Raw genomic sequence first — 64,120 nt, forward strand, 5'->3', positions numbered from 1 at the left:
AAACAACACATGCTTGTCAGAGAAGAGGTTTGGTTTGAAAATCCCACAGGAAGACGGTGCTGAGCTGGGATTGTCTTCTTCCACTCTCTTTGTGCCAAGGATGTCCTGTGGCACAGGAAAAAGAAAGCAAAGTTCCTGACTAGCATGACTCTGACCTCAGCACTCCTAGTGTGAAGGATTTGATCTTCATTGGCTTTTCATGACTTGGATGCACTGATATGGAGATGTGGAGAATGTTTATTTTCTCTGGGGTGTAGCACTACAACTGAATGTACATTGTGACATCCCACTGGGTGTGTCAGAATAGGATCCTTTAAAATAGGCAGGTCCAGGACAACAGACACACCAACACAGCCATAAGGCTCAACAACAGTGCTCTTTATTTGCAGTGCAGTGAGGGAAAACTACAAATCCACCAAACAAGCACAACACAAAGCCTAAGCTCCTTTTTAAGCTTCTGACTAGCTTTTCCAGTTCCTAACTTTCCCACTGGGCAGCTAAACTGTGTAGTGTGCTCTCACGAGGCACCAGTTCTGTAGGGGTTTGGGTATTTACTGGGACAATTATTAATTATGGCAGTAAATCAAAAAATTGATTCTTTTAATGGCCTTAGAATCCAACCATGCGATATAACTCAAACAACGCGCACACACACAGGTACTAATACATGAGGATACATTTATTAATACATAGAATGTGCATCTAAACATAACAGATCTTATCGTGAGGGTTATCAGAATACAAAAGATATATATTCATTCAGTTACAAAGAGTTACATATATCAAGAGGACATACGTTCAGTATATCATTCATTTAGACCGATTCAGCTGTCCACAGTTCCGACCTGTTCACGAGGCTTGCTGCTGATGCTAACCTCGGGTGGATCTTTTGGTTATTCTCTGGCAACCTCCGCTTTCGACTCTTAGAACAAAGGAAAGTTCTGGCACTCGGACACACTGGCCATTACATGTTGGTCCGGGCTGAATCTGAGGATGGTCAGGAGGCGCACTGCGAGAATGTCCAGCCCTTGGGAGCCTTTCTGCTCCTGGGCCGTCCTGCCCTGGAATTGTCTCGCACCCCTCGAATTCTCCTTAGAATCTCTGTGTTGCCTGTTTTTACCTGGAGTAACTTCAGCTCGTTCATTGGCTGAAAGTTTCGTGGGCATCAGAGACCCACATGGGTTACTCGGCCCTACCAGTCCCTGATTGGTTGATCAAGGTGAGATATGAGTCACTGACTCCTGACACCTAGGAATGCATTCCAGATGTCCATCTGGCACTCCCTAGACAGATAGGCGCCAATGGATGACCATTGATCATGATAGCCAGGCTTATCTAAGTGCATCCCCATTTGGGAGCTGTCCCTTATCAAAAGAAAACATCTTTAAATCAGCCTGCATGAATAGCTTCTCTGTGGCTGCACCACAGAGATGAAGAGAGATGGGGCCTCATTTGGGAAAGCACAGCAACACTTAATTCTGTCTTATTAACAAGCATTGCCACTACAACTGCCTCCAGCTTCAAAACAATTTCCAGTATTTCAGTCTCTGCCTAAAAGTCAGTCTCTCTCTGAGACTTCCAAGTACTACTCAAAATTCTCAAATCTTTCTCTGAGCCTCTTCACAAAACTTGCAAAATCTCAGACTCTGAGTTTCTTTAGTCGCTTGGTTGGTCGCATCCTTCTCCGTTGCCTCTGGTGAAGGTGCACAGCAGAGGACCTGCCCTTTGTCCCCACAGACCCATAAAGCCTCCAATTTCTGTGTTTTAAACAGTTACCTGCCCAATTGTCTTGCAGGTGACTGGACAGGGGACTGGAAGAGGCAGCTCATTCTCCAAAAGCTTCTTGGGGAAAGTGGTTCAGACAAGGCTGCCAACTTAAAAAATTGATTTTCAGGCTTTTCAACAAAAGTCCCATTATATTAATTTATATGAAATTACAACTGGCCTATGAGTCACAAGATTGGTCTTGTTGCAGAGAAGGTCTTGGGCAGATATCTGTTTATGTTTATTTACAGATTCACTCTCTTCCACCTTTTAATGTTTCTTGAAGCTCTGAAAAAGATGGCGTCAATCACATGGTTGATTAGCTTGTCAGGTTGTCAGGTAACAGTGAGAGGCAGTTGAGAAAGATTGAGCGATGTTTATATTCTTAAAATGCCTTTAAAGTCATTCAGTAATCAAGACTGGTGAATGGTTGTGACGTCATCAGGTGTACTGTTCTTCTCTCGTCTTTGGATGATTGATGGGGGATCTCCAGGTAGGGTCCCAGTCCAGATGGGTTTCTCCTGATACAGCAGACTAGGAGGTGCCAATCTTGGGCACCTCGTAACTGAAAGTATCAATATAGACTCAATATATGAGCCCAGGATGGTTTTAGGCTGTACGCATGTCTTAGAGATCGTGATGTCAATAAGTCTCCCTAGACAGGTGTGTTCGGCCAACCAAGAGCCTTGTTCTCATTGCTCATGCTGTCAGCAAACTGTGGGAGAGCACTCCTGCTACAAAAAGCCTAAGCCTGTGGTTAAGTTCTTATCTTGGTCCATGCTGAGTTGCATCAATGAAGGAGCTCTGCACTTTTTTCTCCTTTTTTACACTTGTAGGTGTCTTAGTATTTTGTTCTATTTACAGTATTTGAGAAAGCCATCATGCTTGTTTTGTTTTGGAATTAATTTTGTTTTCCCATTTAGAAAGCAAAGGTTTTATTCTGGCTGCCTGTGGTGTACGATTCATTGTCTGATCAGCATTTATAAAGCCACCTGCTGGCAGGCCCCTTTGCTGAACGTTCACATGCACAAAGTGGTGACGTTCCAGAATGACCTGACCAATGTCACATGACATCCAGCAGACTTGGCACATTGCTGAAGGCTGGCCAGATGGGCTGTGGATGTGAGTACAGGTCACTAATGGCATCTGCTGGCAGATGAATACTAACGGTTTGCATGTGCTCTTGCATGCATAGTGTGCAGCTTTCCTCTTCTGAAAGACTAATACAGGAAAAGTGTTGATTCAATTTCACTGCGTGTGGTGTTGATATTGAACCATATAACCAGTGGTAGAACGATTATCCCAATTTATCTAATCAAATAATATAAAGGTTATAAAAATGTGGTTACACTGGTCCACTGTGTATCTGGATGGAGTTTAAAATGCTTTTCTTCACATTCAGACTTTAACTTCAAACAATTCAGAAGAACATATGAACCTATGATTAGTAACATGAAGAGACCATTCAGCCCATCTAAGCCATTTGGTTGATAATAATGGATCAAAGGGATCTCATCCAGTGGTGTTTTGAAAGAAGTCAGTGTATAGACAACCGCAGTATGTCTGGATAGCTTGTTCCATACTCCCACAACCTTTTGTATAAAGAAGTACCTCCTGTTCTCAGTTTTAAATGGACTTCCACATATGTATCCAGTAGTTTCCATCTGTATCCACTGGTTCATTTTTCACCATTCATTATGAAGTCTTCTGGGTTGACTTTGTCTTGATTAGTGGTCAGGGCTTTTGAAGATTTTTAATAATTGTATCAGGTCCCCACATACAGTATGTTCTCAGAGGTTTAATTCAAGCCTTTCAGCGTAGGATATTTAGGCCCCAGAATGTACCATACAGAACCTTGCAGAAGGTTCCTATGGTGTCTTTTTTTGCAACATAAAATTATGCATTCACATTTTTTGGAAACTTAATAATTTTATTCACACCTTGAATGAACAGACTGATGACTTCTAAGGGTAAGATAAATGACTTGAATTATCATAAAACGCTGAAGTGTGTTGATTGTATAAGTATTCATTGAAGTCATTATTTGGCGGAAGGACCTTTGACATCGGCCTTTTGCAGTTGTTGCCCATTGTTCTTAGCAATTAACGTTGTGCTCATGCTCTCTCAGGTTGCCTGGGGATCACTAATTCACAGCATTTTTCATGTCTTTCCATGGATTATCAATAGGATTCAGGTGGAAATTGTGACTGAGCCACTCAAGGCCATTCACTTTCTTATTCGTAAGATATTCCAGTGTAGCTTTGCATCATTGTGCTGCTGCAGTTTAAAGCATATAGCAAATTGAAGCACTGTTTCCTTGTACTTTGCTCCATCCATTTCTTTCAATAGCTAATAAGCTAATTCTCCCTGCTAAGGAGAAGCATTAAGATTCTGAGATATCCACCATTCTGAGCAAGGATGGAGAAAGGATGTTATATAAAAAGCAACAAGATTTTGATGTGGCACATGGTAATGATATTCAGGTTGATCTATTGCTTTAAAAAGAAAAAAGTGCCATTTTGCAAAGGCAGTTCCTTTCACAAACCATTAGGGTATCTTGGTATTTTGAGTATAGCTCTGTGAACACTGTGTCACAAATGACATGAATTTTGTCTTTTATGGCTTTAGTAAGTGTCAGGCAGCAACACAAAATCTAACCTCAAGTGAAATCATAGGTGATCTGTCCTGTCAAGCCTCTGGGTGTGAGGAAGAGCGTATATCCAGTTCGCCTTGGGCAGGACTGTGTAGCTGATCCCAGATTATTAAATGGGTGGTAGCCCATATTCAAGCAAAAATCTGGTCAGGAAGAAACTACTATACAACCTGTATTTTCCAATGTCATTTAAGTTAAATAACTAAATAAAAACACACAAATGAGACCATTTTGATATGAAACAATGAAACTGAAATGCTGCAGCTTCACTATTGTGTTTTGCCTAAAGAAAGTGCCAATGTGCTCTTAAGAGTTTTTTTTTGTTGCTTCTGTGGTAAGCAAACTATTAATCTCTCTCTAAAGTATAGCTGTTATTCACAGACAACTACCGAATCGCAGTAAAAGAGCAGAAAGCTCAACAGTTGTTTTTTTTTAGTTTTTTCCAGACCAAGATTACATTTTGTAAATTTTATCCGGAGCAGGGCGCTATCCCTGTCAGGCACAGAGCTGTTTCAGTGTGTGACCACCATGTGAATTAGGGCACATTCCTCTCAAAGTAGAGCGGGCCTGTGGCAGCGTCCGCTCTGCACAGAACACAAATCCAATTCTTCATCCTTTCCTGCTTCCCCCTCCTTAGAATCTGAGGATCCTTCCCTTGAAGAACTCTATAAATGCATATATTTCACAAATTGCTACACACAGACAGTCCAACACCTCGGGCAGAAAAGCCTCTTAAACCTTTTCTCTGTTCAAGAGAGACACTTAAAGCCAGAAGATCACACAGTCTCGGTCCTTGAGTCCTCACTTCACAAGTCAGCAATCCCAGTGGGAAGAGTTGGGAACAACACAGAGCACAAAACCGATGGCTTGAAGTTCAACAAGAAACAGAACGAGCTCTGCTGATGGTGCCAGGCACACCTCGGAATCCCTGATGCATGCCTGCTTCCCTTCCTGCCAACGTGTTCGTCAGGATGGAGCTGTCATGCCCACCTGGGTCACCAGCACAGGCTGGATGCCCACCGGCGGTGCCCAGTTCCTATCCTGGTGGGCCAGCAGATCTGGAGGTTTTTATTCCAGCTCAGTTCCTAGCAGACAAAATGTTGGCTGTAGATTTAAAGAGACCTATAAAGCCTGCAGGACCCTGGTCTGGGGCCTCAATCAGACAGGCCAGTGCATTTCTTATTTATAAGAAACACTGTCAAAAGCTTTCTGAAAACCTAAATGCACAATACCATGGGCTAGTCGTGTCCTTTACGTTAGTGCTAGTTCAAATAACTCTAACATGTCAGTTGGACAAGACTTTTTCCTAAATCCATGTTTACTGTCCCCACAATTCTTTTGAGTAGATGACCCTGATTGAATTCCTGCTCCTTACAGCCATTTCAGTGGCAAAGTCTTTGGGATAAAGGGGAAGAAAGGGGAAATTAAAATTTAATCAAGGCAAGAAGGAAACTCTTTTCACATCATACAATATGTGAGAAATTGGCCATGCAGGAAAGATAGGTTTGGAAATTTAGATCCTAATACTTTGTTTTTTTAGAGTTGATGATAATAGAAAACTGAGAATTGACTGAATTTGTTAATGATCATACAGATGTAAGAGTCTATGATCTGTCTGTATATTAAGTATGATGGCCAATTCAAATCATTTGAGAATGTCAGTCGTGTAGATTAAAGTCTGAGAGTTTGAAAGGCTATAGGAAATTAAATTGTAAATGTCTTGGAAACAATAAATTTAATGCTGAATAAATTATAGCCCTTGAAGCTTCCTGGCTAAAAACTTGGCTACAGCTACCTCTGTTCCAGTTTCCCCAGTTGTGTCATTATATACAGGTGAGGGTTCACATTCAGAAAGGTGACCTTAATCAGGCTATGAAGACATCCCCGTTCTCTGCACATGTGGCACCATGTGTCCAACTCAGAGCCCCACTCAGCCCTCAACAGGATATTGGTGTAGGTAGAAACTTTTCTAATTTGGTCTAGAATGTGAAAGGTAAAAAGACACAGACACGGGATGTAATACAGATACATATACATGCATATATTTTGATGCCATGAGCCCATAAATAATAGTTACAAAGCTTTGTGCTGATGACTGCTATACTGTATTGATTTCATGTTCCCACCTCCAGGGCAAAGTCATGATCAATGCTGGGACATACTCAGTTGTCCCACTGATGTCAACTGGAATACACTCTGAGCATGCCCCTCTGCAAGGCATGGACCTGCCAGACAGCCAGGGCCAAGCTGGCGGGCTCAGGAACTCCTCTGTGTTTTTGGTGGAAAGGTGGGAGGTGGAAATCATAGAGCCTGAGGCCAGTAAGAGACTCTGGATGAGGCAGCAGGTAAACAGTTTGCCATCTGGGTATAATCAACCACACACAATCAATCACTCCACCAAGCCTCAAGCCCTAGAGCACAAAGCAGGTTGTGAGTATTGTACATGCCCATCCTTTTCCTTTATATAGAATCTGTTGAATTCCATCAAGGGTTTTCTTAAAAACAAATCACAGTGAATCACAAATCGCATTCTGCAAGCAGTGTCTTTAAGAGGCCCATCTGATTGTTATTAGGGTGTGTGTCCTGGCAACTGAGCTACTCTGAAGACAGACACAGAGGATGAATCCATGCTTTATCACATGTCTCCAGATCAAGTACACTGATCCCCTTGGCTGTTCTGCCAAAATCCCCCTGAACCTCTTGGTGCTTTGCATTTGTATGATCTTATAATAATCAGAGCAGTGCAGCTTCTTAAAGCAAAATACTTAGTTTGCTACCAATAAAAAGACATTACTAATTACTAATATTATTTTGTTGTAAAGAGAAAGTTGGTCTGTAAATGTCTATTGCATTTTTGTCAGCAAACATAAGAAAAATGAAATGCAAACACCCTAGAAAGGCAGACATAAGAAAAGAGCAGGGGCACACCTGGTATTCACACCCAATTAAAGGAAATCATAATGCCTTTGTCAGATTTTATTTAAGCCACTACATAGAAAATCATGGACATTGGGTTCATCAATCATAAAAAGCACAGCACATTTACTAAGACAGGTGAAATATTAAAATGACCATAATGAATGTTACAGAATGTAACTGAACTAATAAATGTTAGAATATGTAGGTAAAAGTGCAGAATTTGAATATGATGCTGTGTTAAAACTGTATAACCCACCTGTGAGATCTCATTTAGAAAATTGTGTACACATTTCTTCACCACATTACAAAACAGATAATATTGCTCTGGAATCAATCCAGGGAAACATAACCAGATACAATCTGAACTGATGCATTTTAGTTTGGAACAGGAAAGACTGCTAAGGGACCTGATTCGGGATTTCAATATCCACAAGGCCAACCCAGTGAACTTTTTCAGTATAAACATTGAACTGCGAGCCAGAAGACACAGTTTGAAACTACAAGGAAGTCTATTTAAAACTGTGAAAAGGAGGCGCTTATTTACACAAAGGATTGTGGGTGTCTGGAACAAGCTGCGCAGTCATGTTTGAGCTGATAACATTCTTTTCCTCCCCGAAATGACTGCAAGAGATTCTTGGACTGACCAGCTGCTTCCTACCACATGAGCTAGATGGGCCAAACGGCCTCCTTAAGACTGTGACCCTTCATCTGCGCAGTCTGCTTCTGCCACATTTTTTAAAAACTCTGATGTGAGCTGCATCTTCTGAAGAGCAATACATCTAAGCTGCTACATTGAGAACAAAGACACTTTGTCTTTGCCTAGTTTAGGTGGATGTTATGAGCTTAGCAGATGCTGAGGGAACAACAGAAACGATAACAGAAAATGAAAACAAAATGAAATAGTGAGAACAAAGACAATATCACACTCATATAGAGCAGTGATGAAAACACCCTGCGAATATGTGTTCCACATTTGCAATGACTAACTAGTCTCTGGAATGCTCTTCCTGACCATATGAAAAATGCAGCCACTGTTGATGTTTTTAAATCTCACGTCATTATTTGATTTTCGAAGGCCTTCAATCCTTAATCTCTTTCTTTTAATTTCAAATGTGCACATGATTTTATTGTATTTTTTGCTAAAAGTACTTTTAATATGTATAATTTACTTAAAGTCCCCTGAGAATGCTTCTACTTTACACAAATAAAACTGACTGATTGACTGACTGATTGATTGGTTGGTTGATTGATCGATTCATTGACTGATTGACTGGCTGACTGATTGATTGATGTCAGAAAGTTACATGTTACAAGTTACTGTCTGAGAACTAAGAACATTAGAACATAATAGTGGGATATTATTGAAGGTTTCAGATAGTTTAGCTCATCATTTAGAAAAACTATGGCAAAAGAGCAGTGAACCCTTTCATTCACCTGATGTCACTGACTGCGCACACAGGAGCTCCGGTGATGGACTAACCATTTCTCACTATTTCTTTTGTTGACTGGAGAGAAAAATGTTCAACCCGCTTTTTCAGTAACTGTCATTACTTATTTTCTTTGACATTTTTCCACAAATGAAACACTTCAGAAGCATAATGTGAGTGGGAGCATTAATGATACAATATAAATTCAATCAGGACTGAAAGTACAATGCGATGCCAGTTGCTGTGCTAAATCAAACAGCTGACATCACAGTCATTTAGTCAGGAATCAGCAGAAAACCAGGCAGGGGTCTGGGGAGTTGAAATGAGGCAGCCATAGGAGAGTCTCAAGGACACAGCAGGATGTGCTTTGGGATTCTCCCATCCACTGGGAGTTTGTTCCACTGTTGAAATAATTGGGTGGAAAAGATAGGAAGGAGCAGACCAGGGCTTGGACTGTCTGTGTGGAGGAATCAGTACAGGGATCAGACCAGGGCTTGGACTGTCTGCGTGGAGCCATTAGTACAAAAAAAATGGGCCTTCAGATGTTGCTCAAGAAGAAAAGAGAGCTAATTTGAACATCCTTGTGAGGAGCTGATTCGGAGATGCAGCACACTACAGATTTGTGCATGGTTTCTGTCCATCAAAAGTTATCAGAGAGCACCAGGAGAATGAAAGCTGAGAAGTTATTCAACTGAGGAGTTGTGCATAACCTGATTATATTCCTGGGCATGATCATGTGTGTGTGGTTTTGAAAACCCCTGTCTTTTGAGAGCCTAGCAGTAAGGTGTGATTTAAGGAGTGCTGATCAGTCTTCACAGATTGAGATGGACTTGGAATTGGTCACTGTTTAGATAGTTGAGTGAAAGCTAAGCAAAAGATAAAAGCTCTTTAATAACCAGACCCCAGAATTTATCTGCTGTCTTGGACTCACCTCCAGGTGCCCAATTGGCACAGCCCATTTAAGAGCTGACTTTCTATGACAAGCAGAAAGGAGGTTTAATACTGTGACAGCAGACTGCTGGCAGCTGTGATGTGCAATTGTGAATCTGTGGCCTTCTGCCACTCCTGAGTGGAATAGACTCTCAAGAAAATGGGCAGTCAGCCTGATGAACATGTGGCATTTCTAACACTTAGGTTTGTGTAAGGTTTCTGCAGAATGGAGATGAATCAAACCAATAATAAAAGAAATCATACAACAGCCAATTAAAATGTTTTAATTTAGGTGCTGTCTTAACTGTATTTGGCAGTGCTAATCCACTTTTGCGGCTGAATATGTACCTAGACTATCCAGTGAGCAAAGCAAACAAGCTCTAAACATGCTCTGTTGAGACACTTTTCCTTCACTCATTGTTGGCACTGAAACAATGAGTAGATTTAAAAAGGTCAATCAAAGGAACCTTGCAATTAACACAATGTATCAGTTACTGTATTATTTTAACTTACAGCCACTGTGTCCTTAGGCATGAAAACTGACAGGAAATTATTTCATAGAGGTATTATTTTTCATAACTTCAGAAAACAAACTAAAAGCCAATTTTCCTCAGTTGTAAAACACCTTCTCAGCTAGAGACTGAACAATACAAGCAATGAATGACAATATTGTAGAGGAAGAGACGTTAGGAACCTTCAAGTCTAGGTGTTATAAAATCTGTAATTGTAGTAGAGATGGGTTGAAAGGTCTGTGTTACATTAACTTTTCTTATGATCTAATTAAGTATAATATCCCTCTTTCATTTTAACTGCTTGGATATTAGAATTGCTGTTTGTACTGCATATTGCTAGCAGTTCATAGTGTCTAGAAATTACATTGATTTTATTAAAGCAATTTCCACTAAGTATTCTTGAATTCTAAAAATAGTGCTTCTGCTTATAAGCAGGAAACAATTTCAGTACATAAAAGATTGTACTTCTGGTGATAATTATAAGCCTCCTTTGTGGGAAGAAGCATCTCATTATGGTGTTGATCTCAGCACATGATTTAACTCTATCATCCTTCTATGAAAATGAGAAAAACCAGATGCTTAAACAATCTAAAAAAGCTTACAAATTAGAGACCCATTGAGTCTATCCGGTAGTCAGCATTTTATTGATCCAAAGATTTCATCCAATCATTTTTTGACATAATGAGTAACAGCTTCAACATCACTGGGCAGTTTGTTCCAGACTCCCACAAATCCTTCTGTCTCCAATTTGAAAAACACTGCCGTATAGCTTACAGTTGTGTCCTCTGTATAATATCTGTCATTTATTTCTAAAGTCAGCTGAGCAAACAGGTCTGAGAAACCTCCAGTAGGTTTCAGGGTCCAGGTAATTTAACGTACCTTTCCAGAAATCGTCTTTACACTATCTGTGGTTCAGCTCAAATGTGTTCAACAGTCTTCCTCATGGGCCATGCAGTCTGGTCATGAGTGTACACAGAGTGTTTCTGGATAGGAGATGTGGTTCATTTCTGACTCGTTCTGAATATTTCATTTCCGTCTCCCACTCAAAGAGACGCTTAAAGGGATTTAAAGGTGATGGCAATTAAGGAATGTCAACAAAAAACAAAGTGTTTTGAAGAGACGTCATTGCTGCCCGCACACCACAGTTGCTCACACCTCTTATGACTTCCTTATTGATTGATCGGAAAAGGTTCAGCAGGTTGTTTTCAGAAATGTGATTCTCCCTTGAAAATCTCTGTGCCTATGCTCTCCTTCTGCAATCTTCTGCCCAGGTTCCCTGAACTTTATCAAGGGGAAATTGTAGAATTTGTGTGAATCTATTTAATTAGGAAGCAAAAGTTATATTAGATTTTAGCTATATTTAAGTCACTCTGGATATAGACACTCTGCCTTGTATAGTAATAATAATAAAGCCTATACTTATCTAAGGAGTTCAGCAGAGCAGAGACTGTCACATTATAACAATTAAATTATTGTTTCATAACAAGTTCATGACAGTCCAAATAAATATATATATATATATCGTTCAGAACCTGGAAAGATCTCTTAAGAATGATCAAACCTGTGGACTGAACTCACAGCTTCACCTGTCTCTCTGCTGTCTGTAGCTGCCTGTGATGGTCCTGCTTGTGTGTGGGGGACTGTGTTCACAGGTCAGAAAGAACAGGGCCCAGAAGGTTACAGTGGACATGAAACAGCAATTTCTAAAGAGCATGCTCCTCTTTAGTGGTTTTGTCTTTCTCTCTCTCCTTCTCTACCTTCATCCCTTATGATGCTCACTGTTGGTGAGAACCTGGGTTTTGTGGGAGGCAGACATTGTCTTCTGCATTGAAAGAGCTCTTGGTTTTTTCCCCTTACAGAGCTCTTTTCCTTTTCACTCAGACAAACCTCCTAGATACTTTGTCGGGTTATTTAAATTGAAAATTCGAATATTTATTGCTTCCCTAAAGTTTATGAAATTTAGACTATTTATTGGCCTCCATCCAGTGTATGATTTAATTTAACAGTTTAAATGAAAAACTGCAATAAACCTGCAGTAGGTGCATGTTATCAGCAACTTTACTTTGACATTGACAGAAATGCTTAAAGAATATAAAAAGTCTTAATTCTTTAAGATATTGTTTGACTATTGCTGTGAAGTTCACAAATTCACCAGGGGACCTGTGAGACACAGCGCTTACCTGGAAAGCAGAGGTCCTCTTGTCAGTTTTCCAGCACTGTCTTTTCCCCCCACAAAACATTATTTTCAATATTATCATAGGAACCATCAATTTATTATCAGTTCAAAACAGTGGAGATGTCCAGTACAGAGGCTGAGGAAGAAGAAACAGTTGAGTAAGAATAGATGCAATTGTGTGAGCAATGTTTCATCACACGGGGTGTTGGTGTTGGTGGGTGGTGCGGTGGCTCTGTGGCTAAGGATCTACACCTGTGGCTGAAAGGTTGCCGGTCTGTATCCTGTGGCCGGCAGAGGAATCCTACTCCATTAGGCCTTTGAGCAAGGCCCTTAACCCCAACTGCTCCAGGGGTGCCGTATAAATGGCTGACTCTGTGCTCTGACCCCAAGCTCCTCTCCCTGTCTGTGTGTCTCAGGGAGAGCAAGTTGGGGTATGTGAAAAATGTAACATTCCTCATACAAGAAATTGTATATGGCCAATAACGTGATCTTATCTTTTATCTCTGTTTTCTATGTGACAAATCTCCAGAGTCCATAAGTGATATTTTTGTTTAGTAATTTGGTTGTCAGACCTGACCTCTCCCCAGTGACCCCAAAAAACCCTCAGGAGTTCATTCCAGACTCTTGCTTGTGCAAACAGTGTGCACACTTACTCCCACACACTCCCCACTGCCCCCCACTGCAAGCAGTGACCACACTGAACCAGTGTCCCTAATTGGCTGATGCTGAGAGTGACATCAGCACTAGTGACAATTAGACAACATCTGTGAGAAGCAAGGTCTTGTTCAGGTCCAGAAGCTCAGAAAAATTGGACCCTAGCTGGGCTGGGGTGGAAGACAGGAGAAATACCAAACTGCTGTCAGAAGGGTTAATGAGAGCTGCTCAGTGGGTGGTGCTCTTCCCTCTGCAAAAAATATTCCACCCAAAAGCTTTGTACTATGAAAGGGGACATGTACAAGCCCTCCAAATGTTTACACTATGATACTTTTTTGCAGAAGGAGAGATGTTCCCTCCAATAAGAATTAAATCAAAAAGTGTGATATAACATAGCCTGACTAGGCCCACACCCAAGACCTCACCTAGAAAAAATTGTACCTGGGAGAGCCTGCATGACTTGCAGAAATTAATTTCACCAAAGATGCATGTTTTACCATGACCTTCCGATCCTTTCACTACTTCACCAGAAAATATTTGAATCATCATCATCATAGGCATTCTTTCTTATTTGGTAAAGGGAAATTATTAAAAAGCGTGCACCTTTTCCTACTGTCTTGCTAGAAGTTTCCACTCTGGTTTCCTTGGCATCTGTAGATCCTTTGTCTGGTGGTGTCCCTGTTACCAGGTCGTCGAAAACTCGTGTGTTTCGAGCATGGAACATGTGATTTCATTTTAAGGTTTATTAGTCTATTTATTAGTTTATTAATATAGTTTAGTTGGTTATTTCACAGTCACTACCTGAGCAGGCAGAGCTGCTAGTTAAATAAAGCTTTGCAAAACTGGAATTGTAACTACGCATTAAAATAAACATATGAACGCGTGTTTCTATTGACCGTGTTAAAGTATGCAGCAGAGAAATACGGGAATGTTGTTGTTGGTTATAACTATTTGTGTGTTGTGTTTATCGAATTATTTTATGACAGATTATTACGGTCACATAATCTCGAATCTTTCATGTATAAAATGCTCTGCATTGGTATAAATAGAATGAATGTCTGGACTCAATCTGACAATGACTTGTCAGTCCTCAAAGAAAAACAAGGAATTCCAGTTAAAGTTAAATATTTTATTAACTCCAAATACATATCCGAACAGGAGACATAGATAACGTAACTTTCTTTCTGAGGAACATTTCAACACTTGAGTAGCGCTAGAGAGGCGCAGAGATCCGAAATGACTGCGCCAAGCACGACTTCGCCCTTGTTCATGTCGTCAATTAAATAGAAAACACTACACTTGTTTTCTCATGATAATGAAATATACACCTCCACAAAACAAAAAAAGAAAATTCGATTCCAACCAAACCTGTAGCAATATTCACAAGTATTTTTTCAGGACCTGCGATTTTCCGATGGAACACGCCCACTTGTCCAAAATACTGAACTTCTCCTAATGGTGTTAGTGATTAGGGAAAGGACTTCACTGTGAAAACTAATCTCTAGATATCGGTGCGAATACACCTACCAAACAGTTGACGTTGCTGTTCGTTAAAAGACTTGTCATTTGCCAAAGTTTTTTTTTTTACATTTTTCATTTCTACGACACTCCGTCCATAAATCGATCACTCTTTATCCGCAAATTGTACAAAGGGGCCACTTTACAACATAACCCATGTGTCCCGAACCCATCTTGTTCAGCAGCGTCAGACGCCCTCTGAGTCTCTCGGTCAGCAAATTGTCCCACTCCTCTACTGCTGCTTCTCCTCACGCTCCCAAGGAATCGGGTCGTGGTCCTCCGCAGCGGTTGTGTTCCTCCGCTCCTGCCAAAAGTGTTCAACATCTGGCAGGATCTTGCCACAGGCGTCCCTGGGTACCTCGGTCTTCGCGTTGGGGGACACCATTCCCAGGTCCTGGAGGGAGTTGATGACGCTGGCCCCCACCTCCGCTCCGTTCTCTCCGGTCTTCGGGCTGCGGCTGCCCCCGGCTCCTCTCGTGCCCCTACAAGTCAAGCACGCCCAAACGCTTCCGAGTCCGTCTTTGAAGTCTTCGGACATGGCCAGCAAAATGATGGGGTTGACCGTGCTGCTGACATACAAGAACACCTGGGCGAAGATAATGAAACCGGCCGGCGGCCGGTGCGCCTCACTGTAGCTGTGCCGTGCCCAGACCCAGGCGACCCACTCCGTGAGCCACATCAGCTCATAGGCGCAGCTGACGCTCACCAGCATCAGGGTGATCCGTTTGCTTTGCGGCCGCGGATTCGGCGTTTTGTTTCTTCTCGGCTTTGTTCGCAGGATTGCTTTGGTGTAGCACGTAACGATGAAAATAACGGGTATCACGTAAGCCACTGCGGGGTAGATCTTGCTGAAGACGTTCATAAAGTTGGAAGCGTAAAAGGGGACTTCAAAGATGCACAAGTCAACTTCCTTGTAGTGCTGTAGGGTAGTGAATACCATGTGAGGGATCGGTAAGACAATAGATACTGTCCATATCGTCACTAGGGCTCCCATTAATCTCTTTGGGTAAAAATGTATAAACTTTGGCGGGTTCAAGACGTAGTTGTACCTGGCCTGGCTGATCGCTGCTAGTGTGAAACTTTTGGCCACCAAGCAACAGTGCAAAAACCAGTCCGCCGTCTTGCACACAAAGCTCCCCAGAGTCCAGGACTGTCTGGAGTAGGTGACAGCGCGAACAGGGACGCAGAACAACACGATGAGCAAGTCGGTAGCGCTCAGGTTGACCACGAGCGCGTTCACGACCGATGTCTTCCCTTTTCTGAAATCGTGAATGAGAACCACCAGGACCAGCAGATTCCCAACAAATCCGATTAAACAAATCCCAGCAAAAATGACAGGCAGCACAACGGTGACTTCCACGCCGTCTAAAAGTTGAATCCCGCCAGCGAAATCTAACAGTGAAGTATTCATTGTCTCCAAATCAGACATTTGCGTGTTTTTCTTTCCAGTTTCACAAAAAGCACACCGGTGGGATTAGGCGGGAAGACATGCAAAAAAATCTTCAGATGTAATATGGCTGTAGTAGAATTTTATCCTAAGTTTAATTTATTTCACAAAACTTCCCGCTTTTGAAATGTACTGCGAGTAACATGTTTCCTTCGGAGCTGTCTTCCTTTCTGCAAGTGCGCAATGATCTGAAGTCCGGTCCTCGGAGCTGTTCACAGGCGCGGTGGTGCTGAAAATCTTTGCAAATGCATGTCAGGAGTGGAGTGCTGGCGCGACAACAGTCTGAGTGAACGTGCCGAGCGGCAAGCATACAGTACCTTTATATGTAGTAATTTAAGTGTCGTCAAGATCTCACGTCACCAGAATATCTTAAAACACTGGGGACGGGTTGGCTTGGTTACATGTACTGAATGAATTGGAGAAGAAGTTGCAGACTGTTTTTCTTACTATCAAAGACAGATTCAAATTTGTTGTTTTTTTTTCGGGGGTGGGGGGAATTAGGGTAAGAAAAGACACCAAACCGTGGATAGCATTTTTTTTCCCTTTTATAAAATAAACAAAGCGTGTAATGAGTTTTAAAGGGGTCGACTTTGGCCCGTTAATGCGTCAAAATTGCTACTTTGTTTTGTTATTTGACAAAAGGGCTAGATGCTCCGAAAGGCCTCCTGTCTTTTGAAACCGTTTGTTCTTATTTAAAGCACAAAGCGCTATTTTGAAGGAGGCAGCAAGCTGATGTGTTATTGATCGACCTCACACCTTTGATGGTGAAAATGATCCACCTGTCTAGCCAGTCAGTGTGTACAGAAGTAAAAATCTGTTGACTTTAAGTTCAACTTTCAATAAAATCCTTAAACAGCACCTGGAGAAGGGGGATTTTTCTTTATTCTTATATATTAATATAGATAAATTTATGAATTATCCATACTTATTGGCAAGTTACAGTTTTTAAGATTTTGCAAGAAAAAACTTTGAATACATTTTTCTTACCTCAGCCATGATTATTACAGTACCAATAATAGCAGTTTGCCTCCAAACATGTTGGAAATATGCACTCCATCAAAACTAGCTGGTATGAAGAAATGGCTTTATTCTTGATTATCTACAGTTTTACATTAGCATTCCTTAATGCAGTTAGTGATCAATCCAAGAATGCTTATCTAATAAAGTGATCAGCCTTATTGGCTTGTTTTTTTTTCTTTTCTGTGAAACCAGATAGTCAATATTCCTTTATTGTATGACCACTGTACTGTTGGATGGTGGATGATTTCCCATTACCGGAACAGTAAAGTTACATGTTTAAAAGGCTTGATCACCAACATGTGATAAAGGAAGTGAAGCAGTTAAAGTTTCTAGAAACGTTCGCAGGCAGGAAAGAGAGTGGCTGTTATTTAGCTTCAGCTCCAATTTTTAGCTGGTTTGGAAATCAGAGCACAAGGGCACAGCTAATTGCATAAATTGGCCATGAGAGCTGCCATTTGTCACCTTCGTTTAACGTTCAATGGATCACTTCTGTGCAGAATTAGATTCCACTTCAGTCATTGCAAAGGCTCTGCCAGTGTAACAAGTGGCTGATGCCATTTATCTCTTTCTGTTTGTCTACAATAAAAATCACCTGCATTTGTCCAGGACAGGGATCTGCAGTTCTGGTACTGGACGTTTGCTTGGCCTTCGGGTTTTTGGTCCAATCATATCTTCAGACACACTACATGCATAATGAGGAATAAAAATTATCCCAGATTACCAGGGTATAAACCAATGTAAGCTATTTGTGCCTCAGGATATACAGTATGATGGAGTTCACTGCTTTGTATACTATTAAAATCAATTTTTATGCGCAGGGCCATAGCATTCTCTTGAGCTTTCCCTTCGTCTGCAAATGGACTGCCTAGGCCGTTTTTGTCAATTAAAATCAGAATCGCCAAATTACATTCCCGAACTCTCTGATTCTCCTTACAAACAAAATCAAACTTCTGCTTATCTAATGTACGGCGGTGTACTGCTTAAACGGTTAATGAGTTTTATTTCAATTCGATGGGCTGCCAAAGAAGGTGATTGTACCCTACTGTTTATAAAGAGATCTGTCATTCTTCCTTCTCTGTGAGAGAAAAGTAAGGTTTCTGGCTCCAAGGACATGTGACATAAAGCAGCTGTCTTTAATAGTTACTCTTCGCTTTGCCTGTGAAATTGCTTCTGTGACTCAGATGTTCTTGACCTGTGCATTGATGCTGAAGAGTATTATCAGCTTCTCTGTATTCCCTCCTGGGCATCCCTGGAGCTCTCTGTTTGCCTTAATCAGTCTCCTCCTTTTCAAAATCTTTTCAAGGAGGTTATACTGTTATAAAGAGAAGGTATTTGAAGCCATCAGATGTGAATGTAATTCCCTCCTCTGTGATTCTAGCCTAAAACTCTATGTAATAATCAAGACAGAAGATAGTGCTGGTGAGAAACATGCCCTCCTCCTTTTTCTTCTGGGCAAGTCAGGCCTCTGAGCGGAGCTGCAGCATATGCACATGTTCTGAAAGCGAACAAGATGCTTTCCAGACTGAAATATCAGACAAACCCACTCACTCTCCTACATAAACTGTGCTAAGGAATGTGCAGAATAATAAAGACCATTGCTCACAACAACAACTCATGTAAAGCAAACATGAGGTCCCACATTGTCAGAGAAAGCATTAATGTATAGATGCAGATGTATTTTCTTTTTAAATATAGAATTGCCAATTAATTGTGTAATATACCTATATGAATTAATGTTTATTCTCCCGCTTAGTGTTTTAAAACCCCTCCGTGGTGGGAGAGAAGACTCCTCTGATCCAGACAGCTTCACAACACTCAAAGTCTTCTAACAGGGTCGCAGACTGTACCTCCCTGGAGTGCAGGTTCAGCACTGACTGGAGGAGGAAGATTCAATCACCCACAGCACAACATGTCTGCAGAATGCCGGATACAGCTGGCTATTGCTATAACCCAGACTCAAACTCACAATCAGCACAGAGGCAAGTGCTTTTACCAGCTGAGCCACGCCGGAGCCCCAGATGGAGTGCTGGTATAAATGAACCTGATCGATTAGTGCAGGAGAGGCACAGTGGCATGGCAGTGAGCACTACTACCTCGCCGCACTGAAATCTCTGCATATATCCCTGAATGCACATGTGAGTGATGCATATTTGTGTGTGCCCTATAATGGACAGCCATTTTGTCCATCTGAGAAGGGAGGCCTCTAAGGAAAACCAGGTTGCTGTTGTAAGGTTGCTGTGGTGTTGACCAGTAGGTGGCACACTTTGCATTTAAGTAAAATCTTCAAACCAGCCCTGCTGTGTGGTGTTTGTAATAGGTGCCGTCCTTTAGGTGAATTCTGGGTGCAGAATTAGAATGTCTAGTCCCTCATAACATATTGTAACTGCATGTTGCCATAGCAAAGTTCAGAACAACAGCATGAAATAGCCAGTGTAAACTGAACGAGTACTGACAGAATAATTAAAAAAATAGACAAATATTAACAATGAGGGATTTTGAAAGGCTGCGGTGATCCTTCTGAAATTACCTCAAAAATGAGAAATCGAATATTAGGCATAATTCTTTTCTCCCCTGTCGTGAAGTGCAAACACTTCCAATCCAGCGTGTGTGTTGTGTGTCTTCAGCCTCTTCCTAATATTATGGTAATGTAGTGTGCTCTCACGAGGCACCAGTTCTGTGGGGTTTGGGCATTTACGGGGACAACCATTAATTGTAGCCGTAAATCACAAAATGATTATTTTGATGGCCTTAGAATCCAACCATGCGATATAACTCAAACAACGCACACACACAGGTACTAATACACGAGGATACATTTATTAATACATAGAATATGCATGTAAACCTAACAGATCTTATCAAGAGGGTTATCAGAATACAAAAGGTATATATTCAATCAGTTACAAAGAGTTACACATATCAAGAGGACATACGTCCGGTATATCATTCATTTAGACCGTTTCCTAAATGAACTTGGTTATAACTTCTACATTGGATACTCAAAACAAGTACATAACTCTTAGGAATTAAATTGAAATCAACTGGTTGGGATAACAATTGAATTCTCGAGCTGTAATGCATTGAAGTTGAATACTCATCCAATCTCTGGGGATTCAGATCTCCTGCGGGCTCTCTGGCTCCGTGCCAGGCTGTGCTGTGCAGCTTGCGACGGTGCGCTGCTGATGCTCACTGACCGGCTAGTTAGTGTTGGCTTTAACTAGCAAAGTTTGTGCACAGGAGAAAAGATGACTGTGGGTCCCAGCAAGTCAGGAAGAGGACCGGTTCGTTCCTGATGAAGCACTAGTTCTGAATAGTGATTCACCTGTCCACAGTTCAGACCTGTTCATGAGGCTTGCTGCTGATGCTAACCTCGGGTGGATCCTCTGGTTACTCTCTGGCAACCTCCGCTCTAGACTCTTAGAACAAAGCAAAGTTCTGGCACTTGGACACACTGGCCGTTCCGTGGTTGTCCGGGCTGGGTCTCAGGATGGTCAGGAGGCGCGCTGCGAGAATGTCCTGCCCTTGGGAGCCTTCTGCTCCTGGGCCGTCCTGCCCTGGAATTGTCTCGCACCCCTGGAATTCTCCTTAGAATTCTCCTTAGAATTCTCTTTAGAATAGTCTTTAGAAAAGTCTTGGAGCTCTGTGTTGCCTGTTTTTACCTGGAGGAACTTCAGCTCATTCATTGGCTGAAAGTTCCATGGGCATCAGAGACCCACGTGGGTTACTCAGCCCTACCAGTTCCTGATTGGTTGATCAAGGTGAGATATGAGCCACTTACTCCTGACACCTAGGAATGCAGTCCAGATGTCCATCTGGCACTCCCTAGACAGATAGGCACCAATGGATGACCATTGATCATGATAGCCAGGCTTAGCTAAGTGCACCCCCATTTGGGAGCTATCCCTTATCAAAAGAAAACATCTTTAAATCAGCCTGCATGAATAGCTTCTCTGTGGCTGCACCACAGAGATGAAGAGAGAGATGGGGCCTCATTTGGGAAAGCACAGCAACACTTAATTCTGTCTTATTAACAAGCATTGCCGCTACAGTAAACAGATCTTGAGATTATTCTGTACAATGACCCAGAAAGGTATTGGTATTTCAATAACCGAGAAATGCAGCGCATTTGAGAAGAGACACAATGGTTTATAAACAGTATTGTACATACAGTACAAAACCATTGTCAAGCCTACAGGGATATTTCCATTCACTTTCTAAGAATATAAATGACACTTTTTGCAATTTTATCCTGCTGGTTCCTCTCTAGAACACTTCAGTCATAAAACCCATTGTGGTATTTAGAGCTTCATCCATACATTGCAATTGGCTGGGATGATTATTAAACTATTTGGAGTTAGAGGTAGACTAGAATCCAGGAGTTTCAGTTCCACATAGGAAAGTTGGTGGCTGGCAATATAACAGGGATTCAGTATCAAACATTCACAACTTTGGAAACAGAGCTTTGAAGATCATTTGAAACCCACAGGACAGCCAGTGAGGAGGAGCTCAGTGTGGTTTCATTCCTCATGGCCCCACCCAACACCTACCTGCTGTACTGAGCTTCCAGGAGAGAGAGCACTGCATTGTCACATAGAAACACAACACATTGGCTGAAGAAGACACCTCACCTGAAGACATCATAACAGCTGAAACCTTGCTCCTTGTACATTTAAGGTTGAATTAACCTCCTCTAATTCCACCATAGCCCACATCTCCTCACTGGAATCAGGGCAGAGATGGATAAGAACAGGCCCATGAAAGCCCATGAGATCTACTCTAAGACACAGAAGACTTCTTGACAGGTAAGGCTGTCAAGGTGTGGACGTGAACACACAGGGCTCGTTTTTAAGTGGACAAGGAGAAGCACATTTCGCATACGTAAGGGGCCACCAAACAGTTCTGGCAGACTCTGTGCGCTGCACACAACTGGTTTTAATGTGTTGTTCCTGTGACTGTACAATGTACAGTGGAGGACTTTGATCACGCCTAAGTGTCACAGTGACACAGACAGCCAGATCATGTTTTTTGCTGCATGTTTACATACTGTACCTGTGAACGTAATGAAATGGATGTGAAATGACACCTGCTTAGTTGACACTTCTCAGTTTCATAAACAAACCACATAAACCACCTTAAAACACTTGTCCGACCCAATACACTCACCAGTCCATCATGAGCTCTGGATAACTGTAGTGAATGACAATGGCTGAACAGTGCTTCACTGTTTTACTAAAGGTGACATGCAGTGCATGACTAACCATGCTCACATTCTCCCTTCTTCCACTCACCCTCCTCTCCTCCTCTATAATTAATCATAGGCAATTGTAATAATAATTACAGTAACCAAAGGAAAAGTTGTCTTTTTTAGCTGTCATGCAATTTCGCGGGCATTTTGACAATCAGGCAGTGCATTATCTCAGAAAGGATTAAAACAATATCAGGGGCTTTTCACTGCCAGAGAAAATAACATCAGCTTCCATTGGTGATGCAGATTTCTGTCCATCATGCATCGGGAACAAGAAAGTTAATCTATATAGCTTTTAAGTAACTCCATGATGCTGGTAGTTCTTTTCAATCAAACTAGAGCAAAGACAGTTTCTCTCCGAGGAATGATCAGTAGGTCAAATCTGTCCCTCTGGGGTCTGACAGAAAGAATGCATTGCCTAAACCCTTCTGCAGCCCAGCACAGCGACACAGAAAAGGAAAGGGTTTTTAAAAATGTGTGTGATGGCTGGTAAGTAACTCAGATGGACAATAAAATGATTCATTTCTGCAGGGTTTGTTTAGTAAAAGCGGTTCTGTGTCACTGCAGATTCTGTCGTGGAAATCCTTGATGCTGAAAAAAGGATGAGAGAGCTGCTTAAAGACAGGGAAATGAAGTGATAGGTACAGTATTTTATCTCCTAGGTGCACAGGCCCCGCACCCAAATATCAGTGTTGTTAATATTGACCTTACGTACTTGTTTTGTATTTTAAAACTCGTTGTTATTCCAAAAGAAAAATCTTCCCTCAGAAAAGCTCAGCATTCGTTTGTTTGTTCGGGGACTGATTCACTGACTTAACAATTCCAAATTCTGTTTTGACAAGACCAATGATTTTTAGAGTTGCCGAAGCATGAACTATTATCGAAACATTTCAAACAATAATGTCAAATTATCATCTGAGAGACTCTGTTTCTCCCCAGGCTGTGTTAGATCACGTACTGGGCAGTGACTTCAATCGACTTTTTTTTCCCCTCAACCCTAGTAGGATTGGGAGTTGTTCTGATTCTGACAGGTGTGGGAATTCTGGCATTATATTTGTTATTTTGGGGAAGAATGTTTATCTAATTTCTGAGTTTTTTACACAGTGTAGCAAAAGGGCTATTTATGTCTCTGCTTCTCCCAACTGGCAGTTGGTGCACAGCCTGTCTTCTCTAGATAACCAGATCTGCTTGTGCCTCCCTGTTTCTATCACCAGACAGTGATAGACTGTGTTAGAAACACTGAGCCTGTCCTCTCTGGGCAGCCAGGTCTGCCCGTTTCACCGTTTCAATGTCCAGGCTGTGGTCACTGAGTCTGTCCTCTCAGGTTAGTCAGGTTTGCCAGTGTCTCTGTTTCTTTGACTAAGCTGTGGTCACTGATCTCCTCCTTGTTGTCTCTCACCCTGGTCATTTACTTCTCCATTGTGCACTGTCTTTTAGAGCCAGGTAATATTACAGTATGTAGCCAATTGATCCAATTTCACAACTGACACGATACAATTTTGATTGTGTCTATATCTGGTCTGAATTTCTGACTTATTGCTGCTATACTGTGCATATAATTCAAAAATACAATATAACCATGGAAAAATTAAGAGTTCGTGCTCTCACACTCACTCTTGTCTTATCTACCTGATAGCATACATGAAATTGAGTTCAATAACACCAGCTTTTAGGGGTGATGTTGTTATTAGAGTATCTCAGGAATCTGTTCTAGGATAACTACAATTATATCAATAAATAATATGATTCAATAAATGATCTAAAATTTGGGTATAGTTAGTAAGCTAGTCAAGTTTGTTGATACCAAAACAGAAGAATTAGAAAAATCTGTAGAAGCAGTAAATTAAATTAAAAAGATCAAATTTAAATAGGCAAACACCTGGGGCAGCACCATGATTTTCCTTAGAGGTCTTCCATGCCAGGACTGTGCAGACCCAGCTGTGCTTCGCTTATGAGATCTACCAAGATCAAGCTAATGGGAATGAGAAGCTTCAGAGAGAGCTGAGGGGAGCCAAACAGTATCTATCTCACAGTGAGGCAGAACCCTCACTGCCCATATAGGATCAGGGGGTGTTCCCTTCTCCCCCAAGCTAAGGGGGCTCTGTCACAGCTGCTCTGCTCCGCTGGAGGGACTAGGGGAGTACTAGGGGGTCAGGGTGTTAGAGACCCCCACGCTGCTGGAGGGACTAGGGGAGTACTGGGGGGGTCGGTGTGTTAGAGACCCCCACCCTGCCAGAGGGACTGAGGGAGTACCGGGGGGGTCCGAGGGACTGGAGGAGTACTTCAATCAGAATTTCAGTCTGCACCAAATCCATTCAGTCACATTTATTCACGTGTTCATTTTTATACATTTTTAAAAGCACCTTGTAATTTGTATTACAATTGTATTTTACTCTCATGTACCCAAACATCTTAGATGGATTCAAGCAGATGCACTGAAAAGACATCAGGCTGGCAGGTAATTTAGCACAGGCAGTTTTAATGTGAAGCGGCGAAGCACCTGTGACACACAGTTTCATTTTTAATTGAATTTCCTGCCAGATAATAGGCCCTCTTTTCTGAGAGGCTGCTGTGTGATTGTAGCTGTATATTATCCATAGCTTTTCAGATATGCAGTTGGTGATATGCAGAACAGTAGGAAGACCAGCCTAGAATGGTAAGCCTAATCCAAAATGCACTCTCAGCGGCACCTAGTGGCGCTGTTGTTCAACTACAAATTCTTCATTGAACTCCATTTAGAAAAGAGGTGTGCCTCAAGCGACTCTCCAGGCCTTGTATATTGAGCACAATCTTTTCTTACGCAGAAGTTTCGGGAATGTGTGAATGGAATCTACAATTACCTTGAGTTTTATATTCAGTCTAAATTATCTTAGTGGAATTCAGAAATCAGTGATCTGTGGTGCCGACTGTTCCAGCTCCAGTACCTGGTCACACCCGCCAGTCCTCTTGTTCAAGAAAGACATGGACTTAACCCTTCAGGCCACCAGAAGGCCTTCAGAGAGCCCCTTCAGCCCTGAGACACAGTGCTCCTCCATGCCTCCCTGGCAAAGCTGGTCTCTGTCCACCTGGGTGCTCAACACCACCCAGGCTGGCTGTGGCTCCCATTCCATCCCCAGGCCCTGCTCTCCTGGCTCACTCTTCTGCTCCAAATACATCTCTGTGCCCAGAAGGGCCAAGCAGACATTTTGAACTCCAAAGCCAAGAAAAAACAACCCGTCGGTTTCTTGAGCAGCCCCTCAACCACTTCAGGACTGGGGAACACAAGGCAGATATCTCATACTGTAGGCAAGTGCAGACTGTTACCAGCCAGTCACATAAATATAAATTGACAGTATAAATTGTGAAACACTAAGCTTGAAATATCTACTAATGAAGATTGCACTGAGATATTTGTGCTGAGCAATTATTTTCATCTTCCAGACAGTATAGGGAAACAATAAAAAGGTATACAGAATATAGCTGTTTTAGAATTTAAAAATTAAAGCAAGATATGTTATGTTAAGATTGTACTGTACAATGTAATAGAAGGACCTCATTTTGAAAACAGTGTACAGTTTTGGATACCAGGTTGTAGAAAAGATATAGCTGCTCTGGATTCAGTCTGGAGAAGAGGAACCACATGCATTTTGAGTCTTAAGGGAATATTCAGCACAGAAAGGCTCAAGGAACTTATTCTCTTTAGTCTTGAATGCAGAAGACTATGAGGGGCTTGATAAAAATCATCAAAGATGTTGACAAAGTCTGCCCAGAGAAGTTGTGCCGAATGAACAGTGAAACATGAACCTGAAGACAGTGATTGAAACTGCAGCAAGGTGCATTTGAAACCCTGAATAGGAGGCACTTCTTTAAGCTGCTACTTCAAGGTCCAGTTTGTTCTGGAACAAACTACCCTGTCATGGTATTGAAGTCGATATCCTGGCTTCTTTTAAAAAATGATTGAGTAGGATTTTCTCATCAATTAGCTGGTGTAAACTTAAAAACTGTACAACGCGCAATCTTTTATGTTTATGTTTGTTTACTTCAAAAACTTTCAGAATTTTACTTTTCTGAATTACAACCTTTTCTGAATTACAAAATGATTTATTCTAACCCAGGTCTTAGGGATTTCCATCATTAAAATATTTACATTCAAATTAAACTGGAGAATCTTGAACTGTTATAATGATATGCCTTTAAATGCACAGAAGAATTTAAATTAGCTACTTTTTCAATGCTTATCCCTATGGGACTTCAGCATGAATTGCAGACAGGTAGGTGACTCTCAGATGAAAGCTTGTGAACTACAGCCCAGTAAGATGAGACAACGATCCAGCTGCACAGAAATGAACTGTGTTTCATAAGGCAGCTCAGCGTTAAGAGACCTATGTTTTGCTTGAAGGGCTCCATCACCTTTTGTGTGACTAATTGTGAGGGATTATACATTCTCTCTAAGCAGTTTATTATTACACAAACCACATCTCTTCTGCAAGTGGGTCTTGTTTCTTGTCTCCTCTAACTAAAAAACCAAGCTTGTTAATTTGAGAAAATGTATGAACAGTGTGTGTATCAATGTGTGCACCTTTACTCTTGCCAACATTATGAAGCAGTGAGAAGGACTAACCAACATACCTGTATATCACAAGTGAGCTAAGCTTGGTTTCTGTTTTTATGAGGTACAGTAGTCCACAATGGGAGTAGTTTTAAGGCAAAAAAGGAAAAGAGTTATATGACTGTCATACTTCTTTATTATTTTTCGAAGCTGTTACATGGTTTTCATTGCTTCCTGTGAGAAAGCCCATGGCTTCAACACATTTCCTCCACAATATAGTTTAGAGTCACAAACATTTATCAAAGTTTAGACTAACACTGTCATTGTGGTGTTTCCAGGCAGATTATCACGACAATGATACATTGGGGAAAATAACTTTTGTACTATATGTAGAAAAAGTCAAAACATCTTTGTAACAGGAGGTACTTCTTTACCCAGAGGATTGTGGGAGTGTGGAACAAGCCATCCAGCCATATTGTGGATCAATTAACTTTCAAATTGGCTAGATGGGCCTCCCATAACCTTTCTTATGCTCTTAATTCAACTTTGAAAACGCCAACTTCGTTTTTTGGAAGATTTCATTCCAGTATCCTGAAACAGAAACTGAAGTCTGAACGTTTGTGTTGGGATGCCTTGCTTGTTGGGAGTCCCTGCTGATGTCGGCTGAGATCTGATGTCTGCAGGCAGGAATGTGTCAGTCTGCGCAGGCTTCCCCCAGACCTGGTGCTGCTGGTGCTCTCCGTGCTGCACAGAGGCTGCTGTCTGTACTCTCACACACCTTCACTTCCTGGCACACATTCTACACACCCATCAAGACAGGATATTGATTCTGCAGGGAATGTCTGGCAACGTGCTACTTATACAGTATGCTGTTATTGACAACAGGCTAGAAATCTATTGACTTTTAAGTTCCAGTTGTATAAGTGGGTAAAGGGTTGAAATCAGTCTTTGTCCCATTCAGATGATTATAAGTTTAGCCTCAAGGGGGAAAGAAATACATCAGCCTGCTGTTTCAGTTTGTTGCTCCAAAGTGTGGTGTTATAAAAGAAAGCCCACCCCCCACCGCCACCGCTACCGCCACCTCCCTCTTCTAAAACTTTAGCAGAATGAAGAAATAAAAAAATCACATTCGTTTCCTCCCACTCTCGGCGTGCCTGTGGTCCCGAGCCCGAGTGCGCAGGTCTCAGCAGACAGTGCGGCTGTGGAGAATGGCAGCGCGACTGGCCGAAATGAACCAGCGGGCTCTCCTGTGCAGCTTCCTCCTGAGTCTGCTGAGCGTCACGGGTAAGTGAGTCTGGACAGCGTTTCTGAGGGAATCACGGCAGAAACATCGCGAGCTCTCACAATCTTTCACCAATAGATAGAGGGGTTTAAGGGTATGTGATCAGAACACCACAACATCAGAATGTGTGACAGGTCAAGGTCAGGTTGGGCCTAGCACAGCTGTAAAATACCTGGCGAAGCCCACCCTAGCGGTTGGCATCGGCCCCCCGGAAGGTTTACTGAGCTGGGTCACAGTGAAGGACAGAGGGACACAGACAGCCTTGAGACTGTGACACGTCAAGTACGAGAGGGGTCACATCATGGACCAAGGAAGTTTACTGTGGGGAAGTTTAAAGCACTCAGCACAACCTAGCTGCAGTTTTATAAAGGCATTTCATCCTAAGTGTTTTGACGTTTTGTTCTTAAATCCTGGCAAATCGTTAACCTCTCAAAGTGTCCCCACATTTCACAGGTCTCAGCACACATGCTGCTGCCTGACACAGTCATGGGCAAGACACTTCACACCCCCATGACTGATCAAGAGATCTCAAGAAACCTGCCGAACTGCTGCAAATCAGCCAGTACATTAATTGCTTTTATACTGTATCTGCTAGAGCTCTGGTGAGGTTGCCAGACCTCATATCCTTAAGGTGGAACAGATAAGAATACAGAACTGCATGTTCCCTGCATTCTAAGGAAAACATGAGTTTGAATTTCTAGATTTTTTGTAAAGATTTGTCAGCGATTTGTCTGTCAGTGATGTGCAAACATGCTGCAACATCCGCAAGAGAGAAGGGTTTGTTTAGTCAGGTGCAGGGAGATTCATGTGAGGTGTGCTTGAAAAAAAAAAACACATCCAGAGGAAGTTCAGGCTGCGATGACATCAACAGGTGAGAAACTGTTCGTCACAGCTGCGGTGCTGAGCTCTCGTCCCCCATGCCCTTGCTGCTGAACACTGGAAGGTTTCTGTTGTGGTCGCATTTACACAATGTTTTCTCCTGAGGTACTGCCGCCTGCTCAAACCACAACTGTCAGTTGAGAACAAATATCCCTGCAGTGTTGTACTCATACCAAAAGAAGTGTTTGACAGGGACTTCACTATTCATTTCATTTTTAGTCATCTTTTGAATTATTTTACCATTTTGTTTATTATAATGAGTACAAAATGAATACACATTTGAATTATTTACTAAACATTAATATTCATTCCACGCAATATAGTAGGTTCAGTTCTGAATCAGCTTCCACAATATGACTGGGTAGCTTGACCCACACTCCCACAACCCTGTGTGTAAAGACGTGGCACCTCTTGTCAGTTGTAAACTTACTTCTACATAGTTTCCACTTGTATCCTCTGGTTCAAGTTTCACTTATCATTCTGAAGAATTCCACTGGGTTGAATATCAGTGCTTTGAGGATTTATCATACTTGAATCCGGTCTCCTTGTCTTCACTATTTAAGGATCTTTTAAGCATCAGAAAGTACCTGGCTAATTTTCTTTGTTTGGACTAGATTGTCTGCTGAGGACTGATTCCAAAATAACAAAATCTTTTTAAAACATGGTGACCAAAATTGTACATAATAATCTAAATCTGGTCTTACTGGTACAATTTGCAGTTCTATCACTACATCTCTTGATTTAAATTCTGCACTTTTAATTGTAGGTAGTTTCTTCAGGCTTGGTGTTTCCAGTCTTCTGTTTCATTCTAAACTTTTTCTACACCATTTTGCACTATGTTGCTTTTACATACCAGACAAGACTTAGTTGAAACCCAGGAGTCAATTAAAAATAATAAATCAGAAGCAAATCTAGCATGCGTTTTTGCATAAACAAAACTAATTGCAGTTAACATTTACAAGAAAACAAGTCTGTCACCACCTGAATTTATGTTTAATAATGTGAACAGATGAAAATCAACTATTAAAATACTAAACTCTCACAAACGAAAATAAATTCACACATGGGAAGGAACCCACTCCATCCCTCACTGAAGTGGAGTCCCACCCTGGGCAGCACACAGCAGCCCCACTGCACAGAAGATATGAAAGAGAGCAAAACAGCCTCTCTCCTGCTGAATTAATTGGGAACTTTAGGTGGGCTAGATTGTCGAAGCACAGGGTGGAATTCAGCCAGCACACCGGCGTTAACACCCCTACTGTTATATACAGTGCCATGAGATGTTTAATGATCAGGTTCAAAGTTTCATATGGACAGCACATTGCTTGAAAATTCTGGTCCAGAGGGAAGAGCACCACCTACTGGTCCACCAACACCACTTCCAGTAGCAGTCTAGGTTTTCCTGAGTCTAGGAGTTCTGACCAGGCCCAAACCTGTAAAGGTCATGACAGATCCTAATCCTAATGCACACATAATCCCCTTTCAGTCTTCTCTCTTCCACACTAATAAGGTTCAGTTTCTTCAGCATGTCAGTGCAGGGCATTCATTTAGGTCCAGTCATGTATCTGGTTGGATCAGTTCTCTGGACTGATTTCAGGGCAGCAAGATTTTCTGTGGTGATCAGACGTGCAGATAATATTCTAAACTTATGTAATTGTACAGTTTGATCATAACTTCACTTAAGATAAATTCTATAGTTTTAAAAATATATATTCAATATTAAAATAAATATTACTTTGTTTGCATTTTTCTTGCTTCTCTGTATTATCTAGGAAGAAAATGATGTCATTATAAACAACTGCGTTTTTCTTTTTTTTATAAGCAGCTGCTACAAGCTCAAGGTCTCCTGCTGTATATTTGTAGTTTACATTTTGGTTCTCTGCATGTAGTATTGTGTAATTGCCTAGCTCTGAATGTTGTCTAAGTTTTTGCAAACCTTCCTTGCAGTTTCTAAACTGCATTAGTTTTTGTATCACCTTGAACCTTGTCAGATTTGCTAACTTTAAATTACACATGTATAGAAATGAGAAAAATCAGGTCCTGGCACATAACCCTGTGTGGATGCCAATAATTACATCATTGATCTAATTAAGAAGAGCGGTGGTCCTAGCACAGAACCCTGTATTATTCCACTAACTACTACACATCTCATCAATCTGAATATCTACTCCTTAACCAAACCCTGTTTTCTTTTCACCAGTTGTCGGTACAAAATATAGCCTATAGCCTTTAATTTTTTAAAAAAAATATTTTATTTTTATTTGGATCTTTATCAAAAGCTTAATTATTTTCATGTATAAAGTGCAGAGAGAATGGGGACAGACAATTTCGGAATTTGGAATACAAATCAGTTTGCATTGTTTAATGTTGTTGCGACAGTTAATTTCTTTATGTGGGTTTTCGATATCAGTAAAATAATGACTCATGTTTCCAGGTTATCAGTCAGGTAGTTGATTCTACATTACTCTCAAGGAATGGCTTGATAAGCTACTGGGATCACTTAGCTATGCAGATTTTCTCATGTTCTTAAGTGAATATTTACAGCTGGCTGCCTTGAGAAGCTGTAAGTCTACATTCTGTTTCATATGTTTTACAAAGGGATACAATCTGGACTTTATGGTTTTGTCTACAAAGTGTATACTGTTTGAAAATCACAGGAAAGCAAAATGCTATTCCTTCTGGTTTGTTATTTAATAAGAAACCCCACCAAACATATCTCTTGTCTTTAAGTAGCACAATTTGTATATAGTATTGATGTTAAAGTAAAATCAAGGCTGAGCTAAGAAACCAACAGAAAAAGTCCCAACCAGCTGCTCGTAATTATCTTCCTCATTTTTGTGTCCTTTCATTTTTTAATTAAATTTCAGTTAATGAAAGGAAACCATCTGATAACTGAATCGCTGGGGGAACTAAAGCAGTTTTAATTGAATTATGTTAATTGTGACAGAGACAAAGAAAGTAAAAGCCATCCAATCTTCAGCTCTCCTGTTGTTATTAAGTATTACATTAAGAAGAATATATAATGAAAAATACAGGTACAGAGCCTTTTGCACACCCTGAGGAAGTAATTATGTTTTCTAATGCTGTTTTTTTTCTATTTATGCTTTCGTTATATTAACAAGTATTTCATTGTGAAACTCAGTTGGGAAGAATGCATTTCTACAATTCAATAACCCAAACTGAACCAGGATTTGCTGTATTGTACAAGGTGCCGGGAAACAGCAGGACAGAACTGCCTACTACCTGTTGGAGTTTATGTCACTGACATCCCCTGAGAAACATATCAAAATCCAACTGGCATCTATGCAAGAAGGTTGTAAAATCAGCCCTTTATCTAGAACTTTTGTAACGTTCTTGTGCATTAAAATAGGATGTATAGGAAGTTTGGCAGCTGAGTCCCAGGTCTATCTCATTTTTTTAATGATGTGGTGTATCTTTTGCCTTGTTTTCTGTGCTCTGTGTGATTGGTAGCTTTTGCTTGTCTTATATCGATTATTTGTCACTATTATCATTGCTTTGAAGAAAGCGTCTGTTTCGTACTCCGAATGAAAAAGGTAGGGAAAAGACCCTGTGCGGAGAGTGAGAGAGAAAACTGAATGCCTAGGCGAACATTATCCAAGTCGTGCAGCTAGAGCGAGGTCGGAGATCCAGGGGGTCACAAGAACAAATGATAAGTCAGGGAAAATCGCTAACTAGATACACAGCTCAGGCTAAGGAAACCTCAATAGTGAGCGAGGACAAGTTGCAGAGTGGAAGTTTAAATAGACAAAGTGTGTGAAGATAATTAGTGGGTGCTCGTGGGAATGCGACGGTGTCTGCGTGCCTGCGTGCGGTTTGTGACAACATCAGAATTAATATTTCCAAAGGTAATTACCTAGGAATATGCAGACTAATCATTTAAGTGCACACAAAGTTTGCTGATAGGACAATTTATCTAGGAAATATAGCAGCAGCAGGCTGCTTACTGATTATCTGATGCAGTAAGATCAGATGCATCTGAGCTTATTTTTGACACATAAGAGTTAAATGGCAACTTCTAACGTTCAGGACTAGGATCTCATTTAAATAATCAGGTCATTTAAGGCTTCATTCTTGTGTCAGAGGCCAGCTGAAACAGACAACAGCACATGTGGGGGTCCCCCAAACGAGGGCGAGAGCCCTGCCTTAGGGTACTATTCTTTCCTTAGCGTTCCTGTTGTAGCTCTGGTGGAAGGCCAGGCCCACAGTGACTGTCATTGTTCTTCCCTTCTCCAGAGGGCAGTGGGACAGTTTCAGTGGCCACCAATCAGAGCCTGGTCTTGGGCGCGGAGAACCAATGGGCTCTCCTGCCGGCCGTGTACACGGTCTCCGGCCAGCCGCCCCCGTTCCTGCACTTCACGTGGACGGCCTCCTCTGCCCCAGTGGTGCTGAAAACAATCCGCTTTGCGGACGGCCAGGCCAGGGAGGACCCGAACAAGACCTACATCCCGCAGTCGGCGTATCAGGGACGGGTGGTCTTCTTCTCCAGGAATGGCTCCCTCCTCATTCGCAACCTCACTGCCAACGACACGGGGCCCTACACCCTGACCGTGAAGTCCTCGCACGGCACCGTGCACGCCGTGAGCATCAACCTGACGGTCGTGCGAGACGCAGGTAAGACACGCACTGGACTGGCTCTTGGCAGGTGTTGTGGTGCCTGTCTAAAATTTCTATTGTGGAGTGGAAGGTGGATGCTGCTACCACCCTAACCTTCACTGTGGCTGTGAAAGAGGTCCACATGTGACCCAGACTGAGGTGCATGGATCCCTGATGATCTCTTCCTGAGCACTTCAACAACACCCCTCTTCCCCACCAGGGTGTGGATGTGTCACAGTATATGCATACAGTATCAGTATTGGCCTAATCCAACATATACTTGATGCTAGCAGGGCACATACTTGATTTACTCTCTTCTTTTGTTCCATATGTAGTATTAACACATACAAAACAATGGTTTCAAGGTGTTTTTTAAATGACTGGAGAGATTTTCTGAGGAATGAGAAGGAGGGAGGATAGAGATGTTCCAAAAAGATACAGTCTGCTCAACAGAACCTGACGGGAGAGTTTAGTGTTTAGTGGCTCAACTGTAAAACCAAGCAAAGGAAGGTGTCAGGTTATGGTACAGCTCACTATTCTTTTGGAGTCCCCTGCTGGCTCTTTTGTCATAGTGAGATCTATGACAAATTTGCCTAAGATACTGCCTACGATCAATTTATTTGATTTATTGGTATAACCAATGACATACAGCGAGGCCAAAGCAAATAAAACTAACACAATATTTACAGACATATTTACATCCCTCCATTTTCTAATTGCTTTATCCAATACAGAGCTAGCAGGGGAGCCACAACTTTTTCCAGAAAGCAATGGACACACAGTAGGCTACACCCTGGGTGGTACGCCAGTCCATCGCAGGTCACACACAGTCACAAACACGCACACACTCACACCAGGTCCAGTTTTCCCAATCGTCAACTAACTTGCCAGTATAATTTTAGATTGCAGGAAACTGGAGCACCTGGAAGATTTAGCTTTGTGAAGCTAGTCTCTTTACAAACAATGAAACCTACCACATTTGCTTGTGCTATGTTTGCCCTGTTGAAAGTAGTGTTTCTGCTGCTTTCATTCCCACGATACAGTGACTTCTTTTTGGGGTGTTGTGACATCAATCAGCTCCACTACATCTGCAGAGAAGAATTGAACCAGTCTCATTTTGTGTTCTATTTGTGCAATTTTGTACCATTGAAATTTGCATATGTGCTGCTTTCATTGTTTGAGATATAGCGCATGTTTTTTGGGAGTCATTTGACTGTCTCCAAGGGACTTTATATTTAAATTAAAGTAGAGTGCACAGATACGATCCTTGAATTACACTTTTTAGTAATACACACTGAATAGTTAATGTACTAAACATTTTGGTTAATTAATATGAGGTTGGTTGGTACCATTCTGCTTTTATGTATTTGCTATGCACAAATTATTGTAAAAAAGCATTGACATTTTAACTGATGATAACTCCTGCAAATAGCTTCTCAGTCTCTTCAAGGGAAATCTTATTTGAATAACAGACGAATACCGGTGTATTTCTTTGCATGTTTTTGTGTGAAGAGTAAAATAAAATCTGTCTCCAATCTCTTAATCTAACCACAAGAGCTGCTCTTTTACCGTTGAAAAGGGAACATTACGTAACAATTGCATTTTCAACTTGCATGCTAGATTTAACCAGCACCTCATAATACATTGTAGCTTTGTCAGTATTTTTAAAAAGTGAAGAGGTAATCTAAGGAGTTTCTCATTCTAACCGTTTTAAATAAAAATGCAATTCAAAAGACATTTCAAGTTTCAACCAGTCTTTCACATTTATTAGTCTGAGCAGTTCCTAGATTAAAAGAACAATGCTTTAAATTTTTATGCAATTGCTAATACATAAACATTGAAAAGTACTAGGATATTAAATTATAAGTATTGTTAGTGGTACTAGGTATTGTATCAACTGTAGTTAATAGTAAATGAACAAAATAACATAGGCAATGCTACCGAATCACACATATAAAATTTAATCATATTTGAGCATATATTTGTTAACTAAACACATTTTGAAGAGAAAATGTTCCCTCTTTTATTTGAATTGGTACATTTTTACAGTTACACATCCATCCATTTTCTATCCGCTCTATCTAATACAAGGTCACGGAGGAGCTGGAGCCTATCCTGGCAAGCAACAGGCGCAAAGTAGGGTAGACCCTGAACAGGACACCAGTCCATCACAGGACACACACAGACTAAAAACACACATGCTCTCACACCAGTGCCCATTTTTCATAAGCCAATAAATCTTCTTGTATGTCTCTGGAGCAGCCAGAGGAAACCCTCACAAACACAGGGAAAACAAACATGCAGAAAGGACCCCTGAAACTGGGCCCAGGGCCCCAGCACTGCGAGGCAGAAATGCTATCCACTGTGTACTACTTTGTCATGCTCTCCTAAAATGGAACTTCTAAGAACTGTAAAAAAGGAGTTGTTATAGATTATGGGTTGATCGTGAGAAATTTGGAAAATTGTTTTGTTAATAGTTTGTTCTGAGATTGTTTTGGTTTTAGATTGTTTGCTACGTGTTAAGCACACTTTACAGTGCCTTAGCACGGTGGCAAAGAGTCAAAGCTCATGACCAAGTTACTCCCAGCATGGTGGAGTGTCACGAACATCCCATTAGTGTCTATAAATTTAAATACAGAGAAAGCAAGAGAAGTGGCAGACCTACAAAAGGCAGTAGGTAGGTAGGTCCCTCTTCAGGCCATAAAGGTCCATGGGGAATGGGGGGCAAGGGCCACCATTTTTCTCAACCATCTGACACTGGAGGTGGAGGTGATGTGGTCAGCATCACACTCCAGCCAGCCTATTACCCCCAAAAGGATTAACCCCCAGTACTCATTTGGAAAGCAGGCTGAGCCATCTGGAAGGAATTAGAGCAAGCAACATCACTTGGCCCTACCTGGGATTGAACCCACAACCTTCCGGTTAGGAGCTAGACGCCCTTGCTGTCTGAGCAACCACTGCTCCGCAAGAGGCACTACAGCAACAAATTAAACTAGGCTAATTCACATGTCATTCAAAAGTTTAGGATGTTAAAAACACTCTGGTAGCATTGCAACTACAAAACATCCTGTGCAATGGGACTGTAGTTCACAGCTTGACCATTGGATAGCATCTTTCTATTAACTGTGACATGGGAAACTGGCTGAGACACAAAAGTAGAAGCACTAACTGGACAGAAAGTATCTTTGAAGATCGACTTTCAGAATTTCCATACAACCTGGAAATAAAAGGGGAGAACTAGTGTGGAGAATTAAGAGGTGTTATTGCTTTCTGTCACCCTGCCAGCAAGCATGTACTTGGTCACTACATTGCAAAAGATTTCACCTGGGAGAAATATGATGACTTACCAAAGACAGTCAAATCTGCGACTTCAGAAGTCAGGGTGTGCCCTCAGGCTGGAATCTATATAAAGGATTAACAGACCAGAAAGAAAAAAGTAAAGGATTTTAAGATAATAGTGAGGACAGCACATTGGCTACAAATCTGAGGAAACCCACACATGCAGAGAGAACATACAGACTCTACACCCAAGATAGCACCCCAGGAACTGGGGGCAAGGTCCCAGCACTGTAAAGCAGAACTCCTAACCACTGCACCACCATGCCACCCTAGACATTTACACTACAAAAATATTCTTGGGCATATACATACATCACGTAATGAGAAAGGCTGTCTGTTCCTCAGGATGTGACAGGAGGTCCCATACTGGACTGCCAGTTCAGTTGTGTTTCCTTCCCTCTCCCCCAGTAAGACAGGAAGCCATTCTGATTCTGGCAGGTGCGGAAATTCTGTTATTTTAGGGAAGAATGTTTGTCTAAAGTAAATGTATCTCTGTCTCTGCTTCTCCCTGCTGGAACTGGGAGCACAGCCTGTTCTCGCTGGACAGCCAGGTCTGTCAGCTTCAATGGCCAAGCTGTGTGTTCCAGTGTGTTGTTGTTTTGTGTGAAGTGGTAACTGTTTCCCTAAGATCTGACTCCGGTCTTGTCGAGATTGACTGTCAACTTCCATGTCTGACGGTACTGCTCTTGCAGTGCCAGGCTCTGCTGCTGCCCCTGCTCTGTGGGTGACTGCATGACCAGGTTATCAGTGTTGAGAAGGAACTTGATCTCTGCATCATGTAGAATGAGGACTGGAACTGCAGACTGTTCAGACACTTCTGCTAACTCATTGAGATGGATATTGAACAATGTCAGGCTGGGACTGCAGCCCTGAGTGAAGAATTCTGTTCTTTTGTTCCCAATTATTACTGTGCACCTGTTCTCCGAGTACGTTGACTTAATTATGTCACGGATCATACGTACTACACCACTTTGAAGAAGTTTCTAAAACAGACCTTCATGCCAAATTGAATCAAATACTTTTTTTGAAATCAATAAAGCAAATATTTTTCCATCTTTGTATGGTGGACATGTTTATTTTCAAGTATGTGTAGTTTGGTAGGAAGCCAATCTGACTTTTACTGAGGTAAGTAAGGCCAGTAATTGGGTATTCATGATATTACAGTTACTAAGTTACTGTTCACACAAATGCCACAGTAGTTCTTAGGGTCAAGTCTGTCTCCACTTTTGTAGATTTGGGTGATGAATCCTTGATTCCAGGAAAACACATGGCTCTCAGTAAGAAACTGAAGAGTTTAGCAAGGCTTGCTGCAACTCAATGTTAACAAGAAGATGCTGTATCTTAGCATCTTGTTGTTGATTCCATCTCAGCCATTGACCTTTCGTGGTCTGAGGTCCTGAAGTTTGTCTTGTAGCTTCTCCTCTGTGATCCTTCTCAATTCTGAGTGGTTTTGGTTGTCATTTATAGTCCATTCTAAAATTTTGAGTTTTTCACATACTGTATGTTGTTCTGGTCTCAAGCTTCTATATTTGGGATCTTTTTTTAGATGTGTTCAAATTGGGTTTTCCAGACTGTTCCATTTTGTATGACCAGTTCTTCTGGTTTTGATTTATTGAAATTATGCCATTTATCCGAGAAGCAATTTAAGTTTATTGACTCTTCAATTTCTTATAACAACCAAGCTTAAAGGTAATTGGCTTATAATATCAGCACAGTGCGTGATAAGCAGGAGGTTGTGAAATTAAATCCCACTACACAGAGGGATTGTTTGAATCTTCTGGAAATGCTACAGTCAGGAGAAAGTTCTTTTTGGCAGCAACATGAACAATTTAAGCTAATTCTCATCCCAAAACACAAACTAATTTAGATTACATTTTTGCACGTTGCTAATCTTTAAAGTATGGCATACAGTGAAAGTACTTGCACTTCTAGGAGCACTCAGTATTCCAGATCGTTAGTTGTCATGGAGTGATCATTGTTCTTGTGGTTGCCAGGCAACATGATGTTTTAAGGGCAGAGCTCTGTGCAATAGGCTCTGTGCCATATTAGTGAAATAAGCTACAATGTAATAGCCTAGTGCTTCAAGTTCAGTGTAAGACTTATGTGGCTTTATTTCAACTTTACAGTGTATGGTACAGGATAACATGTCAGTAAAGACAGCAAGTAGTTTCTGGTGCTTCGGACTTTATTATTTTCTGATGGTTAAGCTTTTTCCTCTAGGGGATACCTGCACATCGCTAAAAAAGGAAGAATGCTATTTTTTTCCAGGCACTCTAAGGGTCTTACTGATGGTGCAGTCCCAAGTAGGGTACATAGTTTGGCCAGTCAATCAGGCAGCCCGAGGCTTTCCAGACAGATGTTGACACATCATTTACATCTTCTGGACAACGTGAGGAAGCAATGAAAAAGGCAAACAGAATGTTAGGATATAGAGTTAAAAGCATCAAATTAAAATCGATGATATGTTAAAGGTGTACAATGTACAACGTACTAACAAGGCCTTATTTAAATATTGCGCACAACTTTAGTAAACAGGATATAAAAAGATATTGTTGTTCTGGAATCAGTCCAGAAAAGAGTGGCTATATAGATTCTGAGGCTTAAATGACTATCCTTCACAGGCAGGCTGAAGGAACTGGAGATTTTTAGTCTTGAACAGAGACGACTACAAGGAGACTAGACACAAGCTGTCAAAATCCTCATATTCATTGACAAAGTCCGTCCACCATTTATCTTCAGAATGAACAGTGAAATACAAACCAGAGGACACAAGTGGAAGTGCGACAACAGGGAAGTGCATTCATAATTGAGCAACCTTCTTTACACAGGTGTGGGAGTGTGGAACAAGCTACCTGCTGTGTTGTTGAAGATGATGCCTTGGTTTCTGTCAGGAAGTGGCTGGATCCTTGGTTTCTGTCAGGAAGATCCTTGGATCAATTAACTACTACAAACAAATGGTCCAGATGGGCCAAATGGCCTACTCCCATTTTTAACTTTTCTTATGAACTTATGTACTGAGCAATTGTGATGTCAAGTCTCATTTCTGTATGGACATGGAACACCAACAGTTGTTCATTTGTGCTCCAGTCTTTCTATTTCTTTCACCGCCTTAGCCATGCTAGACTATTCTTGTCATTATCATATTTTGTGGATTAACATAACAACTTGTTTTCTTGAAATTGTAATTACTTGCATTTTAAACAACTAACCCAGCCTGTTGCTCGGGATGAAAGCAGTCATTAAGACTCATATTTTCCTCATGTTGCTCTCTGCAGATTCCCTTTGAAGTGGAATTACTTTGAAGAGTAACGCAGCTCACTTCCTGTTTGTCACACATAGTCGTGCTCTGTTTCATCAGAGCTGTGATCTTGGTAATGAAGGAGAAAACAATTATCTTTTTGGTCTTGATCTTACTGTTCGATGCAAAAAGAAACTACCACCCTTTGTGTCATCCCCCAGATATCTTTATAGCAGAAGAGCTGGGCTGATTTCTAGTCAAGCAAGATGTTCATTTCTTCAAATCATTGAAAACATGTGAAGGTTATCACAAAACATCACTGTGCAGGTCCATGATTCCATTTTACTTATTGTAAGGGAATAAGCACATTGATGATGTCAAACAATAACACTTTTTTTTGCATTTTCCATAATAGGAAGCCAAATACACAAACAATTAACACAACCAATAATGATTAGTACACAACTAATAATGGTTAGTGCAAGTAATGTGGACAAGCTGTTCACAATTTTAATTAAACTATTTTAACTTATTCAATATCATGTTTTTCTTTATCTTAGTATTTGATGTTCTTGTGTTCCATGTTCTATCTGGACCTGAGATGTTCTGTGTTCTTTCTGAACCACAGATGTTCTGTGTTCTGTCTGGACCTGAGATGTTCCTGTGTTCTGTTTGCAGGAATCAGCAATGCCTGTGAAATCCTCGACAGTACTGATATGAATTCCACAGAGATGTTCTCCTGCTTCAGCCCATTTGTTCACAGCCCAGCCGGCCTGGCTGTGATGATGCGGCTCGTCTCTGTGGCCATCTCCCTCACCCTGCTTGCTTCCATTTACCTGGTTGCCAAAAGGACGTGTTACAGAGGAAAGGAGCTCTTCTAGACTGACCAGCCAGGCATGTGGAGCTCACCGCATGTGAGAGGAGCCTGGCTCTGACAGGGGGTGCACTGGAGGAGCACCTTCTCCTAGTTCGACGTCTAGCCAAGTCAGAATCACTGGCCAGTCCACATTCCTTGTGCATATAATAAAAAAGAATTCCACGTTTCTTATTAAAAAAACACCTGCGTGACCCTTCAGCTTCTCAAAGTGGCCTGACTCTTCAGCTCTATGGTCAAGTTTGTCAAAACAGGCAGTTTATTTAGTGAAAGTTTTAGCTGATGGCTGGCAAGGAGCTGTGTAATAGGCGCTTAGATAGACTTTTCTTCCACAGCATTTCAAACAATGGAAATGTAATATACCTATTAATGTTACAACACTGTAAATAACCAAATATGGAACTAAATGTGTATAGAACTGTGTATTATTAACTTGGACACAGCTTTGAGCATTTTTGTGTTCTCTGTATAACACCAGGCTCTCTCCCTATCTGTGTGTCTGTGTGTCTCATGGAGAGCAAGCTGGGGTATGCGAAAAGATAATTCCTAATGCAAGAAATTGTAAAGGGTTAATAAAGTGATGTTATTATTATTATTATTATTATTATTATTATTATTATTATTATTAACAATCATTTCAACATGTTTTGGTTAATTAGCATTAAAATGTCAGGTGAAGGAGTAAGAAATGGTTATATAGTTTTGTATTTTTGAAACATAGAAGTGCTAAATAGGACAATGTCATGAAGGCGATGTATAAAATAGTTGTACCTGTAGTAATATGTTCATCTGTAAGTAAAAAATTATCTTTACTGCTGTTTTAGTGCATGTTTGTGTATGAAGTCATTAAATGTTACACAGAGCTGATATGTATTAATACAGCACCTGAGGGGTCATGGTTTTGTGCTCAGTGCTTCAGGCTCTTGTCTCAGAAGATCTAATGGAAATTTGAACATCTAACCATAATGAGAACAGAGCATGATGACCAACCATTGGATTGTTCACCCACTGATATTAATAGGGATCGTGATCTGGGATTAGACTGTCACAGAACAGGTCAGTTTTACCCACTGATATTATGTTATTGCAGCAGTAATCCTGTCCACTACAAGAGGAACCGCAGTTTCAGATATTTGACATCTGATGTTGGTACTTGGCTGGGAAGCTGGGATCGGAAGCTATCATCTGTAGGATTAGACTGAGTGCCTCTAAATTAGTCTCCCCTGAAAGGTCAAAAGTAAGCTCTAGAGTTGACGTTCAGTGGTCGAGCTTGTCTTAAAGGGATTTTAATTGCCAGCAGATTAATACCCAGAAGCATTTTAAACTGCTCTCTTTATAAACAAATAATTGTCTTGTTAAAGAGCTTGGTCGAACTGCAGACATGAAGACCCCGTAGGGGCTGCAGTTGTACGGCACTGGGATCAGAACCCCTCCTATTAACAGCAGCAACATGGGCATCCAGCCCACTCGTTTCTCTCTCTCTGCCTGATTCACTGTCTCTGCGCTCTCCTTACACTGCATGGACTCCAAAGTAATCACATGCAAATGGATTCAGGTGCACTTAGACTTCCTCACTTGGCAACGCATGTAAATGTTTGTGCTACAAAAAATAATTGCTTGATTTTCGCTGCCCTTACAGAAACTAAAGGCATGGACAGGCTCACTTAATGTGCAGGGCAGTACTTCAGTGCTTCCGAACTAAAGACAATTTTGCTTTCCTTGCACATGCCAGAGCTACAGGGAAATGGGCTTCATTTTGCTTGCGCAGCATAAGAGGGAGTTCATTCTCCCATGTAGAAAGCACTCTCTTTAAAAGTGAGAAGCTTGACACTCAGTGGCCAGATTAATCCTACCCCTGGCCTGTGTTGCCCTGAGATCAGAGCAGACTAACAAGTGGGAGTGGCAGGACTGAGAGACTAGTGTTGCCGAATTCTGATTAAAAGTGAATTAAAGTGGAAGACCGGAGCATGGGAGGAGCAGAAGCATAGTCCTCCTCCACTTTATCCAGTACAGGGTCATGTGGGAGCCAGAGTCTATAACAGCAAGCAAGAGGCGCAAGACAGGATACACCCTGGTCCATCACAGGGCATACAGCCACAAACAGGCACAGATGCACACCAGAGCCAACTGTCCCAAAAGCCAATTAACCTACATGTATGTCTTTGGACTGTGGGAGGAAACCCATTGCAAACACAAGGAGAACGTGCAAACTCCACACAGATAGCGCCCCAGGTCCATCCAGAACGGAGCCACTGCGCCACTGTGCCACCCGAGCACAGACTTTATTGTTTAAAAGTGCATCCTCAAGTGGATTTCACTATTTAAGAACAATACCAAAAGAGTGTAAACTTATACCTATTCAACCTTGGAGCTGTTATCAATTAGTCTCACTGAAGATTATTTTTTTACTCTACTTACTGCACCTACTTACTTTACATAAGTATTATGCCTTATTTTTTTGTCATTTTAACTTGTAAAGTCAGCGAAAACATTGTTTGCAATGCAATGCAGCAACCAAAGTCAGAAATGACAGAATAATGAGTTTTAAATGAGTCTGCCTCATGACACCTAGCCCGTGTGATCCCTGCTGTGTGATGTCAGAGGGTGTAATGGAACCTAACTGCTCCTGGGCACAGATGTACACATACGCTGGAATAGGGATGAACAGCTCTAGTAATCTACAATGGAACCCTGCAGGTTTTACAATTACAATAATAAAACATGAAACACAGGTGATGTGACTTTGATTCACAATAATTAGATCTGGCTCATTAAAATGAGAAGTAGGATGGACAGCAGAGGGACTCTGGAGCCCTCAAGAATGTGAGTTTCCTCTCCCAGTTCCAGAGCAGGGGAAGGGCACTGCAGCACATTAGAGGTTTGAACAGGAAATATGGTGCAAAAAAAAAACACGAACATAATTCATATGAAACCACACTCGTTCTGTGACTATATGAAAAACACATGCCGCATCACATCTCTGTAATGCTGTTCTGAGTTCCCCAGAGTGGAAGGAGGATAGACTTGCAAAACTCGTGCACAGTTAGGAGGGTGATACAGATGTCCAAGAGGTACTGAATGTGCACCTTCAGCAAACAGCATTCTTTAATAAATCATTCACAGCTTTAATTGGGTCATGTGTGAGGAAACCTTTGATTTTAATTCAGCACTAAGTGGCTCAACTGCAAATAAAAATCTCTCTAACAGCCCTTACATAAGAAAAACCCTGAAGACTGTGGCTTTCCTCTTCTGTCCTTTGACTGCTCGTGTGTCTTTTTTTCTCTTTTACCTTTAATTATCTCTTTCACATCTCTGGTTTTACTTTTTTCTACTACTTTATTTCTTTTACATTACTGTTGGATTTGCACAGTTTGTTTAGGTACCAAGTCTGTCATGCCATGTTGATGTTCACATTTGTTCATTATTGTATATGGTACCATGTAATATTCTTTTCTTTCCTAAAAAACAATAAACAAATTGCATATAAAGGCAATGGTCTCTCCTGCTAACTTAGAGAACCCAGACGTGGGAGATGTAGGGGAAAGCGATGAACATGATTACATAGTTGGACTGCAACTTTTTTTTTTTACTCCCCAAAACTGAAAAAGTCAGGACTTAGTCAGAGACACACAGTGGAAACGGGGGTTGATCTTCTTAGGCTTATGTTAATGTTAAAAGCAGCTGTGATGAATCATATTAAATGAAATGGAAAATTCTTTACCTTATAAGGTGGTGTAGATGGGGGTGGTATGGTGGTGCAGTGGGTTAGCATTGCTGCTTTGCAGTACTAGAGCTCTGGGTTCAATTCCAGAATTGAGGTGCTATCTCTTTGGAGTTTGTGCGTTTTCCTTGTGTTTGTGGGGGAGTTCCAGTTTCCTCCCATAGTACAAAGGCATGCTAGTGGAAAATTGGACCTGGTGTGAGCATGTTTGTTTGTGCCCTGCGATGGACTGGTGTCCCAACACGTGTGTTTCTTGCCTTGCACTTGTTCCTTCACAGGTTCCCCTAAAGCAGTTGAAAGTGGATGAAAACTGTATTACCTGTAAGTATAGACAGAATTACATTAAAATTATGTTCAACATCTTTTGTGAACTGCATGCCACAGTTATTTACAAATCATTTTCTACACCGGTGTTGCTTAGAAACAATAGATTTTGTGCGGTAGTAAAAGTCCTCTAAATTTTTAGTTGTATGCTTAAAATCTTTGGTATAAATGCCAACACTGCCCCCTATTGGATAATATCGAAAAGGCTGGTTTTCTACTCCAGGCAGGAGTTCTGCACAGACAGCAGCCCAGGTTTGAAACTGAACCCTGGACTGCAAGACAGCAATGCTAAATTGTTATTATTACAGCAGTAACATCCTTTACACAATAGTTCAACAGAACTCTACATCTGAAAAGAACTGTAAATAATAGTAATTCCTTATTTTCTGGATACTCCATTCAAAGCGCTTTACAGGTAATGGGGATCCCCTCCACCACCAATGTGCAGCCCCACCCAGACAGCAGCCATAGTGCACCAGAAGGCTCACCACACATCAGCTATTTGTGTGGAGGAAAACAGAGTAATGAAGCCAATTACTCGTGATTGATAAAGGCCAATGGAAAATTTGGTCAGGACGCCAGGGTTACACCCCTACTCTTTTTGAGAAAAGCCCTGGGATCTTTAATGACCACAGAGAGTCAGGACCTCGGTTTTACGTCTCATCTGAAGGACGGCACCTTTTTACAGTATAGTGTCCCCCTCACTGTATTGGGGCATTTGACCCAAACAGACTACAGGGTGAGCACCCCCTGCTGGCACCACTAACACCTCTTCCACCAGCAACCTTAGTTTTTCCCAGGAGGTCTCCCATCCAGGTACTGACCAGGCTCACACCTGCTTAGCTTCAGTGGGTTGCCAGTTGTGAGCTACAGGGTTATATGTCCTCAAAAGAACCATCTACAGGACAAAACTACTATCTTCATGTAGTATTCACAAACCAGTAAACATCACAGGAGAAATTGAATCTAACCAGGTTTAACCTCGGTGTGCAGCAGTTCAATCCATTTCAGGTACTGCTAGCTGCAGGATAACAACAGATGCCGGATATTATGCCTTAGTTTTAGTTGATTTGTACAGGATGACAAGGTTATGATATTAAATGTTGTTTCAACACTTCAGCTGTAAAATGAAAATGGTAACCTCACGTGTTTTGAATTGCTGTGGATTTGCACAATCTTATTTCCTTTTGTTCACTACGTTAGTCTAAGGGAAAACTTAAAAAAGAACTGGGTACTTTGTTTTCAAATTGTTTTTCAAATGTATTTTGTACATTTGTAAGTTCTCCACTCCAAAACAATTTATTTCAGACAGGAAGATTGTTCGGGCATTTCAAATCATAACGGGTCAATCGCAAAGAACTTGAGTGTTACGTACGGAGCTGCGTACTAACCACGGGACCATCGACAGTTACTACGCTGCTTTTCGTACGTTACAATTGAATGTTACAAATTGTACCAAACTGCCCACGTACAGAATAATTTAAATTTGAATGCAATTCATTTTTGCCTCCAGTTTTGTATTGTCATTTGTTCACAGTATCGAAAGTTTGCTTCATACGAAAACGGAGAAAGATGAATGCGTTACCTTTCCACGTTAATTCAGCTGTAGATCACATCAACACAGCGGTAGGTGGCACCAAAGACAATGTTTTGATTGGAGCAGCGCGTCTTGGACTGGGAATCCTCCTGTTTTCGCATTTCTGCCACTATGGGAGAGCTATCAGAGATTACGCTTAAATAGTCCAACAAGCGTTTGGATAAGATCCTAGGATCAATAAGGTGGTTTCAATAGAACAGTAAAAGCCTGCCTTTTGAAAAACACGCCATTTTATTTTTATTCCCTATTGAATCAGTTAAAGGGACCAACAGACTAAAGGAACAAAGCTTCAGTAACGCAGATTTCTAACAACGAAGCACACTTTTCTAGCACTGGAAGAGACAAGTGGGGGTCAGGTGTTCTGAATGATATTTTTATTTAGCTTGATTTGCTTACTGCACTGCTCCTCTTTGTGATGGGTGCTGTGTCCCTAATATGTGGTAGCTCTGTCCAGATTGCTTATTTTCATACAGACAGGCTCTGTGAGTCTCAGACACTGGGCAGAGGTCACAGCAGTGGAGCTGTCTGGGCAGGACTGCTATCCAAAGATACAGTGCACCTGGTACTCCCGCTAATTGTTAACAGTTATTCACTTAATAAGTAACACATGGTAACGCATGGAACAGCTCACATACATTTGAGTGGTTCATGGTCCCAAGGATGAGTTTTATTCCTTTAATGAGTGATTCAGTGTCCTGCGAATGGAGGTGAAGAGGGGATCTCAGATTTACAGTACCTCAGGACAAGACTAGAAGTGGACTGCAGGCACCCACCCCACTGTACTCCAGCTGTCAGTCCAGCTGCTAGACCTGCTCTGGACAATCTCACATCTTTTCACAATAATGAAATTCATCTCCATCAGGGCTTGGCTCTTGTGAATTGTGCAGCAGCGGGGAAGAAAAAGTTTATACAATTGTAAAACCACTGTAGCAGCTTAGCTGAAATTTCAAAGACTGCAGCTTCCATTAAATTTTAAAGAAACACAAAGCTAAAATCACGTGCAAGGTGTACGTTATTCTGGGTTTTTTTCTTCACAAGAATTAGAAATAAGCAATTATAGTTTTCATATACCCACTCAACTCTGAGTCACCAATCATTTTTGGGATCTGTGTACATACAGCGTCTGTGATGCTCAGGGAGTGCAGGGAGAACAAGGGTCAGCCAGAACACTCCTCCAGCACGCCCACTGGACAGAGCCTTCCCCAGCCGTGGGCACGGCAGGCCGGGCTTCAAGGGGACTGTTTAACAGCTGACCTGCACTACAGGCCCTTAAAGGCCACTTTTAAATAGACTAACTGGGTGAAAATGAGTTAATCAGTTAGATTATTAGTGATGGCTTAAAACTGCGTATTCTCACATGGGTGTGATCAATTGTCTGTTATATAACGGGCCTCACAGTGTTAGATGGTGGGTGGCTGTTCTGGAGTCTTTTGCTGCCAAGACCTACAAAAGGCTTTGCAATAAAGCCTCCTTTGCCATCCAGTATCACCTTTGTGTTTTCATGTTTTCGTCTGTTCAAATCTCTTGAGTGTATTTTATTTTACTGAAAGCCAAAAGAGCTGTGGCCTCCTAGTGCCCAATCTACACCAGTGGTGCTGTGCCCATTTTCATTAGGGAGTTCAGATCACAGTCACCTGGTGACACTGGCCAGACATGACCCAATCTTGGCCGTTGATACCCAACCTGTGTACTAAGAGAGCTACTCATTGAACTCATTCAGGGGTCTGAAGTGTTGTTTAAATTATAATTGTACTCTCAATCCCACAGCACTGGTGGATGGAAACAGTGACTGTGTGGAGGAGTGAGTGGGGCTCAAGCCATGTAATGAGAAGGCTGTGGGTCCAAATCCCAGTTGAGGTAGGGCTGTTTTACTGCTGATTCTGTTGAGCAAAAAACTTCACTAAGACAACTCTAGTGAAATGTCCAGATTAATTATTAATCATAATAACATAGTGCAACTTTATCCTGATCTTTACCTCAGCCTTCATTATAGACATCAGTATGATACAATGCCTCTGCTCTGCCTGTCTCGCTGACTGAGATTAACAGACGCCAGGCAAAACTTGTTAACTGCTTAACAACATGAGACAGTTCACAAACAAGAGAAGGCAATATGGCCCACCAAGCTTGTTTAATTGTTTGGCAAATAAATAATTAGAGGATTACATCCAGCCATTTGTTGAGAGAAGCCAGCATATCAGATAAAATAGCTGGGCATCTTATTCCTGACTCCCACAGCCTCAAATATATCTGGTTGCTCTTCTCTGGTCTTGTTCCAGAGCATATTAACACACGAAGTGTCTGCAAATGAGAGGGGGCTATCTTGTTTGTTTGGCAGTTTAGTAGCTAAGTGAATCTACAATGTTCCCCAGATTAATAATATTTTTGTTGCTCCTCTTTTAACTATTTCTGAGGCTATTAAATATTTTCTGTGCTACAGTGACCAAAACTCAACACTGTATTCTAGATGAGATCTTGCGAGTACATTGTAGAGTTTATACATAACTTTCTCAGCAATTTTATTGCTTGCCCACTTTGTTTTGACAAAGACATTGAGGAATCTACAGAATTTTCCGGAACCTTCTTTGTATGTAACTTCTGCAGCTCAGAAACACCCATGCAATAAGCACAGCGTTCCTTCTAACAATGTGGATCACTTTACACTTTCTTATCAATGTTGAATTTCACACAATGATCTACCCTATCCTTGATTTTATCTAAGCATTTTTCTAATTCCCTTCCCAATGTTTCAGTGTTTGCCACTGGCCTTATCTTTGTATAATCAGCAAGTTGGATTAGTTTGCTCACTATAACAGGATCAAGATCATTAATAAGGATCACAATGAGCAGTGGACCAAAAATATATCCCTGCAGCACACCCCTGCTTAAACTGGCCTGATTAGTGGTTGTGACTCTTGAGATGATGTGCGTTTTCCTGTTTCTTAACAAATTCTTCTTCTATACGCATATGTTGCAATTGATTTCAACATCTTTTAATTTCAGATTAAAATGTTCTCAAAAAGCAACAATAGTTTTATAATACAGTGACCAGATTTCTATAAAATATTCTAAGTGAGGTTACTATTACTTATGTACCTACAGCATTGTATAATCGTAGCTCAACAACCCTTCATTTAAATTACAATACTTAGTCTTATTAGTCCTGGTATTTGGGTATAAACACTTAATTATTTGGTTCATTCATGCTTTATTTGTCCCGTAGTCTTTCTTTTTTTCTTTAGGGTCAGTGCATATCCCTTGAGAACTTTCTTTATTTTATTTTTTTCCTTTCCTTTCCTTTTCATTGGTTAGTACCTATCTCATTTCATACATAATCCTTTGTGTTTCTACAGATGGCCATTGGTTTCTGCAAAGATTTCCAGTGGCCCAGAAAGCTAAGGTCTTCTTCTGCACACCATGTCCTCATCCTCATTTTGTGCTGATGCACTACATTTTTAATTCTACAGCTTTACTGGCAGGAAAACCATTAGAAAACAACTGATTTAGTTAATCTTTGCAGTTTATTTCCAGGGATTTTGATTTTTTTTTCTATGGAAACTGTGCTGTTTGTTCCATTTGTCCAACAGCTGGAGTTTTACTTGCTGTATGAAAGATATGAGCTACCCCAGCTCTAGGGAGGCAGCATTCTGTTGTGAACTCAGAGTCCCTGATGCAAATCTGGCTTGCAGATCTCCTGTGAACAGTCTCCAGCAACCACCACCTCTCTTTGCTGTGTGGTTTGGTGGGACTGGCAGTGGTAGAAGTTGTTGTGACAGGTGTCTGAATAGTCCTGTCATGAGTTTCCAAGTCTTGCTCGTCTGTTCCCTGGTGAAAAAACCTGAGGTGGTGAAAGCGTGTTTGGTGATGTGAAGTCAGCTGGGGTTGTCATGATTTTCAGAAATATTTCCCTTGACCAGCTCCTGTCCATCAGCTGATCTCTGCTATTGCTCAGACGTGTACTTTCATGATCTTTCCTTGGCTTCTCTCTCTATTCTCCAAACTCCCAGATGGTACTGGATTCTGTGGAAGGTTTTTGTGCCAGCAGCCATATCTCCCTGCAACTCACAACTGGCAGCCCACTGAAGTTAAGTGGGTGTGAGCCTGGTCAGTACCTGGATGGGAGACCTCCTGGGAAAAACTAAGGTTGCTGCTAGAAGATGTGTTAGTGCCAGCAGGGGGTACTCACTCTGTGGTCTATGTGGGTCCTAATGCCCAAGTATAGTGACGGGGACACTATAGGACACTCATCCTTCGGATGAGATGTAAAACCAAGGTCCTGTCTCTCTGTGGTCATTAAAAATCCAGGCTGTTTCTCGAAAAGAGTAGGGGTGTAACCCTGGCGTCCTGGCCAAATTTCCCAGTGCCCTTTACCAATCATGGCCTCCTAATAATCCACATCTATGAATTGCCTTCATTACTCTGCTCTCCTCCCCACTAATAGCTGATGTGTGGTGAGCGTTCTGGCGCACTATGGCTGCCGTCGCATCATTCATGCAGGTGCTGCACATTGGTGGTGGTGGAGGGGAGTCCCCATTACCTGTAAAGCGCTTTGAGCGGAGTATCCAGAAAAGAGCTGTATAAGTGTAAGCAAATCTTAATTATTATTACTTTACTCATCATTTTAAGAAAGTTGATTTCTATGCTTCTGTGGCCTATACCTCAGTGGTACTCAGGAGCCCAAAGGAGAAATTTAAAAGGCTTTCACAAAGCTGAAAGAATTATGTTGCTGAGGTACCTTCATTCCCTTGTGAGTACATTGTGCAGTCTATTGATTTAGACGTGTTATGTTTTACATTTTAAAAAAGGGAGCAGTGGTCAGGGTTCTGCCTTCACAACTGGAATGAAGCACTGTTGTCAGCACTAGTTGAGACACTACTATGGTACCCTTGAGTAAGGTACTTAGCCCCAGCTGTGCCAGTAAAATACACAGCTGTAAGAAAAGGTGCAAATGTTGCTTTAGATAAAATTGTCAGCCACAAAAACAAATATAAATGTAAATCAGTGGCTTTCTAAAAGTAAGCAATGAAAGTCAGAATAAACCTTGGAATAATGCTGTTACAAATAAAGACATGTGAAGCAACAAGTAAGGGTAGAATTCCATGTGTGACACTTATTTGTGCATAAGCAATACGCTCTCAGTGTGTTCTGTACTAATTAACTGCCTGAGCTGCCAGTCCTTTCTGCTGAAATGTAGAAGGAGAACTAATCTGTCCAGGGCTTAATTAACACCTCGGCAAACAAAATTTAAAAAAAAAAAACTTTTCAGCCACACCAGAAACACAATCCACTGTGTGTATCAATTCCTTAGAAATCTGTGTGCTCTTGCAGTTGTCCGTGCCACTGAGTAATCTCTTCATTAACTGTGGATCGGAGACTTGTGAAATTATTAAGAATTTGTGGCAATGTGCATCAACCACACCACAGAGTTATAAACAGCTAAGCATCCTCCAAGGGTTTACACGTATCTTGTTGTTATACATTAATTATTGTTATTATAATCATTTGTATTTGCTAAGTGGAAGGTTGAATGAATTCATTAGATCAGTCTTGGTAGGTAAGAGTCTGGGAGCATGGCAATGTGCCAAGTGGACAGGAGTGTCTGAGTGACCTCCTCCCGTCTGTAACTAACCTAACATTCTCATGAAGCCTGCGAGAGACTCGGCCTGTCAAAACAGGGAGCCAGCAACATCGATCATGCAGATCCCTTGCTCATTCTCAACGTATAGGACATGCACGTGCGTGGCCTCCTCACCAGAACAATGGTTTTAATATGGTGGTGAATCACTGGTCAGACCACAAACCTGGACCATTACGACAGAGGGAATGAGCTCAGAGATCGAGCTCCACTCATTCTCCCTGCAATAATGTCTTCACGGGTTGATGCGATAAGGACCCTGCTCTCCCTGGCCCAAGGTGACAGTGCTGGGGAATGAGGTGGCTGTTCTGGCATTCCCGCACCTGTCTGAAATGAATGCTGCCTCCCTCTGTTCATCTTCGTGTTCACTGTGGACTACCGCTCACAGTACAGTTACTGTTAACTCCCTAAAAAAATAGGTTTCATTTTCTTATTTGTCTTACCTCAGATTAAAATTAATAAATTAATTAATGCACCAATTAATTTAACAGTTTCACCAGTCCTGTAATTCCAGATACTAAGGAAACCTGGGATGTTTTAATTTCTCCAAGTCTTATTACCCATCTGGGTACTGCTGGTTTCTCTGCTATTGCTACAGTGAATTTAAAGGCTTTAGCTTTGATGACAAATACAGCACAAGTGCTCGTTTATGCTGTTTTCATAGTAAGTTTTACATTTGAAAATGCCGCACTCTGACTATAACTTCATTGCAAGCCAAACTATTTTAATGTTGAACTGCTAACTTCCACCAATGGACCTACAAAGTGTATGATGGGTTTATCTGTTTACAGTTAATGGTGTTTTCAGTGTTTGGCACTGTATCTCATGCATGCTCACTGAAGCTGAACCAGACAGATCTCCTTAAATAATGAAAGGATCATTTGTATCCATTGGAGATATTTGCTCTGTCTGACCTATCCAGGTATTGTATTAATACAGCACATAATAACCCTGTCTCTTCGAGCATTATGTCTTCAGTATCTTAGCTCTGACAAGAGGACATACGGTTTTTAAATATAAATCTGGAAATTTAAAGGCCAATTATCAAAATAGCACTGTGGCTCTAAAAAGAATTTATCATGAGTCACGTTCTGAGGTGCAGTGACTCAGACATGAGGAAGAATTACTATATAGCCACTAATAATAGGTAGATGATTAAATTTACAGATGACATCCTTCATGATGAAAAGCAGAGATGAGAGATGAACCAGAAGACACGAGCAGAAACTATTTGGAAGTGTGTTTAAAGCTGAGAATAAGAGGCTCTTCTATACACTTACTATAGGCTGTTTATCTACATGCAGTTTAGTGCATTTTAGTGCATATAATATGTCAACAGCTACAGATAACTTAATAATACTTTAATAGACCACTGACACAGAATATCTCATACAGCATTCCTAACCCTTAGGAAGTGTGTCTGTCTCCTGTAGATTGAATTGGTACCTACCTAGTACCTATTAGTCCTGTCTGAAATACCTTTAACCAAATGCAATGTATTCTCATACAATATTTAAATTGGTACAATGGTAGAAAATGGAACATAACTTCATTATGCCTCTGCAAGTCAAGTAGTGCATAAAAGTAATGCAGTCAAGTGAATACTAAGTTATCTAAATAAAACGTATGGAACAACACGATACAATTTGTCACTTAACAGATGATTAAGTGAAAACAAATCCTATGGCTCACAAATTAACAGGAAGACCATGAAAAATATTATTGTTGTACAAAAGTAACTGTTAATTTATATTATTTTTGGGAAATGGCAAATTAATTAACCATTTTGTAAGGCACCGCAAATAGGACAGTATGTTAATATCTGAAGTCTGGTTGTTGTCTGAAGTCCTGTCCACTGACAAGTGCTCTCACAGGAACAATAACGGCATGGAGGATCCGAAGACCACATGAGACCCTTCCCTGAACATGCCTGGGGGTCAGTTAGCCAGGATGTCGTGGAAAATCCGAACTCAGTTAACCAGCGCAAGTCCAATGACACCATACATCCCATTACATAATGACAAGGACTGCGCAGGGCTTAGACATGCGAAACAAATTGTGAATGGAAAAGCGACGAGGAAAGACGCACTAGTAGGCATCTGTCAACACTAGTCTGGCGTGTGAGAGACCTTGAGCGTAACAGTGGCTTTACACACCTCGGTCGGCTGGGACACTGCTCTTAGCTGAATTCCTGCAAGAAACGTTCATCAACAAATCGACCCCCCTCCTCCCTCCCATGGCAACAGTCGCTGTGGCCAGCGCCTGCTCCACGCGAGCGGGACACTCCGCTCTTGCCATTGCAGTTGCTTTTGTTCCGAAGCGAGATATGACCAGTTTGGCTTCCACGTGTCAAACACGTTTCACACCCACCACCAAGCCCCTCCCATGCAGGCCTGTCTCTCTCTCTCTCTCCAGCTCTCAACTCAGCCCAGTTGCTTAGGTATGTTTTTTTTTAAACCCCAGCATGGTAGATTTTAATTAGTCTTTGTACAGATGGCCCATTAACATTCATTACTTTTGCCTTGAGCAATTAATTACACGTTCAGATCTGGAGAGAGTGAGAAACAGAGGGATGGGCAGGTGAACAAATCGCATTTCGTTTTCAATTCGTCTCGTGTTGGACTTCGGTGTAAGAAATAAGTTGTAAGCTACCAGCTCCCCTCTCTGCTTCTCCTCAATCTGTCCGTCCTTTGTAACCGACTGGAGGCTCAAATACATGAGGTGTTTTCCTGTTTTGTTTCGTGTCCCAGAACAGGTGTTTAGTTAAAGTGAGAGTTTACCTTTATACACTGGGCCACCCTCACCCTCAACCAGTTCTGACTCGGACCAGGGTGTGAAGCTTCCCAGATCACCGAACCTGTAGTTCTAGAAGGATCTTCACAGCTCGCGTCCTTGCTGCTGGATCCGCAGCCGCCATGGGATGGCGTGTAATTGTGGTCTCTGGATAGTTTTCCTTACGGTTCGGGTTAATACTAATGTCACGGTCTGACTGAAAAGGGCTATAAATAATAATGCTGTTGTACTTAGAAGCGCGTTTCAAAGAAGGATTTTGCGTAGAAAACACACTGCGATTTCTGTTAAAAGACGGAGGGCTGATTTTGGGTGTTGACTTTAGCAAATACAAACGTAACACAAATAAGAAACCTTGCTCTGGTTAGAGAATCTATCACTGTGTTGCTGCTTTTTAACGCGACTTGCTTTGCTTTCGATGCTCCTTCATGTGTGAAAAGCATCTCACTTTGTCCGCCAGAGCCTTACTTATGCACGAAGCGCCGCGGCCTTGAGGTGGTGAGAGTAGGACTACCCAGCCGAGCCAGAGTGCGCAGGCACTGGTTATTCTGCAAAGACCGAACATTAATTCTGAATGAACCCCATATTCAATACCTGTAAACATTGAACAATATTCCTACCATCTCGAGAGCAACACAGCTCAGTCACCTTAGACGCTGGTGGTTATCCGCTGTTTGGAACAGACAGGAACGCTTTTTGGATCATAGAAAAAAAAATGACACGACATACTGCAATAAATACCTCATTCACGCTACATAAATAATGCGCTGTCACCACAACCGAAAATGAGATAACGAAATGAGGAAAGTGAAATCACGTGCAGTCGATGTGTTTTGATCGCACAACGTTTAATAATTTGAAAGGGTAAAGGTTGGTAAACATATTAAAATCGTATTGAACACTGAGCGGAAAGTTGCTGGCGTGAAAAATCCTCGCAGTTCAACAGCCCGCTCAAGAACGGTATTCTCCGGGTAACAGGAAGACGACAGCCGCTGCAACAGAAACGAAAACAAATGAGTAAAAATCGGCAAAAAAAAGCAAAACTGCATTCAATAATAATTTTAAGAACACAAGAATGTGATGGGCTTTCATCGGTATTGAAATTAAACAACCCCCTACAGCACAACTATCCCTGAGCTCGCCCTCGACACACACTTCCAACACATAGATATACATTAACTAATAAATGTGAATATGTGTGTTGAATCTAGGGTATCTCAGGATCTTGAAATGAGTTCACACAGAATAAACAAATGAATACATCAATCGTGATTACAATTTTAAGTAGATTAATCAACATAAATATAGCATTTCATATTTGGCGACTGCTTAATACAGTGATAAAAGTAAGTAGGTAATTATGCTATTCTTTTTTTTTAATCCTTCTTTAGGTTCCGGTAGGCTCTACGATTTTTCCAGGAAAGACCGGCAAACGTCCAGGGATACGATTCAGCAAGACAAAGTTATCGGCAGGCTTTATGAGTAAAATTAAGTATTGTGAGTTATATTTCTTTTATGCTATTCGTCGGTTTTATTTTTTGTATTTTTAGCATGCTTGTCTCGGCATAATTTAATATTTCACATAGAATGGTTTATTTCATGCGCGGGTTTAACCAAGTGAAATAGGTACATATAGAATCACAACAAAGTCATGAACTGAAATAGTCTTTGAAGTTAATGTTTTTTATATTACTTTTACACGAAAGAATTTCTGTTTGTATTAACAAAAATGATCTATTTAAATCGGATACACGTTTTTGTTTCCACGAGGTCTGGCCCTTTAAGTTTATTTTTTCTCCTTGATGGGTCGTGTTTCCCCCTCAAATAGGAGCCATTGAAAGGTTAATTTTAAGAACTAAATTTCCAAGAAAGAGGATACGGCGTACAGATTTATGTATGGCTCAAACGGTTTAAAATTTATCATTTTTCGGTAATTCAGTATACCTATAACCTTAAACCATGAGATTGTTTTCATTTCAAATTTGATTAGCAAAATAACATTTTTATCTTCGAACACAACCGATTATAGTAATGGTAGTAATTTCAACTCGTTATTCCAAGAAGATACCATACAAGAGAAATATAAAAAGGAAGAACACTTTTACCGTCATCCGCCTCCAAAACATGACAGATCTTCACCTTCTCACCAACATCTTTTGTAGTTTAAGATTAGAACATTATCAACCTTTAATCAAATTCGAAACTGAAAATGATTTCTATAAATCCTTAAGAATCTCTTAATGAGGTTGAACAACGATGTCCGCGTAACCTGTCATAGAAGCCTTGCCTTCATCGGGCTGTTGAAGCCTTGCTTTCTTTTAGGTAGAGCATCAGACTTTATTTCCTCTGATACCTTCACGCCGTTCGTCTTAAAAAGGCTCACCCTCTCGAAAGACCTCTTACACACCTCTCACAGTACAGACCAAATTTAGTCCGATCTTCAATTAACTAACGATATAGAAAAACAATTTCCTAGTGTTCGCGCACAATTTCTTCCAATAATGCCTGCCTTGGTTTTCTGCACGTCATCTCCACACTTTAAACCACTGAGTAATACGATTTTTCCTATTTTATTTCAAGACTTGAACTTAATCTGTAACAGTGTTTAGGTTCAGTATATTTGTGTTATTAATTGTGTTTCTTTTAGTGCTGAATTGTATTAATTACTTTAATCACTACTCACTATATTGAAAAGTCTCAAACGTATCCCGGGAAGACTCGAAACAACCTGTTGAATATAGTACTGCATAGTAAGCAAGTAAGCAGTATTTCTTTAATGTCTAAAGAAAAGTTTTCTTTAGTAAGTAAACTAAACAAGCTTATTTAATTAATAAATTGTATACTTGATTAGTAAGAGTCTAGTATCTAGCTAATAGGCCACCTGTCTTTATATTTCAGAATATAGATATAGAAGAGGAATGATCCTCTGCAAATTTCCTTATTAACATTATTTCTCTTCATAGATACTACAAGCCTGGTTTATTTTATAATACCGTACATTGACTGCTTCAGTTCAATCACGTTATTTTTGTGCTGGTCACAAACCAGGTAGAACGGACGAAGGAAAGGAAGGAAATAATTATGACCGCCTTAAACAGATGACTGTGCACTTTCAAGATCTTTTGACTTTTAAACACCCAATCAACATCATGTTCACTTTGTTTAATTATTTCCCGCTGTAATGATTTTCTAATGCAGCCGCCAGCGTAGACGGGCTGTTACACATTAACTTCATAACCACAACATTAACACAAACACACAACTTCAAAAGCTTAGAAACCTGTGTGTATTTTGTTTAAAAAACGTTTTATTTAAATCGCCTTTTCCCGAACCTACATTTTATTAGGGATATATCAGACATCCTGAATGTTGAACGTCTCAAGCTGAAGCTTCCAAATCAATCGCCATACTCTTGTGCATTACGGTTGTTACGGAAAAATAAAATAATTTAAATTAAAGGCAAGCCCGTTTCTGCCTCTTGTTTTCTTTGGTCATGGGTTGAAAAACTGCGAGTTATGAAGAGCCCAGCGAGCAACAGACCATGAGACAGCTGAAGCAACACTCGCAGAGATGTTATCACTGAGCCTCATTAGGCCTGCTGGTGGAAATTGCTCAAGTGATACTGACCCGCCAGCGTTATCCACTGAGAAATAGCACGGAGACTTTCTTCTGAACCCCTGGGAGGGTCAAACAATAAACACTTCATAACATGCCGACATGTCCTCTAATGTCCGCACCTGACCATTGCTGTCACACAGCTCTGTGACCCCCAGATAACTCGCTCCGATTTATTGATTACATCACACAAATATCGCAGGCCAAAATGACGTTGCGACTTGGGAAATGACCAAATACGCCCCTTCTTCGTTTACAACACTGAAATGTAGATTTTAAAGGATTTTCCAAGGTTCCACAATAGATATCAAAGATAGCTCAATTAAAGCTACTTTTAATACTCTGCTACTGTCAACCCAAACAATAATAATCATGGTTACGATGGGCGAATCGTACTTAAGCCGATAAGAAAAAAAACGTATTTCCGTATAAAGAATTATTCTACCGTTGATCACAGGGACATTTTCGGAACATACAGTGACACACAAACCACATGACAAAAGTGGTAGTTCCACGACAGGGAAGTACATTTAAAACCCAAACCGCTGTCGGAGTCTGGATCAAGCTACTCAGCCACGCTGTTGAAGACGATTCCTTATTAAGACGGTTATTATTAAGGTTACCTGAGATCGTTGGCTCAATTATTAGATCATAACAAGCACAACGGGCTAGATGGGTCCAACGGCCTCCACCTGTTGTAAATTTTCTTATATAAACAATCAGAATAACAGTTACTAACGAGAGCCTATTCTACTAAGCAAGCATTGTTTTCCATTTTGTGAGATAACCTTGTCCAATGAGAGACTTAAAGTTAAATATTTCAAGAAAATACTTGTGTTGCGCTCATCTTTCTGCTTGCCTTCGAAGTTGACGTTCTTAGTTAAAAAAAACTAAATTGAGCATTATGCTTTATGAACGGTAGTGCGTAATTTTCCACCGGTTTAGCGGTTATTGGGTCCTTGTTATTGGGGTGTGGAGTATTTACGACCCTGAAGAAAAATGATTCCTTAACGAAAGCAGGAAAATATTGTCAGATTCCATCTAGTCCCGTCTCTTTCTAGCTAAAAATTACTCCAGTAAACTGGTCAACAGATATTTCAGAACAGTACAAATTACCTTATCATGTCATCACTAATTGCTAAACCCGCACTGCATTTTAATTTGTTAGTCATCTTCGCTACTATTAAAAAAAATTAAAAGGAAGCCAAAAAGTCGAGAATTTAGGCATTACAATTTGAAGATGTTAGTTCACTAAATGAATGTCCCATATATATTTATTAATACTGTCCTGCAAATAAACATTTAAGTAATGTATGTAATGTTTACGTAACGTGTACTGAAAACTATTACGTTCCAGAAATAACAGTAATATTGTAATACCACCTCGCATCACTGTACCAAAGAGTCTAGGACAGATAATGGACTGTTTCATGACCTTGACCAATCAGCATTACTCGTAAGTTGTTTTTACGGTAACAACCTTCAGTAAATTCACGAGGAAGGACGATAAAACATGTCTCTCTTTAAGAGGCTGTTTTCTTCGTTGTAAAAGGCCTGTGGTATGCAGCTATTGAGCGCGGGTCCAGCACCTTGGCAAGTGGCGTTTAGACTCACGAGTAGTAGTGTTTGTGAGCTTCACATCCTCTCCGCAGTGCTCTGGAGAGGGAGAGAAGGAAATCGTGGAGCGGATTTCGGAAGGGGTGGGGTGTGAGGGAGGAGAATGACGAAAGCGGGACGCTGAAACGCCTTATATTTTAGTGCAAAACAGGAAAGTTGGGATTTACTAAGGTAAGCAATAGCCTTCATAGCAGATTCAAACTTTAACTCACATCATTATCATCGGTCGCTTAAGAGGCGCAAATCCCGTGGAGAATAAAACAAAGGCCAATTGACCAATATTCCGTCTACATGTATCAAAGGGCGGCACGATGGCACACTGGTTAGTATTGCTGCCTCGAAGCGCCGGGTCCTTGGGTTCAGTTCCTGGGGTGCTGTCTACGTGGAGTTTGTACGTCCTCCACGTGTTTGCGTGGGTTTTTGTTCGAGTGCTCCGATTTCCTTTTAAAGTCCAAACACATACGGTGGCTCTCTGGCTAAGGATCTGCGCCTGTGACCGGAAGGTTACCGGTTCAAATCCCGTGGCCGGTAGAGGAATCCTACTCCGTTGGGCCCCTGAGCAAGGCCCTTAACCCCAACTGCTCCAGGGGCGCTGTACAATGGCTGACCCTGCGCTCTGACCCCAAGCTTCTCTCCCTGTCTGTGTGTCTCATGCAAAAAGACGAATTCCTGATGCAAGAAATTGTATGTGGTCAATAAAGTGATCTTATCTTATACTGGTAGGTAGAAGGTTATCTCTGTAAAAATGAGTCTGTGTGTCTACTCTGCTCCGTCCATGCAGCACCCTGCCTCGCTCCTATGTTTCAGGTCCGTCAGCCCTGTTCTGGGTAAGGGGATTCGACAATTAATGGATGTGTGGATATTGAATATAAAAATAAAAAGATGCATGACGTAATCTCTGGTTTAAAAAATCTTAAAGTGTGCCTGTTTGGAAGTCTGTCCCTTAACGAACCAGACTGGGATTCATTCAATATGTAGATGACAGACCTGGAGAGATTTAAGCTCGTCGTTGACACAACAGCGTTGACGCCAAGTGAATGTTCGTGAGGGGATGGTATTGTTCCGTAGTGACGGTTCCTGTTGTACTTCCCAGGGGATTTCCGTTTTACTTCACACGACTGTCACAAATCCCCATTGTAGCTAGACATACACTCTTGTTTTACGCTACCCCTAAGCTGTACTTGTATGTGTGTACTCAGGTGTACCGCGTCCCGTCCAGGGTGCAGTCTTGCCTGGCGCCCAGTGTTTCTGGGATACACTCCGGGTTCCATTCGGGATAAAATGAATGGATGGGAATGCCGCAATACGTCTCGACAGCCCAGAGAGCATGTGGGTCTGAGTCTGCAGGGAATAATCCAGAGAAGTTTTGAGAGAGGTGCAGCACTGCATCCGAGATAGATCACAACGACGGGATCCACTCAAGACGCCTCCTCAGTACAAATGCGTCGAGCCTTCGACTGCATATGTGTACAGCCTTTTCTCTGAAGTCGCTAATTAATTAATGGTAAAACATGAAAGTAAGGATTCAACACCGTTAAAAAGGCGTCAGGAATTGCCAACAAGTAATAATAATTTAACTGAAGAACATCTGGAACATAAATCATCTGTATGCTTAACACGAATTACAGCATTTAACTGAATTAATTAAAGTGTGATGTTATTGCCAACGAAAGGCTACAATTGTTATTTTTATCAAGACAGGCGATTAACCGATTAATTTAGTAATCTCTGTTCTTTTGTGCCCAAAATTAACTAATACGACTCGATTGTTTCTCAACCGTCAATTCTTTAAAAACTACAGTTTAAAAGTAGCTCGTTTGTTTTTCTCGGTGCTTTAAAGGTTTGATGAAAATGCCCTTTCGGTAGATGAACGATTTTCGTTTAGTAGAAGCTGGGAATTGGTGTGTGTACAAAATATTTCGCCATTAAATTGGACTGCATCTACGACATAGACGTGTAAATCCTTTGAGATACATTAACAGCTCGAACCGTTAGACAGCCCTGCCAGCTGGGTGAAATACAGCAAAGCAAAACAGAATTTGTTAAATGCCAACAGCACTAGTAATGGAAATAGTCTAGTCGTATAAAACAACAATAGTAACTTGAAGGAATTAGTCTATTGTATAACGTCCTGTGTCCTTTGTGACGTGACCAGCTTGGACATCTCAGTACTACTGCAGGTTCCCCGATACCAAATTGTCATTTAGATGTCCTACTTCTAATTTATGATTAATCAGGCAGATGCTTATATGCGACATTTGTGCCGATTTACGCAGCTGGGAATTTTACCAGAATATATTAAAATAATCTTATCATATAGTAGGTATCATACTTTATACCTAATTACATTTTATTTTAATATCTATTCATTCAAATTCCTTTATTCAGAAATACAACTTTAATTATTTGTAACGTCTTGGCTTGTGTAGTTAAATCGCATTAGCCAAAGGATAACCTCCAGTAACGCAAAATGTAACTAAATTGCATTATTTATGCAAAACGAGTGCGGACATAACCTTCCTAAATAACCTCGAATGACTAAACTCCATACAAATCCACTCAAATATACGTCGCCTTTTCTTATCCTGTCTAGTTTTCTTCCTCATTTAAATCTTCTAATGTTGGAGACATCTCTTAAAGACGATTGAAATTGGAAATGTACTTCTTTGACTGCAGTAAGATTATTTGTAATAGGCGGTGCCATCAAATCCCGCATTCAATTTCAGATCTGTCACCCTTAAGACAGACCATGTACTTGACAAGTGGCGTTAGTAATTGGGATTTATACGTCATTTCTGCTTTTGAAATACGTAAAACGAAATCGAGCTTTTTCTCCATACCAGGTGCTTAATTTCGATTTTATTCCTTCTCGCGTGAGCCGCCTCGAGCGCTATGAAGTCTCTCTGCAGAGGCTCCAGTCCGTCTTTCTAGGCGATCCATGTCTCCAGGTGCCCCTTCCAACCTTTCGGGCAGGTGTAGTTGTCCAATCAGATTGCCCCCGCCAGGTACCAGCGTGTTGCACTCAAATCCCAGCCGCTCGCGATCCTCAGTAGTCTCAGCCGAATCTGTCGCACTTGGCCACAGCAGCACAGGCAAGACGAATGGATACTCATCTCTCCTGTTGGTGTTTGGGATATTAGCTCTCCGTTGCGCCCTGACTGTACCGTCTTATTCTTTTTGTCTATTTTCGTCTTCCTCCCCCCCTCCCCTTTTTGGATTGCAATAGTTTGGCGTACAGACACCCGACCGTTTTCGGACCTCACTCTGAACTGTGTCACCATGTTTCCGCCTGCAGCGAAGCGCTGTTTCACAATCGAGTCCTTGGTGGCCAAGGAAAGTCCTCTGACCGCCGAGGAACCCATCAGACCCACAGCTCTCAGCTACTCCAACCCAACAGATGCCTTCATGACGGGGTTCCAGGGCCAGGCGGGCAGGTCCCTGTACTCTGGTCCGGAGCTGGTCTTCCCCGAGACGGTGAACCACCCGTCTTTGACTGTTCACCCACACCAGCTCGGGTCTTCGCATCTGCAGCACCCGCACTCGTTCTTCGGAACCCAGCACCGCGATCCCATTAACTTTTACCCTTGGGTTTTACGGAACCGATTTTTCGGACACAGATTTCAAGGTAAATGCTAAATGTGCAGAGCACTTTTCATTTTCGCGTGCAGCACGTTGTGCATGCGACCGCGAATAGGACCGGCAAACTTTAAGGAAGTCGGCAAAATCGTAACGGAGTGAATATTTAGAATAAAACCGCCTTCTCTAAATGCATTGCTATTTGATTTGCAGTCCCATAATTACC

The 64,120-nt window shown here is 41.3% G+C and overlaps 3 protein-coding genes across 3 annotated transcripts in view; 2 read left to right on the top strand and 1 right to left on the bottom strand.

Annotated features, from left to right (window-relative positions):
- Positions 1 to 14,149: 14,149 nt before the first annotated feature.
- LOC148841222 (G protein-coupled receptor 151) lies at positions 14,150 to 16,291 on the bottom strand. Its single transcript, XM_088911757.1, has one exon. The coding sequence runs from the start codon at positions 15,980 to 15,982 to the stop codon at positions 14,786 to 14,788; it is 1,197 nt and encodes a 398-aa protein (XP_088767883.1). The 5' UTR covers positions 15,983 to 16,291; the 3' UTR covers positions 14,150 to 14,785.
- Positions 16,292 to 28,001: 11,710 nt separating this feature from the next.
- On the top strand, positions 28,002 to 41,302 carry LOC148841223 (uncharacterized). Its single transcript, XM_088929230.1, has 3 exons — positions 28,002 to 28,077; positions 33,209 to 33,586; positions 40,824 to 41,302. Exons 1-3 carry the CDS (start codon positions 28,002 to 28,004, stop codon positions 41,024 to 41,026), a joined length of 657 nt encoding a protein of 218 aa, XP_088785356.1. The 3' UTR covers positions 41,027 to 41,302.
- Positions 41,303 to 63,597: 22,295 nt separating this feature from the next.
- Positions 63,598 to 64,120, top strand: part of emx1 (empty spiracles homeobox 1) — a 10,384-nt gene continuing 9,861 nt past the window's right edge. The window contains exon 1 of the mRNA XM_088919752.1: positions 63,598 to 63,943. Within this exon, the coding sequence (XP_088775878.1) occupies positions 63,598 to 63,943 (346 nt within the window). The remainder of the gene's footprint in view (positions 63,944 to 64,120) is intronic.

The sequence above is a fragment of the Atractosteus spatula genome, chromosome 1, assembly GCF_055471065.1.
Source record: "Atractosteus spatula isolate fAtrSpa1 chromosome 1, fAtrSpa1.hap1, whole genome shotgun sequence".
Lineage (NCBI taxonomy): Eukaryota > Metazoa > Chordata > Actinopteri > Semionotiformes > Lepisosteidae > Atractosteus > Atractosteus spatula.

Excerpts from the sequence above, each read along its gene's own strand:
- LOC148841222 (XM_088911757.1), bottom strand. The coding sequence starts at position 15,982 with ATGTCTGATTTGGAGACAATGAATACTTCACTGTTAGATTTCGCTGGC.
- LOC148841223 (XM_088929230.1), top strand. The coding sequence starts at position 28,002 with ATGGCAGCGCGACTGGCCGAAATGAACCAGCGGGCTCTCCTGTGCAGC. Across the intron at positions 28,078-33,208 it reads GAGTCTGCTGAGCGTCACGG|AGGGCAGTGGGACAGTTTCA; the intron begins GTAAGTGAGTCT and ends TCCCTTCTCCAG. Across the intron at positions 33,587-40,823 it reads GACGGTCGTGCGAGACGCAG|GAATCAGCAATGCCTGTGAA; the intron begins GTAAGACACGCA and ends TTCTGTTTGCAG.